General features: G+C 40.6%; 1 long non-coding RNA gene across 1 annotated transcript; it reads left to right on the top strand.

The window, feature by feature from the left end:
* Positions 1 to 32,497: 32,497 nt before the first annotated feature.
* Positions 32,498 to 47,716, top strand: LOC129150969 (uncharacterized). The gene is made up of 3 exons (XR_008557761.1): positions 32,498 to 32,999; positions 33,252 to 33,366; positions 47,619 to 47,716. It is a non-coding gene; the product is annotated as an uncharacterized LOC129150969 (long non-coding RNA).
* Positions 47,717 to 72,089: the final 24,373 nt, after the last annotated feature.

Raw genomic sequence — 72,089 nt, 5'->3', positions numbered from 1 at the left:
AATGCCAATTGCAACTTGTAATGAATCCTGTAAATATCAATGAATGAGAACTTTGAGGTCATCATGACCTGCACATCCTGAAATTAGAACAAGAGGAACTGGATGAATTATCTATTTAATGGTAGCTAGGATATCCTGATTCATCTACTTTATAGTGAGAATGCTCTTGTCAATAGGCTCTGACTGAACATCAAAAGTCCACTGACTAGCCACTCCCTGCTTCCATTTTCATGTTAAGGATATTCTTGGTAGTGGAATGGAATATAGCCAAAAATGATTAGTTATGGACCTCTTTTCCTGGATAATGTTGGCATAGATATAGAGAATGATGATCTCTTTCTCTTTTAGTCCATATTTTCATGACTGATCACATACCCTTTTAAGAAGCCCATTCAATTATCCTGGGGTGATGGTTTTCTGAACAGAAATTGACTATTGATAAAATTTTTAAGGTTCTGTGAAAAAAAATAAGAAAAATAAGGATATACACACAAACTCTAACATAGATATGCTACTCTGATTATTTATATATATGCATGTCATATATTAGCTTCTTCCCTTCAAAAGTTACCTTTCTTAAGTTTCTGTCCTGAGATATCCACCTGTCAGTGGCTCCTTAGTGCCTTGTCCAGTCCCATATCCATGTGGGTAATGATGCAGGTAGATCATGGATAGAGCCCTTGTTGGGCTGCCTCTCCCTCTTTGTACAGACCACAGTTCACCGTTTCCTCTTCTTCTTGGTCTGTTTCCCTATACTTCATCCCATCAAAATACTAGGTGTTGCTTCATATACAAATATTAGTCCAGGTAGGTTAGCTACCAACACCCATCTCAAATATCAGCAGCTTAACACAGTAAAAATTAATTTATTACACATGTACAGTCTTGGCAACTCTAATGATTGTGTTTCTTTCATGAAATACCTCAGAGATCCAGCTTCTTCCATCTTGTACTCTGCCATCTTCACCTTGTGGCCTCTGTGGTTACTACAAAATGGGAGAATAAGGGAGGATCATAAATGGCAGATGTTTTATTAGTCTGTTCTGGAAAGGGCATACCTCACCTCACCCACATTCCAGTGATACGAGTTCAATCATATGGCCTTCACTCAACTACAAGGGGGTATTAACAATAAGGGGATTAGAATTTAGTTTTGTGCCAAGAAGAGGAGAAAAGTGGATATAGATGAACTCCAATTGAGCTTTCCATAAAGATTTGAGATTTCTAAAAGTAATAATATAATTATCTGTAGGGCTCAAGGGAAAAGCTATTGATAAATTAAATTCTTTGTGTGGTATCTTTGTATAAACATAGGCATTATCTAACATTAATTTCCTGATTTCAAATTGCTGCCTTTCATCAAAATACTACTTTTTCTAAATTCTAGGTTTGCTTTTTTTTGCATGGATTCTTTTCTATTTCTATCTCCATCAATAGCACTTCACTTTCATAAGTTTGATATATTCAGTTTATAATTCTAACCTGAGGTAAAGGATATAATAAAAATATAGTATTTAAGGTGGTTTTTGACATTCCAGGTCATAAGGAAAGTTCAGATTACTTATAAATGCATCCATTTATTCTTTCTGATTGACCAATCAAACTGGTTGCATACCTGTTCACATATATTTAAAAACATACATATTATCTAAGAAAAAATATTTATTATCAGTGACACTATAGTATAAACCAGGGAATTGGTAAAATATGTCCTTGGAGCCAAACCCAGCTCATTGCCTGTTTTTGTAAAAAAAACATAACTACACCCATTTATTCAACTATTGCTATGGCTGCTTTCATGTTACAATGGCAATTTGAGTATTTGCAACAGAGGCCATATAGTCCACAAAGATTAGTATAGTATTAATACATGAACATATTTAATATATTATTAATACATTAACATGTTTAATATATTATTAATATCTTAACATATTTAATATATTATTTGGTCCTTTACAGACATAGTTTATTGATCCCTGGTGTAATAAGGGTAAGAGTCAAATACCTAGGAGGTCAAAAAAACAATGCTGATGAGTAAAATGAAACAGCTATAATATACAAAACAATATCCATTTTGTTGAGCTGTAAAGTATACTCATATGTGTCTTAAAGCAATTAAGTTTTTAAATAATATGTAGGCCAACAAAATACATTTTCACATTAGATTAGACCTATTCTCATCCAGTTTACAACTTATAAACTAAGTCCATAAAGACAAAGAAAAGCATTCTTTTACCACCCCATAATGATCAAGGCTGCCTCTCTACAAACAAAGCTGGTCACTAGCTCTTCCCTCTATTATGTGAAACAGGGTCACTTCCTTTATGTCACTAACATAAAGTCACTTCCTTTATGTCACTAGCATAAGTCTTCTGCCTGCACCCATCTTTAAATTGTGACTGTTTGGACTTCCTTAAGTAAGAAACTGGCCATGTTCAATCATATCTCACTATTGTTCTTCCAGAAACACAAAGGCAGAACTCTGACATAACAGCTTGTTAGGATTTGATTAAATGCCTCTGATCACTGGAAGAAGGGATTTCATCCTTTATATTTTTTGTTGTTCTAATGGCCTTCCTTGGCAAATTTATAATCTGGCAACCCTGGATATTAGTTCATCTTTAAATATTACTTATCTGTGAAATCCCAACATATGGGATCCACTGACCCAGGTTACAATACAGCAAGTAAAATGACTTTGCTGATCTCTGCTTGATCCAGCATTAGTAAATTTATATAGTGTAAACTCTCAATGGCAACCTTACTCCTCATATGTCCATGTTTTTAGGGAATTTCTCACTAAAATCAGAGTTCATATCTAAGAACAAATATGAAGGAGATAATGCCAGTTTCTGACTCAGGCTTAACAAGGGAAACTTGAATCCTGGAATTTCCCATGTCTTGAAGGATATGCCAAATACAGGAGAAAGACCTTTAGAACTATGTGTATAGCAAGGACAAGAAGGCAGAAATTACAAATATCATTTGCAGAACAGCAGGATAGAAATTTGCCTTTAGTGAATTTCTTCTTTATGCAGTTCCTTTAGCAAACCATGAAGAGTGGAATTCACTACCTCCAATTCATGAATTAATAACTTGAATTTTGCCATAATTAAACCAAGGTGCTCAGGACTATGCAACAGTTTAAGTGGTAAACTCAGTGTGACTGAGGCAAAAGCTTATATTTCAGATTGGAGCAACAGCTAACATTTCTATGCTTCTTTCTTCTTCTCTTTTGTTTGACAAAATAATAACTCATAAATGTAAAAGATTTAGAAAACTATGCTAAGTTAGTTGAAGCCAAGTTAGAGAAAAACCTAGGAAGAAATTTTAAAATTTCTTTACACAAACTCAATTCTTCCAGTGTGAAGTCCATCCAGGGTATTAAGATAGCATGTGGTCCGTAGAATCTCTTTCACCTGCCTTAGGGAAATCCTAGATAATGAAAGATATTCACATGAAAGATATTTCCTATAGAAAACATAAAATATCTATACATTTTCAAGGAGAGGGAAAGATAAGTTAGAGCAGTGGTCGGCATGCCACTCTGTTGACTAATGAGTTTGCCGACCACTGGGTTAGAGCCATCAGTGAACTAAAGAAATTTCTGGGAAAAAATAAATAGGTTTGATCATTAAACAGAATGTTGGCGAGCTCTTAGAAAAACAATGAACTTTCATGTATCTGTTTGTAGGCAACAGAAAGTTGAACACCCACCTTATAGAAAGAAAAGTCTGTTCTATGCATCATAATTAAAAAGGGCAAACAACCATACCTTTATCTTGTGTAAACTAGTCAAAATTCAAAGTCTCAGGAGAGAAATTCTGATTGGCCAAGCTTAATTAAATGTCTGCCCCCTTGCCCTGTAAAGGCAGGTAAAGAGATGATCTAGTTCAGTGGTCGGCAAACCGCGGCTCGAGAGCCGCAGTTTGCCGCTCTGTTGACTAATGAGTTTGCCGACCACTGTTATATACTACCCTTTACCTCTTTGCACACAATATGCCATAATTGCCTAATCCTCACAGCTTCCAACTACACAGTAACATTTAGTCTAGTCCAACTGTCGGCAAACTCATTAGTCAACAGAGCGGCAAACTGCGGCTCACAAGCTGCATGTAGCTCACGAGCCGAGGTTTGCCGACCACTGATCTAGCTCCTTGGAAGATCATGTCTGAGATAGGAAGCTGATTTGCCCATGAGCCAAGGCTTCAGACACAGAGGTTATAGTTCATTCTCTAAAAGGAAATCAGTATGCTTTATTGAATGGATTCCAAACTACAAATGTTGGCAGTTGTCCTCTACAGTTGAAAAATAGATTGGATTCATGATATGTTTGCCTCTATAATTTTTTAACAGTGTTTTGGACAAGTAGATATGTAGGTGACTCATTCATCAAGGTCCTTGTGAAAATCTTACGATATCCTTGGAATAAGATAGAAAAGTGGAAGCTGGGAGATGACATGTTCATAGCTGGTAGAATAATATGAAAATCAACATTGAATTGAACGTCAACAAAGATTGAACTCTTACCCAGCCAGTATGGCTCAGTAGTTGAGTGACGACCAATGAACCATGAGATCAGGGTTCAATTTTCAGTCAGGGTACATGCCCAGGTTGTGGGCTCAATCCCCAGTAGGGAGCTGCAGGAAACAGCCAATCAATGATTCTCTCTCTTCATTGATATTTTAGTCTCCCTCTCTCCTCCCTTCCTCTCTAAAATCAATAATATATGTGTTATTTAAAAAGATTGAACTCTCGATGGAGAGAGTGCTGTATTCTTTTCTACTTAACATGATAATGAGGCATTTGAGTGAGGAAAAAAAGAGTTAGAGGCTCTTTTAGTTGCAAGTGACAGAAACTCAATCAGAAAATTTCAGGAATGAGTCTATAAGCACAGCTTGGATTATGAAACTTGACTGATATGATACAAATATTGTCTATTTCTCACCCTTTCTTGGCTCTGCTCCCTCTCTGTTGCTTCACATCATGTTAGCTTCTCCTTATGTTAAAGATGACCCCATGACTCCATTCTTACATTGTATCAGGTTAGCAACTTCAAAGGAGAGTAATTCCCAGCAGAAGCCCTAAAATGACTCTCTTGGCCATGTATCTAATCCTGAATCAATAACAGTGGCCAGGGGGAGGGAGTATTCTTATTAGCCAGGCCAAAATCACATACCCACCCATGGAATCAGGGCATTAGGTCAGCTCTACCTAAACTACCTGGATAGAGAATAGAGAATGGTTTTCAAAATTTCTTTGAGATTTTGTTATAAAGAAGGGTGATTCTAAGCAGACACAAATAATGAATATCTTTTAAAACTCAGATGTCTTTTAAGCACAAAATTGAGAGAAACAGCAAATATTGGTAGGCTGGAGCTTCAAAAGATTTTAATAGGCTAGTAGAATAGGCTTAAAGTAATAAAATTTAATTTGAACATATAGAAAATATAATGTTAGGATGAAAATCTCAGTTATATGAGTAATAATGGGGTCCTTGCTTCAGTGGCCCACCATGAAAGTTTTAGTTGTCTACACAGTCAATTATTTCTTAATTCAGTTATAAACAGCTAATGCCAATCTAGGCTGCTTTGTAAAAACTAAGCTGCCACAGTGATTTTGGTCTCACTGTATCATGTCCTGCTTGGGTCATTTCAGGGTTTCTATGTTCAATTTTGGGTAATTGACATTGACAAACTACATAACCAGGGGAAATTGTCCATATGAAGAAGAGGCAATTATTTATAGCCAAGGAAATTACTCACATAATATATCCCAAAGTCAAATAGAAACAATATTTTCTCCGTAATTCACATACTAGTAAGTTGACTATATCACATTTAGAGAGTTATACACATTATTTAGTGTTTTATCTAGTTTCTTTTAGACAGTTGGTATAAGAATAAGTAAAGCACGCCTTGGCTAAGTCTTTATTGCCTAGGGGCAAAGCAGTTCTTTAAATATGTAATCTATTAAGCACACACATTAAAAAGAGAATCCTTTTGGCCTTGACGCAAAAGAAACTAGTCATTAGAATTTTTTTAAACAGAGACTCATATATGTATGTGGACTAGTGTGGCTGTGGATACATATACAAATATATACAAATACAAACACAAATGTACACACGTCCATATATTTGTGCATTTGTTTAGCAAGACTAGGAAACTATTTCTGTATGAGAATAACTAGCACAAAAGCACTAGGACTGTTCTAACCCATGGGGAAGGACTGTGTTATCTCAGATGTTCTCTTTCTGAACCTTCCTTTAGTGACACATTAACCCTTGTACTGTTGACCATAGCACAAACCAGTTTCCCTCACTTCCTGTTATCTTGGTCCCTCTTTAGAGTGAGGCACAGAGGGTGACTGATGGGAGGGAACATTTTTGGTACAAAGGCAATTGGCAAACAGGAAAAACAACCAGCTTACTGGTTACAGGTTAATAAGGACAGGAGAGGAGTTCCTTAGACTGCCCTTGGGCTGGTCAGCTTCCCTTGAGGTCAAAAAGTCCCAGAGCAGCTTAAATTGATTTTTAAAGACAAGGAAAAGTGGTCCTAGTTTGTCATAAAAACAAGAAGAGCTCCTGGCTGGATCAGGCAACAGCTGCAGAAAGGGTTATGGTCAACAGAGACCTTCTGGTTGCGGAGACCTGATGAGGCTGGTGTGTTAGAACACACTTTGGGAGCCATAAAGCTCTATAGAAATAAGTTGTGATTGTTAGCCAAGGAAATTTCTAGTCAGCCTGAGACTGACCACAAACAAAAGAGTTATTTGGGCCTGATTTTTAGACTCTTCGTTCCTATAATGGAGGATTTAAATCAGGTTGGGAAGTTCTCTGACTGTCATCTGCAATGGCTATAATGGCAGCCGTAAAAGGGACCCATGTAGTTTGGGAGAGCTTCATAATAGTGCTTTCAAATCCTCAGGCTTCCCCCATGGGCCACTTTAAGAATAGGCTCTGTAAGCTGTCAGTAATCCTCCTGTGTTCCCCTAGGTGAGACATTCTATTCTCACATTTGCCTACTGTATTCCAAGTCACAGTTCATTCCCCCCCCCACCCCGCCCGCCCCCATACCACCTGCTTTTACACTCCTTGCAAAACCTTGTACTTTGGTACCCAATAGTGTTCAACACAGCTTGCCTGTGATAGGTTGTCTTCTCAGTATGGGCAGCAGGATACAGAGTCTGCTGGTCCACTCACTAGCTCTTCTGTCATTTTCCCCAGTGTTTCTTGATGCCTCTCCTGGTACTAATTTCCTTTAAAAGTATGCAAACACTTATTGTGAAATTCTAAACCATTTTCCATTACCCTCCCCCCTTTCTCCAACAACTCCTGATGGAAATCCCTGTAGGGGATAGCCTGACAATCAGACATTATATAGCAAAAGAAGGGCCTTCTGGTTGTATCAACCATGGTTCAGTCATGAGCACAGAGGCCAAGCCACGTACTCCAGTAGAAGGGATTTAATATGTGGAACTAGTTACAATGGTGCTGGAAGAACTGAAAAACCAAACAAAGGCCAATGAGACAACAGCTTAAGCTGCTACTCCTCCTAGTAGAGCCAGAAGGATAAAAGGAAGAATTAGAGTTATCAGAGTCCAAGAATCAGAGCCACCCACAGGAGTTCACTAATAGCAGAGTCTTTGCAGCAGAAGCAAAAACCAAGGAGGAGACACAGGCTCTGCCCGAGGTCCTGGCTGAAGCTGAAAGTAATACCCTAGCTTCCCCTTCCTCCCCTTCTCCAGTCTTCCCAGTGTCTTTCATTGACTAAACTAAGCCTGAAGCTGGTTGGCAAGAGAGTCCAAGAAATGAAGTTTACAGAGGAAGGACAGGGAAAGGACATAAGAGCAAACAAGTAAATGACCCAGCATACTAGTTGTGATTCATTCTCAAGCTTTACACTTTCTGATAGTTCTGAGATTCCTGCTATCTGCCCCCAAATCTTTATTGATCCTGAAGAGTCCGTTTTTAACATGCTAGTTTCTTTCTGCTAGTGGCTTAAAAGAGTGTTGATCTAGTTTATCATTGTAAACTCTATCCTCCAACTCCTACCTCTGACCACCCACATATAACTAACTATGTATTTGTGGCCATATTAAGTGGGAGAGCACATTGGTGTAAAATGTTGACTGTTAGCAGAGCATGCATGCAATTGATAGCAAAGATTTATGTAAATTATTGATATTCTTCTCACTTTCACCAGTGACTCCATCCACTGAGGTACTTCAATAGCTGGTAGGTCCTTCCTGCCTCCCACCTCTCTCTTCCATGATCCCTTTATTTTTTCCATTGTTCACCTTCATGGAATTTTTTTGCTTCCTTGCTAGTTCTAGGCCATGTGTGAAGAGCAGCTATGGCTGTGTAAGCGATTTAGCTATATTGGGAAAGCTTATTAAATGTTTATGATTTATTAACATTCGCACTAGATTCTGGATACATACTTATCTATAGCTGTCTCTCTCTGAGTGTGTGCTCTTTGCTGCCTTTAGTATGGTATATCTTTCCCAGATTGATTCTGTTTCTTACTCAGGAGGGGTTATTAAATAATTCTTGGCTTTGCTTCTGTTTGTGGTCTTCTTAGTGTTCTGTTTCTTTTAACTGGACCATGAGTTTCTCTGAGGTTCCCCACATGCTCAGAGCAGAAAACTGCATTTGTGTCCTGTAAGACAAGAGCTCCTTCAGAGCCCATGACCTGAATGGCAAATGAGAGGGGTGGGAGTGGCAAGGGTTAGTGTTGATGAAACGGCTTTTCACCCCAAGTCAGTAGACATGCTTGGTACCACACTTTCTTCTGCTCAGGAAGGGAACCTGAAGGTGCAGAGGGTAGCTCTTGCATTGCCTCCCTGGCCCAAGACCTCTTTTTTTTTGGTTAATCCTCACCTGAGGATATTTTTTTCATTGATTTTTAGAGAGAGTAGAAGGGAGGGGGGGAGAGACAGAGAGAAACATTGATATGAGAGAGAAACATTGATCAGTTGCCTTCAACAAACACCCCAACCGGCACCAGCAATCAAACCTCAGACCTTTCAATTCATGGGCTGATGCTCTAATCACTGAGCCAAACCAGCTAGGGCCCACAACCTCTTTATTGAGAACTGCCAGAATCATCACCTTGTTTTCATCTCTGTTGCTCCCACTCTTTTCCAAGTCACTCAGTGGCCTCCCCACAGTTATCACACGGTAGATTAGTTTTGCATTTTTATAGAAATGCAGACTACAGTATGAACAATTTTGTCTGTGTAGTCTTTTGCTTAACAATATGCTTATGGAATTCACCGTGTAGTGTGTACAGCCACAGTTCAATCCATTCATTCTCTTTGCTGAGTATTACTCCATTGCTTTGGTTTGTTTGAGTGGATATCTATTTCTTGCAATGAAGCAAGCCATGACTAAGGAAGATAATGAAGCATGAAACTGTCCTTCCCAGAGAAACCACAGGCATGGAGTAAGAATTCCCTGAGGAGGCCTTTCTGTCCTTCCCCTCATCAAACTGGGACATTCCTTTCATACGCAGGGAACTTCAGAGCAACACTGAATTTTGCTGAGTGGGTTCAGAACTCCATATGGCAACTGTCTTGGATCCTGGCTACAGGCCAAAGAATGACAGTTCTTTTCTCCTTTCATATTTCTTTACCCTGTGATGGCTCATATCTGAAAATCTTACACTTACAATCTTCCATCAGCTCAATCCCATGTGTTGTTAATGCTTTGCATGCTGCAGTATTGAGCTGAAAAATACCATGTATTTTCATGTAATATAAACAAATCACTCATTTAATCTTCACTAGTGTTTCCAGACTTATGGCCACTTTGTGGAATCAAGATGCATTTTCTCTCTCTCTTTTTTTTTTTTTTTCATAATTAGTTGAGGAATTTTAGTTGAGATAAGGGACCAGGGGAAGCCATTATGATTTGGGCAAGATTCCTCTCATTGTGCAGGTACTTTCAGATACATAATTCTGTTTGGTACGAGTAGCATTGTGTGGGTGGTGCACACTTTTATTATGTAACTACATCCTGCTTTCCCCATCAGTAATAACATATTAAAGAACACAAGGGAATTCAGGAGGGAATATTTCATAATATTTTTTAAATGACACTAACTAAATTATTCTTCAGAATAAATATGAGCAATAGGTTGACATTTCCAAAGCCAGAAGGAATTGAGGCATGATAATGCCACTGTATTCTTGTTACTATTCCTATAGAACTATAGTTTTGGAGGCCTGCTTGCTAATTTTCCAGCTTACTCTCCTTTGTGCTGCTACACTCTCCTCATGGGATGCCTGTAATCCCACTGACTCTTGTCTGGCAATGGGGACATTCCTTAATCAGTAGCTTTAAGAGTTTTTACCTGAGAAATTTAATCAAAGAAAATGCCTGAAGTAGTGTAACTAGGTAACTAGTGGAAACTAGTCAAAATTCTTATCCAGCCTATGGGCCAAACAAAATGGAGGTTATTAAATGTCTTCAAGTATCCAGGCACAGATTGGCAAAATGAATTCGCAGCCAGAATGCCCTATCTTTCCTTCTAGGGAAAATGAGATACAAAAGAAATACAGAGGAAAAAAGTAAATGGCCATTTGTCTGCTGGGGGTGGAGAGACTTACTCAGAGGTGAAGGCACATTCAAATTGTTTGGTCCCATCAAGACTGACTCTGTTCTTGTGGGACTTGTCTTCTTTCCTCCATTTCTGTTTCTCTTTATCTCTCCATCTTTTCTCTCATACCCTTCTCTTTCTCTTTGTCCCTGCACAGAGTACAGATACAGGTTTTATGGGACTGAAGTTTATATAATATTTTCTTCAGGGGCCAGGGTAGAGGAGGAAATGATGAAAGTATAGCTGGGAAATAAACACCTATTTATACTAAAAAATGAAATCACAAATTCTAAAATGTTGAAAATACCTCAGACATCATCTAATCACAAAAAGAAAAACAGTGTTTTATAATGAACTGCTTTATACTTTTTTTCTGCACATTTGGCTGCATTCCATTTTTTGCCTCTTCATATGGCAATGGATTCAGTAATTTTTTCCTTATGGAGAACAGAAGGATAATTTAGTTCTTAGTCTAGCATGGCTAATCAAAATTTATTTTTTATTGTTCATGAAATGCATAGATCATGCCACCTCACACATAAGTACACCCATTCTTTTTAGTACTGCAACAAGTTTGTACCCTGCAAATACAGAGAATCTGATAAATTATATTTCACATTAAAAAAAGAAAAAGTTATATAGGTACATTTATCATTATGCATGCTGGAAAACTGAGTGTATTCTCATAGGAGAGAACCTGTGTTCTTGGATTTTTTTGACAGGTTCTCAATAAGAATAGAATCCTCCACTTACAACTTCACAAGTTCACAGACTAGCTTCTAGCTCCTTACATGCAAACCTTGTTTCTCCTCCACTGCCCATATAGCTCCTGTGTCAGGTAGCTTTGACTATAGGACCATAGGATGCTCTGACATGACCTGGATCCTACACCTACTTGTCATGACACTGGCTGAGTTTATGCAGTGGGCGGTGAGAGTACTTCAGGGGACCATTCCTATGCTGGAGTCGACAACAATGCATGTTATACATTACACAAGTGATTCTGAACTGCTTAAGTATTTTCCACTAAATGGAAACTAAATATATTTCCATTCAACTTTCCTTTATGCAGATCCCCCAAATACTCACACTCATTCAACATCACCTAACACCAAGGAAAGTGTGCTGGAGCAGAAGTCAGAGTAGGAAGAGACAGCAGACTTAACTGATTGTGGTTAATATATTTTTCTTTTGAAAAATTTGCAAAATCAAAAGACAATATGAACCATTTCTGTGATCTGCCCTAGGATGTAGAGGGGCCTATAGGAATGAAAGCCCTAGCACTTAAACATCCTGGCGAGTCTTCCTCTGTTCATTCTGCCATTGTCAGACTTGTTTCCCTGTCTGCTGCTCTTACAATCGAAGGAGTGTGGAGCTTTCAGGCGTGAGGAGGCCCCAGCACCCAGCTGGGATAGTGCCATGTGTCCTAGAGCCTGGAGGCTGCCAGGGAGACAGGTCTGACCACACACAGAGATGAGGAGTGGTCCTGGGCTTTCTAGATAGGAGAGGTGTGATTGATGGCCCCTGAGGTTGAGGTTTGGAATTTAGTCCTTTCAGCCTATGCATAAAGCCTGAAACATCATGCCCAGTGTTCAAAATTGAGAGACCCATTTAAATGGACTAATAAGAAGGCCTTGTGCTGTGCATTTAACTCTTTTTTTCTTCCTTCCTTTCTTCCTTCCTTTCTTTCTTTCTTCTTTCTTTCTTTCTTTCTTTCTTTCTTTCTTTCTTTCTTTCTTTCTTTCTTCCTTCCTTCCTTCCTTCCTTCCTTCCTTCCTTCCTTCCTTCCTTCCTTCCTTCCTCTCTCTCTCTGTCTCTCTCTCTCTTTCTTCCTTATTCACATTCTGAATATACCTATTTTTTTCCCATTTACAGTTTACTTTCAATATTATTTTATATTGATTTCAGGTGTACAGCATAGTGATTAGACAATAACATACTTTACATAGGTTTCCCTCTCTATTTCCAGTACCCACATGGTATCATATGTAGTTATTACAATATTATTGACTGTATTCCCTATTCTGTACTTTACATTACCTGGACTATTTTGTGACTACCAATCCATACTTCTTAATCTCTATACCTCTTTGACCTAGTCCCAAATTTTCCTTCCCTGTGGCAACCACCAGTCTGCTGTCTGTCTATAAGTTTGTTTCAATTTGTTTTTTTGGTTATTTTTCTCTTTTGATTCCACATGTAAATGAAATCATATGGTATTTGTCTTTCTCTGACTGATTTATTTCACTTAGCATAGTAACCCCTTGGTCCATCGATGCTGTCAAAAATGGTAATATTTCATTCTTTTTTATGACCGAGTAATGTTCCATTGTAAACCACAGTTTTTTTTGTTTTTTTTTTAATCCATTTGTCTATTGATGGATACATGGGTTGCTTTCATTATTGTAAATAATGCTGCAATGAACAGGGGTGCATATAGTTTCCGAATTAGTGTTTGGCTTTCTTTGGATAAATACCCAGAAGTGGAATTGCTGGATCATAAGGCAGAGCCATTTTTAATTTTTTGAGGACCATCCTAATTCTTTTCACTGTGGTGGCACCAGTCTTCATTCCCACCATCAATGCACAAGGGTTCCCTTTCCTCCACATCCTCACCAGCACTTGTTTGTTGATCTGTCTTTCTTTCTTTCTTTTTTTCTTTTTCCATTTGATTGTCTTGCTAGGAGGCAGAATTAAAAGCTTGATTCCTGAATTTTTGTTTGAACTATCTGTCATAGTTGTGTGTCCTTGAGTGATCCTTTAATACTTCTGAGCCTCAGTTTCACCATCTACAAAGAAAGTGAGTGAATTTGATGGTCTCTCAGTTTCCTTCTCTCACTAACATCTGATTTTTCTTGATCTTAATATTATGCCAATTTAATATGTTATATTGCAATCTGCATGGTTATGCTCTAACCACTCAGTTATTTCCACTAAATCTTAATAAGCAAAAGTTATTAAGCATGTATTGTGAACCTGGTATTACACTGAGTGCTTGACATGTATAATCCCCTACATTCCCCAAAACCATTGTCTTTGGGAAATGAATGTATTGATCACTTTGCTGTCTTGGTTACTGTGATAAGCTTTTCCCATAAAGCCTTTATGATGCCATTGGACATAAAATGTCATAAAACTGAACAAAGCATGCAATTAAATCTTCACAACAACCTTAAGAGATGAGTGATGCTATTATTGTCTTTCTTATTTTAGAGAAGAGCAAACTGAGGCACAGGAAATGTAAGTGGTGGTGCGTCAAAGTCATACAGCCAGGAAGTGCCATTGTTATTGCCTTGGATTATCTCTGTGTCACAAATGAGAGTAATTAAGTTATTTACCCAAGATTATGCAGCCCCTAGATGACAGAGATAGAAACAGAATCCCTATTGCCTCTAGATGAGGGGACAATGTAAGAAAAATTCATTTCTATTTTCCAAATGGGATTTGCAGTTATCACTCCCTTGCTTTTGGATTTATGTATTATTAAAGATTATCAACTTTATATAAAGAGCTAGGAAATAAAAATTTGATTTGGGAAGTAATCACTTAATCTTTGAATCTGTTTCATTTGGTGACATTTAAAGGAACTCTTATGCAAAAACTGTGGATAAAACTGCTCTTCTGGCATCAAATATGGGAGAAGTGGTAAATGATACTCCCTGTTTCATAGGCATCCCCTCTCCCTTGCCTAGCTAGGATTTATTACAATGATCCACCAGGTGGTGCTCTCGTGAAGACCTGACCCTAAAGCTCTCCAACCCCAAGGTTTTATGCTTGGAAGTATTTTGAGTAGGTTAGGTGGTTACATCTGAGAAAAAGGTGACCCAGTCAGGGGGATACAGTTGACCATCCTGCCAAGAGGATACAGCCTGCAGACAGAGGAAAGTCCACAAACAGGAATGCTCAGACCAAGGGCAGTTGCCTCAGAAAAAGTCAGTGCTGAAACATCTCTTCTAAGGAGGTATTAGAATAGTGGTCCGTGGGTAAGTTTGGTCCTAGAATCAGGTGTTGGAGCTTGTGTCTCTGCTACTTAATTGTGACTTTTTGGGGGAGGATTTAGACTTATATCTGGGTTCTTCAATTGAGGGTCATGAGCCCAATCCATAGAGTTTGTAATCCAACTTCCTAAAGTTGTGTGAAGAACTGTGTATATCTGGGGATAAGGTCCATTTCTTTCAACAGATTCCAGCAAGAGGTAGTCAGTCCCAAAATGTAAACAACACATGGGCAATATAATTTCTAAGATCTTCTCTAGCTTCAATATTCTACAATTTTTCTAAGAAGGAGTCTGTGGCTGACAATTTAATTGGATTAATCCCCTGGCCAAGTTCCACCAACATCCTTTCTTATGCACTCTCTAATGGTTTTGTTGGGGCAACCACACCTAAGTCCAAGGAGTCCTGCAACACCCTCTCTGGTAGATTAGGTGGCTCATCATGTGACTGAAATGGTTCATTAGGGACCAGTGGCCAGGATGGACCAGAGGAACTATGAGAGCAACATGCCAGATCCCACAGGAGTTCAGCGGTGGAAGCAGGTGCTAATTATCATCCTTTGGACGAACAGGATATGCATTTTTTGGGAGTGGGTAAGAATTTCTGGTTAGACAAGCTCCAAATTCTTTGGCCTACTTAGAAGGCACTACCAGTTCCATCAGCAAGGATGAGATTTTGTTTCCTGATGAGTACCTATTCAGCTAAGAAGGAAAACCCAGTAAGGAGGTAGGAATATTATTTTCACAGGCATTGTCATGTAAATAAAGGCTCCTTCCAAAACCAGGCTGTAACTGGGAGGGAGTGTCACTGTCCCACCTTTCTGGTTCAGGAAAAAATATCTCTTAAGTCCTTTTTACAGGACTAGGTTTGGTAGCTGAGTAATATAATTATGTAGATTACCAACAGAAACTGAGACTTCGACCTGTCCTAGATATCCATTATTTCTGAAGGAAGAGACTTGAAGAAGGGCAGGAATATTGATTATATACAGCCAGTTGAGAGCCCTGTTATTAAACAGAGGATACTGTCTATACTTCCCATCCATCGAAAAGCTTAGACTAGCTTATGGAAATGATGGGAGCCAATATTAGTTCTTGAGGAGAGGACCTGGGAGTCAGGGCAATTCCTCCAAATTATCAAAATCAGAGTGTTTTTTTTTGTCCAGAATGTGGGTTGAGTATAGGAAAGGAGTTCTTTTCTTGGACTTTGGAAGATCTAGACTGTTCGAATGGTCTAACCCAGTGGTCGGCAAACTCATTAGTCAACAGAGTCAAATATCAACAGTACAACGATTGAAATTTCTTTTGAGAGCCAAATTTTTTAAACTTAAACTTCTTCTAATGCCACTTCTTCAAAATAGACTAGCCCAGGCCGTGGCATTTTGTGGAAGAGCCAAACTCAAGGGGCCAAAGAGCCGCATGTGGCTTGCGAGCCGCGGTTTGCCGACCACTGGTCTAACCTATTGCATAAGCTGATGGCTCTGAATCCTGGCTACATATTAAAATCGCCTTTTAAAAAATTACTGATGCCTTGGGCTCATCCAAGACCAATAAATCAGAATATCTGAGGATGAGACCTGGGCATTTTTATGTTTAAAACATCTCTCCTGGTGACTTTAATATGCTGCCAAGTTTGAGAACCACTGGCCTAGACAGATGATGGCAAATATGGGCCATATATGCCAATAACCACTTCCCAAGCTCGCAGAATGTGTTTAACAATTACAGAATTCTTTGTACAATATAAGGATATGTATACGATGTCTCGTGCATAGCTCAATCGCTCAACTTGATTTATTCAATCAAGTAATAGTTGGTGGTAAGATGGGCTAGTAAATACCTTCCATCTCAGTGTCAAAGTTTGAATTTATTCCTTTCCATGAGAAAACCAATGAAAATTCCTTTCTACTATTTGAATTTTTTATTCTCTTTCTTATTCTTTCTTCTCCTTTCTCTCTTTTCTTAGGTATGCTACTTATATGCTAACTACAGAAGGTTGGGATAAAAGTAAAATGCATGGAAGGAAAGAGAACAAGAACACTGACATAGTTTTCTTAACTATTTGGCCCAGGGAATGACTAGGGGAACATAAATGTTTCTCCTCCACTGCCATGCTAACCTCAAAGAGCAGGAGCACAGCTATAGCTCTCAAGACAGCTAAGCTGACTCAATGAGGCCACTTGGCCTGAGGAATTGGTAACATTTTCAGAGTGGTGAGTAAAGGGAATGGGAGTAAAATTGGGCCATGCAAAAGGATTTTTATAAAAGGAGACCTCTTTTGTTCCCTCACCATGTTGTCAGTAGGTGGGCTTGATCATGGAAGGCCACATTGGAATCAGGTAAAGGAAACACAGCTTGAGAAGAAGGGGAGGCAGACTCCAAACCAAGGAAGAGGGCATTTCTCATACCAGGAGAGTGCTATCTGGGATGTGTTTGGAGGGAAGAGAAAGAATAAACTTCTTAGGTTCCTTTTAGTTTGAGCTGCCTTCAGTTAAGAGGATAAAAGAAAAATTTAAGACTCACACAAGAGCCAGTTCAATAATCCAGAGACTCAGAGACCCAGAAATAGAATGTGCGTATTTCCTCTGTCTGATATATCCTTCAAAATTTTTTCTATTATGCACTTATCATAGGCATGTATTTATTTACTGTCTACCTCTCCCATTACACTCTTGGTGCCATGAAGATGAACTATGAGTATTTGGTAACATTGAATCCCCATTGCCTTGCATACTGGCATGTGGTAGGCACTCAAAATTGTGTGTTGAATAAATGAAAAGGTAAATGAGAGAGATGAATCTAGTGTGGCAGTTGGCAGCTGGTAGGGGATTCTGGGTTTTTTATTTGACCATGTCTGCATGGGAGAGATGATTAACTAACCACCTCTGTCTCTTGACCATTTCCTTTATTGTCTTATATCATTGCATAAATATTCTCACATCATTTATTATCCAAAGAGGAAGAGAACAGGTGGCAATAGTTTATGGTTATCTTAGTTTGTTTTTTATATTTTAAATCAGTTCTTTGGCTTTTATTTCTCAATTTGATGAGGAGTTTTCGAGCCCCTCCTTATGTGTGATGGGAGCAGAGACAGAAAAGGCTCAGGCTAAGTCCTAGGAACGCTCCAAGAGCTCACAGACTAGAAGGGGAGCTCATTGTTGGGGCAATTTTGAGAGCTTAGCTTGGGTTTCAGGGTACTCTGGGGACACAATGAGAGCTAGCTCACCTAGACAGCAATGGCCTCTAAGAGGATATTTGTGAGGAAAACAAGGGCAAACAGTGCTATAAAGACCAAGGGAAGGGTCAACTCCAAGAAGGAGAAATGCCTTCACCTTGAGAGTGGTTAGAGAATGGATTGGAAGCTGAAGACAAAGAAGTGAGTCAGGCAGCCTCTGCAATAAGCAAGGGGTGAAGATGGAGGTCCACAGTAAGGCAGAATGTGGGGATGGTGAGGAGGGACAGACAAAGGCCAAAGAAAATGATTGAGAACAGAGACTGGTCATGAGATGGAGAACTAGGAGCTTCCCATGGAGGGGACACTGAAAAGAAGCATCTGAAGTAGCGAGAACCCCAGGAAAAGTGGAGCTAGGCAGTTGAATTGGTAAACTATAAACAGAGGGAGTGTCAGATGTCAGTGACTTTGGCAGAAACAACAGCCATGGTGAAATGGGGACAGAAGACAGATTGTAGGCGAGAGAAGCGTGAAGTGCAGACGAGTTATTCTAGTTCTTCACTGAGAAAAAAAGGAGTGAGGTACCATGGTACCCAGACGAAAATGTAGGGCCAAGGTGTGACTTTTAAAATGGAAGAGAATTTCTCATTTGTAGGCTGAGAGGAAGTATGTACTGTAAAGGGAGAGATGGAGGACAGAGTAGATGGGGTATTGGTTCTACCCTTTTGCTATGGCTTTCATGTTTAAACACTTTTGTTCTTGTCTTCAGTGACTCTTCTTTCTGAAGCATTTCCTGCTGAAACTAATCCAAAATTAGTCTGCAAGCATCAGATAGCATTTAACCAAATCTAATCTTGTCATTCCCACTTAGCAGGTTCTGATAGTTGGGTTATTTTGTCCCTTGGCTCAAGAATTCTTAATCTGGTGTTCACAGATTCCCAAGACATCCATAGATAGAATTATACTTTAATGTAATTCATTTTCTTTATAATCAGATATATTTTGTTTTATGCTATTAAAAATGTTACTCTGGGAAATGATGTATTATTGACTTTCCCTGTCTGCCAAAGAAGTCCGTGGCACAAAGATGCTATAAACTTTAGCCTTGTATCTAGAAATTAATGCCTGTTTCAGGTTGATGAATTGGGGAAATTGATAAAACTGAAATGCCTTAGCTAGCAGTTCTTCAATGATATGTAAGAATCACCTTGAGAAGGAGACACAAATACATATTTCAAAAGCCCATATTTTGAAATCCCATCTAATGTGAGCCTGATTTAGAACATTTAATACGAAGACCAATCTGCATTTTGAAAACAAGTTCCTCAGTTAATTTTGTTGCAGATGGCCTTTGGAAAATGTGAGGAAAATATTGCATACCTTTCCCTGTTGTTTTGTTTTGTTTTTTAATGACTCCTAAGTACATTGTAATTTTATCAGATGTTTTCAGTGATTTTAGGAAATGTTAAGTCTTCAAAATTAAATCCATTCCAAACATCCCAAAGGAATTCTGCCATCTCTAATATTTATACATGTGCACAAACCAGCCTACATTGAAATTCATTTAAGTGTTCTGAGCGGCTAATCACAACACATTCATAGGACAGCATGCACATCTCAGCAAATGGGGAAGGAGCTGTGTATACGGAGCCTTGCAGGATGGCGGGGAAGGAAACAGTGTTCCTTGAAAGGTACAGTTTTAAACTTTTGAATATAGCAGGGTTGGAAATGACTTTAAGAGAAGATAAAGTATAGCAAGTAATGACGCAGCCAGGAAAAAAACTAAATAATACAGTCAACAATTTTTTCCTGTGAAACAGCCATAAAAGAGACCAGGAATTTCCTGTAGTACCAAACCATTGGGCAGATTTCCCAGCGGGTTACTCCTTATACCTGCTCACAATTTCAGAGGATCCCAAGGGACACAATGTGAAAAGATGCCCCATGCTGAGGAGAGCTCAGGACTGCAGCATTCTGTCAATGCTAGTTTGAGCTTCAACCAATGAATGGTTTTGCCAGATCTGATTAATGGTTCCAAGGAACAGTGGAGTCACTAATCTTCCAGATCTGGGAAAACCTTGAGTAGAGCCTTCATGTTTCTATCTTTTTGAGTTGAAGAAGGAACTCATCCTTCATCTCCAAGTCAATGGTACAAGCTGGCTTCTATTCCTAGATATGTCAACAAATTCCTGCCAACAAAGTTGAAACGATATTTCAGCACTTTGAGGCTAATTGAGGAATTTTTAAACTAAGTTTTGAATTAGAGCTAATCAGGACAGAGGAAGTAAAAAACATAAGATCTGTCTCTGGTGTCTACACTTAAGCAAAAGCCCATATTCCAATCATAAAATGAGTTGAGTCTGCATCTTTTGACTTCTGAATAATCTTAGGTCTCGGTACAATTGCAAAGACACATCATATGTTGTACCTAACACTGAGCAGTCTGTGATCCCTTTGGTTCACCAAACAATGTCTGTTTAACAGTGCTCACTGAGTGTTTTGCTTGATCTTGTAGGTACTTGAAATCAGCTTTTGTCTTTATTAGAAATAAAAGAATTAATAAGAGCATAGTATACTCCTTCTCCAGATCCAGCAAAACCATTTTGCTATAATGGCAGTCAGTAATGTACAGCTTCCATCAGTTAAATAACACCAGCCAATGTATGACAAGATGAAACAGGATATAATTCTGGTACTTTTCTCTGATCTAATAGGAGATCTAAATAATCTTCAAGGTCATCATGTTGACAGCGTTCTTTCTTATCAGACGTAGGTGTAATTATTCATGAAGCACTTTTGGATTCACCTGTTTATCTGCCTGTCTGGGCCAAGGAAAGCTATGTGCTAGACATCTTCCTCCCATGTTCTTATGGCACAATGGGGCTCATATTTTAATTACATATTTTTTAAAATATTGGTGAATAAAGAATACAGTGATTGATCCTTCTGGAAGACTCTTGATTGCTTTCTAGTAGGCATTTGCTTGCCTAGTCTTTTTTTTTTTTTTTCTCACAGAGCCCTCCCATTGTTATAGATATGAAAAATTTCCCAGACTTCCTTTTAGGTAGGCTAAGGGCATGTGACCTATCCTGGCCAATGGGAATTGAGGGAGAAGTCTGTGCAGAAGATCTCTGAGGATTTTCTTTTTTAATAAAATACTGTATTTGAGAAGTGATCTCTTTCCTCTGTGTTTACTGGCTTTAAACCAAGTTGTGTGAAGATGTGTGCTCGTAATTATGGCAGCCACCTGGTGATGATGAGGGGAAACCAAAGACTGATACTACATCAGACTCCGTAGCATGTCATGTTTGAGCAGCTCAGTTAATCCTCTCTAGACACATCTGCCTCTGGACATTTTATTAAGTTCAGCTGGGTATTCTGTTACTTGTAGTCAAAGTCTTTCTAACAATGAAATTATGTTATCTAAAATTTGGCATAGTTTTCTTTCCTTCATTTATTCATTCAACAAATGTTTGCTCAGAATCTATTAAGTGTTAGACTCAGGGGCGATCATGGTGAGTGTAGTAGAAATTGTTTCTGCACTTATGGGGATTCCAGTCTAAGGGAGAGACAGAAACCGGTTAGGAGCTGTAGTACATATATAAATTACATATGTCTTATAGCCCCAATCAGTTTGGCAATATGGGGGCTTATGGTCAAAGAGGCTCCTCTGAGAAAGTGATGTTTGAGCTGCTATTGAAAAATGAGTGGGAACTAACCAGGTGGAAAGGATTGCTCTCATTGTGCTTTTGCAAATTAATGAATTTTAAAAATAATCCCCTAGGAGCCAATAAAGTCAATGAATAGGGTCACAGGAGAGAAAAAAAAAAAGTCACCCACAGATGTCACACGGTGCAGCCGATGCCTACAGAATCAGGGGGATACATGGTGTTGACCAGCAGGATTCTTGTAGCCCCTCCGCCTGATCCTCCTACCAGGGGAACCTCAACAAACCTTATTGTGATCATTTTTATAAATAGAAAACATCGTAGTGTTTGTGGTAGCTGAGGTCAGGGACACCAGTTTTCATTTGCACGTTGTGCTCATTATAAATGATCTAATAAATTATCCCTTTCGGCTAAGAATTTCCATAATTGGTTTCAGCCTCAGGGCACTTTTTGTTTGTTTTTAAGCATTCAGCCATTTTGATTTATGTGAATGTGAAAATACCTACATTTTTTTTTTCTGCCTTGAATCCAATCTACAGAATATTATTTAGCACAAGGAAAACTCCAAAATAGCTGAACCTTTCCACTTATTTAGATTTCACCAAAGAGTCCCCAGGGTAGAATGAAAACATCTCTGAGCTAGGGTAATTTTACAAAAACTGCTTAGAGCTCAACAGCTATTTCTGTACTTTCGGAATTCTGTAAACATATGGGGGAAAATCTGTCCACAGTTATGCCGGAGCAGTGCCCAGGCCCTGAATTCTCCTATCGTTTTATTGTTGGGACGGTCTAGAGCCAGAGATTCCAGGTCTGAGTTGGAAAGGCATTGGTGAGTTCACACCTTTCGGCTTCTGCCCTGTTAGACAAGGTCTCCTGTCTTTCCTTCCTTGAAAAATATGATTGTTTTATTCCCCTTTCTCCCCCCATTTATCCTTCCTTCTTTCCTGCTTTCCTTTCTTCCTTCTTTTCTTCTTTCCTCTTTTTCTCCATGTTTTCCCCTTTTCTCTTTTTCTTTCTTATTTCATTTCGAGAGATCTAATTTCCACCATCCCTATCTAGGATTACACTCTCTTCTAATCGCAAAGTACCCTTATGGGTAGTACCCATGCATATCACTGTTGAGTTGCTAAGACAATATTGTCTGTTTGCATCAAAGGGGTTTGTCATGATGAATGGCAGGAAGGATTTTGGTTTGTGGGTGAGAAGAGGAAACACAGAGAGGGAAGTTTGTCTTAACTCTCAAAGACAGGGAGTATTTCTGAAGTAAAATACTTCTTATGTACGTCAGGGTCCTAGATGATGACAACTCCAGAATATCAGCCACTTTCCCCTTATTGACCAGGGCCCATTACTGGGCCCTTCTGTGTGACCTCACATTTACATTTTCCACATTCAAAGTGAGTTTATAAATAAGACTTTTGACAATTTCTTCAAATGCAGTTTTACACACAAGCGTACTGCGATAGAGGTTAAAGGTGAATGAAAAGATATCCATTCTCCAGATTTACACTTGTGTCCTTTTTTCTTGAATCAGACAATCTTTAATGAACGATGAAGTAATATTAATTATGAATATGAACACTAATTTTACCACTATCATAATTATATAGCATTCTGTTTTTAAATTAAAAGTGTTACCATGTCCAAGGTAACTAATATATTTTTGTAATTTAAAAAAGTCAAATGATAAAATTTATTTTTAATATTATAGAAACTTTTTAAAAAGTATTTTATCCCAACTTTTTCATGACCTCTGGGAGACTTTGGTCTTGACTGTTTCATCCAGGAAAGTATTATTTTGGTATTATAAACATAGGCTTCCTAATTATCTGAAATCTAAAAAGTTCCTGCTAGCAGGTAAGTGTAAAACCTCAGTAAGTCCCTTTCCTATTTGAATTTTGAAAACTGTGTGACTGCTGGGTATAATATGTATTAATACAAAGTAATTAAAGGCTTTTTTTCCTTGATGCATTTCTTTCAATTTTATTCTTTTTTGTTGTTGTTGTTAATACTCACCTGAGGATATTTTTCCCACTGTTTTTCAGAGAAAGTGGAAGGGAGTGAGGAAGGGAAGGAGAGATAGAGAAAAAGGGAGAGAGAGAGAGAAACATCGATGTGATGTGAGAGAGACACATTGATACATTGATTAGTTGCCTCCTACAAACGCCCCAACCAGGAGTGGGGAGTGAACCCACAACCCAGGTATGTGCTCTTGACTGGGAATCAAACTCTTGACCCTTCAGTGTGCAGTCCGATCCTCTAACCACAGGGCTCAATCTTATTCTTGAAGCCTCAACACAGCATATAATGCTTAGAATATAATATGAACTCAAAAAACAGTTATTAAAAGGAACATTTCAAATAAGAGACATGTATTCTAGAACTGGCAGTTTTCTTGAACCAGGAAGGACTCAGGGGAGACAAAAGGAATCTCAGCTATGTACCTCAAATTTCTAAGTCCACAAGTTTATTTCTAAGTGTGGGAGATTTTTAGTTAAAATATATCTCTTACTATACAGTCCCACTGTGACTTTAAATGTATTTCTATTACTTAACAGAAATTACTAATATCTAATTTATAATGTGAACTGGGCTTCACAGGAATAAAGCTGAATTTTCAAAAATAATGTAGCCTTTTAAATAAGTCAGATACATTTATCAGTGTACTTCCAAATACTTGGAAACACTCATCAAAATGAAGAGTCAGTCTGTCCAATGGGAGAAAATATTTGCAAATCATATGTCTGAAAAGGGGTTAGTATCAAAAATGCATAAATAAGGAACCCAAAGAACTCAATAGCAAAAAACAAACAAACAAAAATCCCCCAACTAATCTGCTTTAAAAATGATAAAGAACTGGAGTTATTTCTCAAAAAATAAATAAAGACATAAAAAAGACCAATAGATGTATGAAAAGGTGCTCACATCACTAATCATCAAAGAAATACAAAACAAAACCACAATGAGATATCACCTCACACCTGTTAGGATGTCTTTTATTAAAAAGCAAGAGATAACACGTGTTGGTAAAGATGTATAGAAAAAGGAACATTTGTACACTGTTGTTGGGAGTGCGAATTGGTACAGCCATTATGGAGAACATTAGAGAGATTCCTCAAAAAATTAAAAATAGAGCTATCATATGATCTAGTGATCCCTTTTCTGGATATGTATTCAAAGGAATTGAAATCATCATCTCTAAGAGATATCTTCACTCTCATGTTCAGTGCAGTATTAATCATAATAGCCAAGATATGGAAACAACCCAAGGGTTCATCAGAAATAATGGATAAAAAGATATGGTTTAGACAATGGATTATGCAGCCTTAAAAAAAGAAGGAAATCCTGCTATTTGTGACAACATGGGTCAACCTAGGGGGTGGGGGCAATAGGGAGATGTTGGTCAAAGGGTACAAAGTTTCAGTTATGCAAAATGAATAAGTTCTGGAAATCTAATGTACAGCATGGTGGTCATTCCACAATGTACTAAGTAAGCATCAAGCTGTACACCTTAAATACATACAATTTTTATTTGTCAATTCTACCTCAAAAGAGCTAAAATAAACAAACAAATAGCCCAAGACTCTTGTGTTGAATCACAGAATATAAAAAATCAACTGAGGCTTCCAGCCAAGATGGCGGCATAGGTAAATATAGTACTCAATCCTCCCACAACCACATCAAAATTACCAACTAATTAGCCCTAGCCAGTTTGGTTCAGTGGATAAAGCATTGGCCTGAGGACTGAAGGGTCCCGGGTTTGATTCTGGTCAAGGGTATATGCCCAGCAGGAGGCAGCTGATCAATGATTCTTTCTCATCAGTGATGTTTTCTCTCTCTCTCTCTCTCTCTCTCTCTCTCTCTCTCCCTTCCTCTCTAATTAAAGAACTACCATCATTTAGAACCAACTGAAATCTAGCTGAACAGAAGTACTACAACTAAAGAAGAAGAAGCCACATCATGACTGGTAGGAGCCACATCATGGAACTGGCTGGTCCCACACCTAAGTGTGATGGATAAAAATTGAGAAGGATATCTCAGCTACAGAGGTACCCCCTGAGGAGTGAGGGGTCCCAGCCCCACACAAGGCCCCCGAGCCCAAGCTTCCAGTGTCTTCTTTATAAAGAAGAAGAAAAATATTAAAAATATGAACAATAAAATGGCAAAAAATACATATTTATCAATAATTAAATATAAAAAAGAACACAAAATAAATGAATAAGCAGAACAGAAACAGACTCATAGGTTCATAGAACATTTTGTTGGTTGCAGATGGGAGTGAGGTTGGGGGAATGGGTGAAAAAGGTGAAGGGGTTAAGAAGTACAAATTGGTAGTTACAGAATAGTCATGGGGATGTAAAGTACAGCATAGGGAATATAGTAAATAATATTCTAATAACTATGTATGGTGCCTGGTGGGTTTGAGATTTATTGGGATGATTAGTTAGTAAGTTATAGAATGTGTAATCACTGAGGTATACACCTGGAACTAATATAATATTGTATATCAACTGTAATTGAAAAATAAAATATGATTAAAAAAACAACTGAAAATATTTAATAAAGTTACTATTTTGTCTTATCTATATGTTTATGTATTGCTATTTACATATATATCTATCTCTATTTATCTCTGTATATCTATCTATCTATATCGATACATACCTATAATCATATAAGAGGCCCGGTGCATGAAATTTGTGCATGGGGTGGGAGGGTGTCCCTCAGCCCAGCCTGCACCCTCTCCAAACTGGGACCCCTCGAGGGCAGTCGGACATCCCTCTCACAATCCAGGACTGCTTGCTCCCAACTGCTCACATGCCTGCCTTCCTGATTGCCCTTAACCGCTTCTGCCTTCCAGCCTGATCACCCCCTAACCACTCCCCTGCCAGCCTGATTGATGCCTAACTGCTCCCCTGCCAGCCTGTTTCCCCCTAACTGCCCTCCCCTGCAGGCCTATTCACCCCTAACTGCCCTCCCCTGCAGGCCTGGTCCCCCCCCCCAACTGCTCTCCCCTGCAGGCCTGGGTCCCCCCTGACTTCCCTCTTCTGCCAACTTGGTCACCCCTAGCTGCCCTCCCCTGCAGGCTTGATCGCCCCCAACTGCCCTCCCTTGCAGGCCTGGTCCCTCCCAACTGCCCTCCCCTGCTGGCCTGATCGCCCACAACTGCCCTCCCTTGCAGGCCTGGTCCCTCCCACCTGCCCTCCCCTGCTGGCCATCTTGTGGTGGCCATCTTGTGTCCACATGGGGACAGCCATCTTTGACCACATGGGGGCAGCCATCTTGTGTGTTGGAGTGATGGTCAATCTGCATATTACTCTTTTATTAGATAGGATAACCATATATGGAAATCTAAAACAAAAAAGAAATATTAAAATAATTTTTACATCAATTAGAATACAATCTAATATTGTTGTATTCTTTCCGTGATTTTTGAATGCATTTATTCCAGAAAGACCTCCTATGCAGCAGGCTTAAAGATACATGCAATCAACAAGAGTGATAAGTGCTTTGGAGGCAGAGGTATCAGGATGGTACACTGAAGAAGCAGATTTTTGAATCAGGTATTTGATAGGAATTTCCATGGAAGGGGAGAAGGAAAACATTTTTGGTTGAACAAAATTAATAAAGGAGCACATTTTTAAAGATCACTGAGAACTTTGGGTGACCTGAATAGAGGATGATTTTAATGAAGAAAGTGAGCAAAAATGCTGCCAAAATATGTTCACGTCAGATTTTGAAGGACCTATGTACTATGCTAAGTAATTTTTTTTAGCCCATTCCGATTATAAACTTCAAACATGGCTGTCTTTTCATTATTGAATCCACAGTGACTACCATTGGACATGGCATGTCATAGGTGCTCAATAAATGTTTGCTAATTGTATGAACAGATAGGAGTGTTTTAGGAAGAGAAGTGCAGGATCAAATTTGTGCTCTCTTTATTAGACAAGAAGAGACATTTTCAGAGTGTTTATGTAGCAGATAGAAGCATCTCTCAAGCAATAATGGTGGGAATTAGAATATGAAAACCCCAACTCCCTCACCTACCTTAGCCTAAATGAGCTATAGTTGTTCACAAGGGTAACATCGTCACTAAAATACCTTGTATTGGCTTTCTTTCTTTTCTGTTTCATGCCCTTACTTCCCCATGAATATTTCCTGGGCTTTTGTAAACAGACTGCCCATCCTTTCATTATTATCTCAAGTTCTGCTTTTGGGAGAATCAAGTTTAGGACAGTAAGATTGTAATTGTAAAGGTCTATACAGAGATTGTTAGGGCCTCAGGTAAAACAGTGACCACGGAATTCCCCCCATAATCTTTTCAGCACACCTTCCCCTAGTTATTCAACTGAGCTTTTATCTTGGTGCTGCTATGAAGGGGTTTTGCAGAAATAATTAAGGTTCAAATTAGTTGACTTTAAAGAAAGGGAGATTATCTTGTGTGTGTTTAACCCAATCATACGGGTCCCAAAGAGCCATGGGGGTCTTCCTGGTAAAAGAGATTCAGTGTAAGAGTAATCTATAATATTAAAAGTATAATATGCTAATTAGACCGGATAAAGCTGGGGCTGTGAGGGTAGCCTGAGTCCTGGGTGCCAGAGGGAAGTCAGTGCCGGCAGCCGGGGGGAGGAGGCCTACTCTTGCACGAATTTCGTGCATCAGGCCTCTAGTCTATATATATATGCAAAAGGGTGATATGCAAATCGACCAGATGGTGGAATGACTGGCCACTGTAATGCACACTGACCACCAGGGGGCAGACGCTCAATGCAGGAGCTGCCCCAGCTCGCAACCTCTTGGTCCCTCCCCCTGGCTCTGATCGCCCAATGGGGAACGGGGAACTGGGGGTGGGTGGCAGTGGATGTGGGCAACACCAGGCCAAGGCAGGTGTGAACAAGCGGGGCCCCGATAACCCCGCTGGTCACCCCACACACAGAGGGTGACCGGCATCAGTGGCAGGGAGTGTGTCCAGCTGCTGGCAGCTGGGGAAGATTGACCCTGATCACAGGCCAGGCCTAGGGACCCTACCCATGCATGAATTTTATGTGCCAGGCCTCTAGTTTGATATAAGGGTGACTCTTTATTGATAACTTTGAAGATGGAGAGGCCATGCAACATGGGACATGGGTGGGCCTCTAAGAGCTGAGAGCAGCTCCCAGATGACTACCAGCAGAGAAATGGAATCTCAGTCCTACAACTGCAAGGAACTGGAATCTGTCAACAACCTGAAAGAGTTTGGAAGCAGATACTTTCCCAGAGCCTTGAGATGAGAATGCAGCCAGTGAGTCTCTGATCTGAAGACTCAGCTAACCTGTCCCTGGACTTCTTACCAAGAATATCATTAGATAATAAATTGTGTTATTTTTAAGCTGTTACATTTTTTTTGTAATGTGTTATGCAACTATAAAAAATAATACCCAAAGAAACGATGTTCAATTTAAAATATATATACAAGTCAGGTGTTAAAATTGAAAGGATTTGGTGGCCGAATGTATGGAGGTGTTGGTTGAAAGAAAAAGAGGAATGATTTTAAGGTTCTAGTCTGGATTCATGATGATGCCATTAATGGAATAAAAAATGTGCAAAAAAGAATCTTTTTAGAGTAAGAATTCTTTTTCTTGCGTTTGCCATGTTTGAGATGAAGATGCATAATAAACAATTTAAAAAACCAAAGAACTTGTATTCATACATGCATAACCCATGGACACAGACATTAGAGTGGGGAGACTTGGGATGGGGTGTGGTGGGTTAGAAGAGGTCAATGGGGGAAAAAGGTGGACATTTGTAATATTTTTTAATAATAAAATTTTAATATAATTCAAAGCTTAGGAAAGCTTCTTTGTCTGAAGAATAAACATTGGAAGTCATATTTGAATGTCAAAGCCCAAAGGGAGGGTGAGGGAGCTCACATATCTGGTATCGAGATGTTCTTCCCTGGTTAGCCTCTCAGATTTTTGGTAATAGGGCTGTTTTGAATGAGGAAAGATATGAAATACTTATGGCCATGGGGATAGATGATGTGTTATTAATATTGTGGTCCAAATTATGTTGAGTAAAATAATTCTTAATATTCTGCTTGGGAGGTAGGGTGTGTATGGCAAATAGATGAAACTAAAACCACTGATGTTCAATTCTGAGCCAATGACAGATATTACTAATCAATCTGATAATTTCTCCTCAGAACCAGTATCTTTTTCAACCCAGTGCTTCTGGCAGCAACTAATTGATTATAGTACACATACATTTGCCATCTGGGGTTAGTTTAAAAACCATATCCATTTAGTAACAGTTACACTGAATCAAAAAAAGAGTTTTCTCTTAAAAAGGATTATGTTTCTGTTGTTTTTTTTACAAATGATATTTTCTTATCTGTCTTCATAATGCTGAGTGATATCGGTTGGCCTCTGGAGGAACTTACTCAGATGGCAAAACATGGTTCTTGTAGCCTGTAGGATCTCTGGGCAACAAACTTTGCAAAGCTAAATCTAAGTGTTAAGGGGAAAATATAAATAGGGATTTCTTTCATTCTTTCAAATGAAGCCAAATGGCATTGTCTTCACAAGTTATGAAGTTCAAATATTATAATTTTTAGTTCCTATCCTGGGACCTAGGAATAGTTCTTGCAGATCCAAGAATGATGGCATAAAGTTAAGAGCCAACATAAATGCACAGAAATTGATCTCTTTCCAACAACGACAACAACAACAAAAATGGTTGAGTTGCACAGTCATGCATATTCATCATCTATTTGCTGTCCCATTCTACCACATCATCTTGGAAGGCACTGAAACCTCTGCCTGAGACACAATTTATATGACCCAGCCTTAAAAAAGCGTAGGCAACTCCACTTCTGGATCACAGGGTGTTAATCTATTAGTCAATCCATAAAAGCTCCCACTGGTTTATATGGAGTTGCATCATCGCATCACAGGTGGAGGGGCCTAAATTGTTTTAGGAGAAATATAGGGCTCTGTCTTCAGGATCGTGACCCATGAGTCACACCAAGGATTCCCAAAGCTGAGGCCAATGGGGACCTGGAAGAACTTGGCTTAGACACAGGGATATGACTCATTAAAAAGATGAACTGGTTTTGAAAACTAAAAAGAACCACCTTCTATTCTCTGCATACCTATCTTCCTTCCATAACACTCTCTCTCCCACTCCTTCCTGCCCCCTCCCCAAAAGCAACCTAGGGTATTTGGTAGTGTTTATGAGATATATAAACTTATTGTTATCATTATTTACTTTTAGAGATCTTGCTCCATTTTGCTGCTGGTAGTGGTGGTTCAAGTTATCCTTTGAATAACAGATTGACAAAATGACTTTTTTCCCCCCCACTTCTTTTTTCTTTATTGATTAAGGTATTACAAATGTGTTCTTATCCCCCCACACTCCCCCCACACTCATGCCCTTACCCCCCTGTTGTCTGTGTCCATTGGTTAGGCTTATATGCATGCATACAAGTCCTTTGGTTGATCTCTCTCCCTTACCCCCACCCTCCTCTACCTTTCCTCTGAGGTTTGAGCATCTGATCAATGCTTTCCTGTCTCTAGATCTGTTTTTGTTCATTGGTTTATGTTGTTCATTATAATCCACAAATGAATGAGATCATGTGATATTTATTTTTCTCTGACTGACTTATTTCACTTAGCATAATGCTCTCCAGCTCCATCCATGCTGTTGCAAATGGTAGGAGTTCCTTCCTTTTTACAGCAGCATAGTATTCCATTGTATATATGTGCCAAAGTTTTTTAATCCACTCATCTGATGATGGGCACTTAGGCTGTTTCCAAATCTTAGCTGTTGTAAATTGTGCTGCTATGAACATATGGGTGCATATGTCCTTTCTGGTTGGTGTTTCTAGTTTCTTGGGATATATTCCTAGAAGTGGGATTACTGGGTCAAATGGGAGTTCCATTTTTAGTTTTCTGAGGAAACTCCATACTGTTATCCACAGTGGCTGCACCAGTCTGCATTCCCACCAGCAGTGCATTAGGGTTCCTTTTTCTCTGCATCCTTGCCAGCACTTGTCATGTGTTGATTTGTTGATGATAGCCATTCTGACAGGTATGAGATGGTACCTCATTGTCGTTTTGATTTGCATCTCTCAGATTATTAGTGACTTTGAGCATGTTTTCATATGTCTCTTGTCCTTCCTTATGTCTTCTTTCGAAAAGTATCTATTTAGGTCCATTGCCCATTTTTTGATTGGGCTGGACAAAATGACTTTTGCTCTACTTAAAAAAAAGGTTAGCCAAGTTAATTCACTAAATTGAGTAGTGTTGTGATAAATAGATATGATGTGATATCCAGGGCCAGTTTCCTAATCATGTAAAGAACTCTGATTAGTAATTTATGAAGCTCATTAACACAAAGTCCAAGGCAATTGCTGAATTACTGCTCTAAATGCAGTGATGGGTGACCTGCAGGCAGAATGACACCTCAATGTGGGCAGTGGTGGCTGTCATAGCATATTCCCGAGTGCATGCAAGGGAAAGCTTGCAGTCTCTGAAAAGGTAAGACATAGTTTGGGCCAAAGGAAACAACTCTTTGATTTCAGGCTGCCAGAACTCTTATTTTGTGATGCCTAAAAGTTAAGTTGAAAATAATTTTGATATTAAATTTGAAATGTAATATTTTAGCATTAATTCATTTCTATGACTGCTAAATGTAGCTGAGAAACTATAATTGAAAAATATAAAACACTTGCCATTTTCTTCTTCTATTTCTGAATTTCTGGCCTAGAAACATCATCATGCAGAAAAAAAAATGGGAAAATCTAGCCTACAGGAAAGATGAAAATGAGTGATGACATATCTGACGTTCTAGAAGCTGTTTCAAATCAAATATTCTCTCTACATAACTAAGTTGGGTGGGGAGCTGGTCTCAAGAACAGCTCACCCACACCACCTGGTCTGCTGCATGAGCCTTCCAGAGCACGAAGCCTGCCCTCTGCCCTGTTCTCACCCTGACCCCTGCAGCACCCACCATGCCTCCATTAGTCACTCAGGAGGAGACATTCCTTTCTTTCGCATTCATTTGCTCCAGAGGAGAGGTTCTGATTTCCTTCTCTCCTGCAGTGCTTTTTCCTCTACACAGCTTTTAAGCCCAGCTCTCATTCTTTCCTTCTCTACCTGAAAGGCCCTAATTCATAGGCCACTACATTCTTGTCTGAATGACTGCCCCAGTGGTCTCCATACTTCCACCGCTTGCCACCATGGGCCATTCTACTCTCAGAAGCCAGGGCAGGATTAAAAATGCAGACATGATAGTGTCTTCCCAGTGTTAAACTGCAAGGACTTTACATTGCCGTCAGCACAGCCTGCAAGGCCTTGGGTGACCTTGGCTGAACTAAAAAGAACCATCTTCTATTCTCTGCATACCTATCTTCCTTCCATAATATCATCTCCCACACCCCTTTCTCTCCAGCCACACTGGCATTTGGACATTTCTTCAGAAGCCAGTTCCCACCACAGGGCCTTTGTACCAGCAGCCTCCTCCCTGAGCCTGGAGACCAGTCATGTGCCCTGACAGCCTGCAGCATTTACCACAAGGTGGGTACTTGTTTTATTTCTGCTTTCACAGCTGGACAGGGACCCCTGAGAACATGGGGCTTGTGTGTTCCCAAGGCCTACTACAGAGTTGGTGGCAAGTAAGTACCTAATAATTACTTGCTGAGTGCTTTCTAGAAGTATGTCAGTTTTCTGATTTCTGAATGTCCTTATTTGCTCATTCCTAACAAAATGGTTGCTTATATCGTTACTAAAATGTCACTTAGTGTCTAAATTAACTTTCTCACTTCACAGCCTTTGTAAGCTCGGTCTCCTCCACCAGGGCCTCCACTGCTCTACTCTGCAATGAAGAGGAGTTCCATGACTTGCATTTCCCTGGGGCTTCTAATAGAACATTGCATGTGCATAGGTGAGTGCCCTTAGGGCTCTCAATAAGTAAGTGTTGGATGGATGGATGGATGGATGGATGGATGGATGCATGGATGGATGGCACACAGATATATGGAGATAGATGGTGCACTATAGTTATGGATGATTTTCTTAGCCTGTTTATCTTTAAAGTATTTCCCCTGCCTATGAAATAATAGTTGAGTCCTTTATTCTCCAGGGAAACTGTCAGTATCAACTAGTGCCTATGAAATAACTAAAACAAGAAGAAATATCAGTAGAAGCCTCCATCCTCAAGGCAGTTCTTCAAAAATTTATTTTAAAGTTGTTTAATTTTTTAAAATTTATCTTTATTGTTGAAAGCATTACAGATGTCCCTTCCTCTCCCCACCCCCCATTAGCCTCCTCCACCTCACACTCGCCCCTCCCCAATCAGGCCTTTACCACACTAGTGTCTGTGTCCATGGGTTCTATGCATGTAAATACCTGATTAATCTCTCCTCACCCCACGCCACCCATCCCTGCCTTCCCTCAGATTCCTCAATCTGTTCCATGCTTCTATGTCTCTGGATCTATTTTGTTCATTAGATTCCACATATGAGTAAGATCATGTGATACTTGTCTTTCTCTGCCTGGCTTACTTTACTTAGCATAATACTCAAGGCAGTTTTTAGGAGGGTGAATTAATTTGTGTTTTTAAATACTTAAAGGACCCTTAAGAAAAGACTCTGTGAATAAAACTCAGTACAGGGCCACTGTTCCAGACTCCTGGTTACTGCCCTGTACAACTCTCACAATTCTTTTAACTATAACTCCCCTTTTTAATTGGTGTATTTTGAGCAAGATTGGAAACAGATCTCTCTCCCTCTGTTCCTCTAATTACACTTAATACTCTCCAACAGACACCTGTATCCCAGAGGGACGCTGAGAACCTCAGGCTATTCTACCTGGGTTTCCCCTCTGCAATTTATGATGAAATTTGACTTGTGAGTCCCAGCCTCCTCCCTTTCTCTCCTTTGGTTTTCGAGGTAGCAGACCCTCTGGTCCCTTCAGACCTGAACTCCTCCAGTTGAGTCCCACACGGCATTTCCCAGTTCCTAGGTGAGGTTATGGGTATGCATTGAGACCAGAACTCATTGCTTTTTTGGAAAGGGCAAAATAAGAGAGGGGATTTTCCATATTCACATTTTTCCACAGAAATGTATTCATAAGCTTTAAACTTGCCCAAGCTATGTTAATGTATGTGGTTGGCTTCTGTGCCAATTTTCATTGTGAATAAGATGCTAAATAAAAGGGTTCTTGTCTTTCCCCACTCGCCTCCCCTCCCATAATTTTAAGTTCATAAGCCCATTTTGTAAGTGAGTCGGGTTTTAGGACAGAATCAGGAATGATGTTGTTCTTTTAGCCGCTTACCGTGTTTGCTTTAAACCCTTGATAGGAACACGGGGCTTGTGACAGCAGCAGCCGAGGTAAACAGATGACTTTATATATAATGCTTTTTACAAGGTGGTTCAGTTCATTTCTAACCTTGGTCTTGGCGTCATGGAATGAGCCAGGGAAATTCCATCCCTTAACCCTACCCTGCATCTCCTCCCTTCAAAGGCAAGAGAATGTTCTATAGCCTGTAGTTTCACATCGCTTTCTCTGCAGTAGGGCTCGCAAAGTGCTATACCCCCAAGTACCAGAGAACCCCGATAGTATCAGCAAGTATTTTTATTATTATTATTATTTTAACCAAGTGACTGAATGTTCACAATAAAAGTTGCAACCTTTATGAGCCATGAGCTGACGTGTCCTGGCGTGTCCTGGTTGTCAAGTTGCAGTGCGTTTTGGTTCAAATGTTCCCTGCCTGTGTTTATTCCTGGTCACACCACACCTCCTGGGACCGTCTTTGTGGCATTTACTCAGTTGCTGACTCAAGTTGCAGGAGACGTGGGGGATAGTGGGAGGATGTCTGCAGATTCTGACCTGAAGAAATGGTCCCAGTGGCTCTGTACGTCTGAGATGTTGAAATCACCACCCCTCCCTTTCCCTGGAAGGTTCCGTAATACCACCTCGCCTAGAATATGTAGGGCTGGAGGGGCACTAACATAAGTGATAGAGTGAGAATCAGAAGCCCCGATAGAAAGGGAGAGAATGTGGAGTTTCTTTTATAGAAGCCTGGGTTCCAATTTCAGGCCTCTGAGGAAATAATGACTGGTTGCTTGCTGTGGGACCTTCGGCAAATTCTTTAGCCCCTGATTTCTTCATCTACAAAATAGCCATACTAATAGCACCCACCCTAAAGGGCTATGCAAAGATTATTTGAGAAGATAAAAGTACAGTGTACTGTCCATAGTGAGATACATGGCAAGATGCAATATTATTATTAATCCTGTCATTTGCAACAACACGGATGGACCTTGAGGGCTGTGTGAAATAAGTCAGGAAGAGAAAGACATATTGTATGATTTCACTTATATGTGGGATCTAAAAAACAAGGAAGAAAAATCAAATTAATAGAAAAAGAGATCAACTGTGTGGTTACCAGAAGCAGGGGGTAGGGGGAATTGGATGAAGGTGGACAAACTTCCAGCATAAGATAAATAAGTACGGGGGATATAAGGTATGATATAATAACTATAGTTAACACTGCTGTATGGTATACTTGAAAGTTGCTAAGAGAGCAAGTCCTAAAAGTTCTCATCACAAAGAAAAAAAGAGCGTTCTTTTTTCCTTATTTGTAACTATATGAGGTGATAGATGTTAAATAAATTATTGTGGTAATCATTTCATAATATATGTAAGTCATCATTATGCTGCATACCTTAAAATTATACAGTGCTATAGCTCAATGATCTTACCTAATAATAGAAAAACATGTAAATTTACTGTACCTCCGCTACGCCCACAGCCAATCAGAGTGAGTATGCAAATTAGAAGGCCAAATTGGCTGCCGCCCAGCTGCTCCAGGATGCCTGCTATGAGAGGGAGGGCAGGGGGTGAAGGGTTCTACAGGAGCAGAGTGCCACAGCGAAGACAAGACTGCAGACTCCGGAGCGAAGACAAAGATGGCAGACTCCAGCCAGAGTCTGCAGCAAAGACGAAGACGGCAGACTCTGGCTGGAGCGAAGGCCTGGGTCCCAGGTGCCGGAGGAAAACTGGTGTTGGAAGCCAAGGGAAGGAAGGCCTATTGCACGAATCTCTTTGTGCAACGGGCCTCTAGTATCTCAATAAAAGTAAAAACACTATTAGCTATTATTAATATTACTAGAGGCCCAGTGCATGAAAATTCATGCACTGGAGTGGGGTCCCTCAGCCCAGCCTGCTCCCTCTCACAGTCTGGGAGCCCTCAGGGGCGGGAGGTGACCTGGCAATCAGGGGAAGGTGATGCCCCCATCACACCTCTGCTGCTGCCACTGCCAGCAGTGCAAGCTTCGGCCAGCCCTGGTTACCTGAGCCTCAGCCCGCCCTGGTTACCTGAGCCTCGGATGGCCCTGGGCAGCTGGGCAGCCGCCATCCAAGGCTTGCCTGTGCCTCGGGCTGGCCCTGGGTGGCTGGGGGGCTGAGGGGACTGGGGGACTCTGGAGGCAGGCGCGCGGAGCAGCTGGACCCTCCTGGGGGTGGGCCCTGCCGTGCCACATGCCTGCCGCCCTGGTGGGGCTGAGGGGACTGGACGCTGACATCTTGTGGCTGTGGTCACTGCCATCTTTAAGGGAGTGGCAATCAGTTAGCATATTCCAGTGATGGCGAACCTATGACATGCGTGTCAGCACTGACACATAGCCATTTCTGATGACATGCAGCCACATGCTGAGGATGAAACATTTGCTGCTCCTGAGGATGAAACATTTACGACTAGAGTCTTGGAGTTAGTTTTTTCCTCAAAGGGACACACTACCCGAGTTATGCTCAGTTGTTTGGCGAAGTTTGACACACCAAGCTCAAAAGGTTGCCCATCACTGGCATATTCCCTCTTTATTGGCTGTGGGCGCTGCCATCTTTGTGAGGATGTGATGGTCAATTAGCATATTTCCTCTTTATTAGATAGGATATTAAGTAGTATTGATGTTAAAATCAGAATCTAAATTAATATTTATAATCCATAATCCATAATTAATAATACTATTAATAATAATAGATATCAGTTTTATACAGTGATGGTCTTGCAGAGCCTCTTTTTCTTCATCTGGAAAAGGGAGATATTAACAGGGTCATTGGGAAAAACCCTGACTTTGCAGGTTTTTGTGTGAAGATAAATAAATGACTTCATCCAGTACTGGCCTATCAGCTTGTCACAAAGGATTGCTGTTTTCAATGTGTCGTTCCTGGCCTTCTCAGACCTTGTCAGCAAGTGTGGCTGTCTCATTCTAGCCTGTGGAATAGTGACCCTTCCAATGCTGCCTAAACGGGATAGCTGGCTAAGTGACCTCAGAGGCAGGTCGCATGCCTGGTGACATGCAGGTGTGAGGCTAGACAGTCAGCCCAGTCTCCAAAAGAAGAGGGTCCTGCAGCCTCACATGTCCCGAGTCACCCCTGGCACTGTGGATTCTACCTGGCTGAGCAGTGGGTGCAGTGTACAAGCTGTAGTCCATGCCAGCAGGCACCCAGGAGGAATGGGCGGGCTGTGGAGGGTGCCTGGGAGGCCCTGCTTTCCCTGGGGAGAGGCACATGTGGAAGGAGATCACCAGAGTCTATTTAGTAGACTTGTAAAGACCAGACTGGCTTCTCCATAGTTTAGCTGTTCTTAATCCAAGGCTTCTGGTACATGGATCTCTGACAGTCTGCTGAAGCCTGAGGAATGTCTTAAATCCATAAAATACAATATTTAGCATTACAAAGGAAACCAATTATCTATCAGAAAATTTCATGTGATGTAAGAATAGATGTGTTTTTAATAGTCTATTAAATAGCACAATGTAGCAGGGACCTAGAAACGATCATAATTTTGAAGACATGATGAGTGAAAATGGCATTGTGAGACATCTCTGTGATATAAAAATATCTGTGATTTCTTTTAGAAAAAAAGTTGTGGATCCTGCTAGTGCCACTGTGGTTTGTTGCCTACATTCAGAATCAAATGAAGTGCTGCATTTCATTCAGAGATTAGCACAAACAAAGTGGAATTTTCTCCCTGTCCAGGTTTATAGACCCCACAACCAGGAGCCCTGCTTAAGCCCGCCTTGTTCAGCTCATCTCCTAGTTACTGTGCAATTGGAGGTTCTGGCCTTAACTTCTCATTGTGCTGCCACCTCTTTTTCACCACGGCCCCCAGTGCCACCTCTGCATGCTCTTGGGCCTTCACGTAATGTGCCTGGAACCACCACCCTGGTCACAGCAGACCTGTCTTGCAATCCCAGGTTTGATGGCCAGATCCTATCTTCCTTAGTTAGCTACTTGAAAAAGGCTGGGCGGAGTTTTAAAGCCATAGCATGCACCAAAATCATGTGAAGCACACTGAGGTTCCAGATTTTTAAACTGGAACCCTACATCTGCTTGCTGGGTCTGGGAGGGGCCTTGGTTTCCATATTTTAAGCAACTTCTACATGCTTCCAAGGCAGGTGCTCCTTGAATAAAAAAATAGCATTTCTGCTAAGGTCCAAGCCTTTTCCTGATTGAAAACTATTATTTTATTCTTTATTCTGAGCAGCAAATTAATGAACTGCCAGTGAACAATGGTATGATATACAAACAGGGATACAGTTGTGAAAGTGTGAAGGGAGGGAGGGAAGGAAGGAAGGAAGGAAGGAAGGAAGGAAGGAAGGAAGGAAGGAAGGAAGGAAAGAAGGAAGGAAGGAAGGAAGGAAGGAAAGGGGAAAAAGAAGGGAGGGAGGAAGGAAAGAAGGAAAGAAGGGAGGGAAAATCATGTCTTACGTGCCATTAAACCTATGGGAAAATAAATTTTTATCATCAGCAACCACAGGTAAATATAAAATTAGCAAGAAGCCAGATGGATGATTTCGAAATTCAACAAATATTTATTATGTGCTTATTAGATACAGGGCAGGGGTTGCAACTCAGAACACATAGAGGAGTCAGGCAAGAAGGTGCTGATAGCAAAGATTCAGGGCTCACTCTATCTTCTATGTCCCCACTTTGAACGACAAAGTTCTGCTGTGTAAGGAAAACATCAGGCTGCGTGTGACAATTTATGCCATCAAACCTCAGTTTACTGTGTCAGAGAAGGCAACTGAGCAAAACTAGAGAGTACATTCATGACCATCGAGCATGTTTCCCGTCTATCAGCCACTAGGTTGGCTCCCTGGCTTCTTGTTTTGGAGACACAGGGGCTCCATCTGCCAGACCCTCCAGGTTTTCAAGGAACTCTGAAAGTTTATGGGAAATCTCTTTATGAAACTGTTCTAGTTATAATGTCTGCCTAACTAGTTAACTTTAAACGTATCTACTTAAAAACAACTATGTTAGCATTCTCATGGATTCCTTTGGGTTGGAAATCACAGGTGAACGGGAGTGTCTTGTGTCTGCTCTACCGTGTCTGAAGCTTCAGTTCGGAAGCTCAAAGGCTGAGGGCTGGAGTCATCTGGAGGCTCATTTACTTGTATGTCTAATATTTGGGCTGGAACATTCAATGACCAGGACTTCCAGGTGTAGCAACTACACGTGGCTTCCGCATGTGCCCCAACTTCCTCACATCATGGCAGCCTCAGGGCAGTGGAACTTCTTCCATGGTGGCTGAGAGCTTCAAGCACCGCACCAGTGTTCCCTCCAAAAAGAAGAAAGCTGCATGGCTCTTTATGACCCAGTCTTAGAAGCCATGCAGTGTCATGTCAGCTGTGCTGTATTTGTCAAAGCATCACAAGCTGCCAGGTTCCAGGCTCTGGCTCTTGGTGGGAGAGTGATAAGGTTATATTCTAGAAGAGCATGTGGGCCAGGAATCAGGGTTGCCATCATCTTTGAAAAATATAATCTGCTGCAGTAACTAATTAGACATTTTACTTTAAAAATGAGTTAGATGTCGTATATATATAATACACTGTAGAAAGCATGTCTGTGACTGTAGGCTAGATATATTAGGAGGCCTCTAGTTTTAAACTTCTACTTAGGGTGTAAGAATTAAAAGGTGCTTAAAAGTGGGCTCCTCTCTTTCAGGAACACAATCTAGTATTGTGGATTTTTAGAATTTTTGTGAATTATATGTTCACTATTTTTATACCCTTATTGGGGTTGGAGGGGAGTTGGTGGAGGGAGCGGGGTTGATACTAGAGGGCACTATAAGTCAGAATAACCTGAAAAGTGGGCCCGCCTCATTCCCAGTCCCAAGAGGTTGACTCTATATGCAGAGGGGGGACATTTGCATTTTTAAAATGCTTTTGAAAGGTCCAGAAACATGAACTCTCACCTGGCCCATGTTGAGAAGCACTGTTCAAAACAGACCTCCACATTGCAATTGGAACTTATAAATTCTGAAATCACTCCTACATAAGGTCATATAAATTCTCCGTTTCCTTATAACACTAGCTCTAGATTCAGAATAACCCATTACCCACCTCCCTCTGTCTCTCTTAATCATCTTTCTAAATATGTTTGAAAATTGACAATGAAGATTCAAAAAGAACTTAAAAGATATTTAATAGCTCAGTTAAGGACTCGCACTATCCTATATAATAAAACCCTAATATGCAAATAGACTGAATGGCGGACTGGTCGCTATGACGTGCACTGACCACCAGAGGGAAGACGCTCAATGCAGGAGCTGCCCCAGTGGTCAGTGCGCTCCCACAGGGGGAGCGCTGCTCAGCCAGAAGCAGGGCTCACAGCTGGCGAGTGCAGCGGAAGTGTTAAGGACCCCTTGGGGGATGCCAGACTACCTCCAGTGATTGGGCTTAAGCCAGCAGTTGGGCATCCCCCTCGGGGTCCCAGACTGTGAGAGGGCACAGGCCTGACTGAGGGAACCGCCCCCCCCCATCTCCCTGTACACAAATGTCATGCACCGGGCCTCTAGTAACATTATATTATTGTTTTCTAGTCCCATTCATAGAAATAGTGACCTTGGAAAAATTCTAGAGGGCCTCCTTCTCATCTCTCTCTCCCTAGCCCCATGGACATGGAAGGAAGAGGCTAACAATCCCAGTCTATTTTCTTACTTAATAAGGGACCTTTTGCTCTGATAAATACTGCTTCTTGTTATTTTATTTACAACCTGTTCACTAACTCAGCCTTTGACAAGTCTGTTCATTCCATAGGGTGATTCAGAAGGCTATCCCTGAAATACACCAGAAATTCTAAGCCGTTCACCACAATCCTGTGTTCCAGGGTGGGGTACATTGGGAAGGTTAAGGTTTATTGTCCAAATGTTAATTGTGTAAATAAGGTGGCAGCCCTGGCAGCCCAGTACCAGCCCCCCTCAGCATTGGCATGAGTCCAGGGAGGTGTGAGATCACAGCTTCTGTCTGAGCTCACCTTTGCAGGTAATGGGGCAGGTATGTGGCATTAAACAGCAGGAAGGCCAGCACTTCTGAGTACATGGACCACACCTGCAGACCTGGCAGGACGTGCCATGCATGACTGGACGGAGGTGCTTGGTATACTCGGAGCCAAGGAATGGGTTTAGGCGGGAACCCAGGACTCACAATGAGCCCAGCCCCGTGGCTGCTTGAAGTCTCAGGACTCAAATGTCTTTGCTTGAGGAAGGCAGCTGCTCATTAGCTAGGTGACATTAACCAGTCATGTCACTTTTTGGCACTCCAATTTCCTCATTTGTATAGTGAAGGATTTGAGCATATGATCCCTAGGATAACTTTCAGCTCTAAGATGCTCTAGTGCAGTCGTTCTCAAACTAGAGGAACCAAACACAATCACTTGACATGCTTGATAAAACATATTGCTGGGCCCCACTCCCTGAGTTACTGATCCAGGTCTGATTCAGCCAGAAAGTTTGCATTTCTAACAGGTTCCTGACTGCTGCTAAGCTGCTTGTTTGGGGACCACATTTTGAGAACCATTATCCTAGTCTACAATGCCTGGCTATGCTTTGGGGAATCTTCCTGGCTACCTTATATAGCTTCAATGTGGTGTGAGAAGGGCTCCTTTATTCAAGGAATTAGTGAGGTTTTGCTTTCTGAATTTCCCCAGCCCTTTGATGTTGCTTCCACCATCAGATAGACCACCTTTGAACACCAGAGTTTGAAATGAGAAAATAAAATGAGACATAGCTCATTTGATCAGGCCACACGGCTATATTTTACCCAGCTCTATGTCTTGAAGCTTGCTTAGTAGTTTTTCTTAAACATAAGAAACACTAGAGAAGTACTAGTTGAATTAAAAATAGTGTTCAAATGAGCTTCACTTACAGATTGCAATCATCAGTGTGAAGAGGTCCCTGATGCAAATTGTGCAGGAACCAGCCTGGCAATGTAACATTGTCAATCTGCTGTATGTAAGCTAATCGGGAATGGTGAAGTCTGTGGTAAAGAGAAGAGGACAAGGCTGGGTAGTTCAGTTGGTTAGAGCATTTATCCCGATACACCAAGGTTTTGGGTATGATCCCTGATCAAGGCACATGCAAGAATCAACTAATGAGTGCATAAATAAGTAGAATAATAAATTGATATTTCTCTCTCTTTCTTTCCCTTCCTTACTCTCTCTCTCTCTCTCTAAAATCAATAAATAAAATCTAAAATAAAATAGAGCAAAATAAAGAACTTCAAATGTTTTCAGCATTTTACTGGCCTGATTGGAGCTTTTTGCTACGAGGTTGTAATGTCTAACTGTGCCTTTCCAAAAACCTCATACCATAGAGACAAGAAGGAGAAGTATTACTGGGTTATTATTCAACTTGCATTGCCTTAGCTTGTATTGCTTATATTATAATTTGAAATACTTTTAGCATGGGCAATGTGGCATATACTTTAGACTTAATTTTTATATATACTCTAGGCCAGTGGTCGGCAAACTCATTAGTCAACAGAGCCAAATATCAACAGTACAACGATTGAAATTTCTTTTGAGAGCCAAATTTTTTAAACTTAAACTTCTTCTAATGCCACTTCTTCAAAATAGACTTGCCCAGGCCGTGGTATTTTGTGGAAGAGCCGTACTCAAGGGGCCAAAGAGCTGCATGTGGCTCGAGAGCCGCAGTTTGCCGACCACAGCTCTAGGCCAGTGATTTTCAACCAGTGTGCCATAAGAATTTTTAAAACATACAATACCTGACTATTTAGTCAGGGGCACTGACCTCTTTTCACTTAGTAGATTGTCGAATAAAAAATGTCAACAGACAACATAATATTAGCTGTCCAGTATGAATGAATCAAAATTATACCTATTTTTTAAATCAGATTGGCAAAAATATATATTTTTGGTGTGCCACAGAGTCTTAGTAATTAGTTTATGTGTGCCATGAGATAAAAAAGGTTGAAAATTACTGCTCTAGGAGCTTGTGGTATGTTGTTTGTAAAATAGTTCCCAGTGATTCCCACCTCCTGGTATTCATGACCTGTGTAAAACCCTCCCTTTCAATGTGACTTGTTTCTAACAAATGGAAAATGGCAGAAGTGATGGGATGTGACTTTAAGATTAGATTATAAAACACTGTGGCTTCTCTCTCTCTCTCTCTCTCTCTCTCTCTCTCTCTCTCTCTCTCTCTGACTGACTTTTCTCCCTTGCTGGCTGTGATGATGAAGCAGGAGAGACCCACATAGCAAGGAATTGTGAGTAACCTCTATTTAACTGCTAACAGGAACTGGATCCCGCACCCTCAAGACTGAGCCTGGAGGTGGATCCTTTCCTGGTCAGTCCTTCCAGTGGGACCATGAATGAAGCCAATACCTGGTCATTGGCTTTCAAGAGACCCTGAAACAAAGGAATTCCAGATGAGTCATATCAAGATTCCTGAGTCAAAGGAACTGAGATAATAAATGTGTATTGTTCTAAGCTGCTAAGTTTTAGGGTAATTTTTGTTCAACATGATATAACTAATGTAAAGCTGTTTATTAACATTGGATGCTTATTTGGGTAGTTAGCATTTTGAAAACTCAAATCAAGACCATACTCAGTTGTGTCCTGGAGTTGGCCTGAACTGGCTCATGAGAGGCAGTTGTGTATATCACTTTCTAACTCGAATTCAAGGACTTCATGTTAACAGCTTGAAGTCAGTAGGGTGTTAGTATTTATTCAGTGAAAATCAGCAAATACTACAAGTTTGAAATCCAGTTAACTAGTACACCACTGCCTTCAAAAGTGTACTAAAAGCCCTGGAGCTCTCTTTATTTTGGGGAGCATCAGGAGCCTGGTAAATTAGCATAATGGGTATCAGAGGTAGTTTTCCATTGGTGGAATTGCAGTTGTTTAAGCCATGTGGGTTGTGAGAAGGTGCCATGCAGTATCCCCCACCCCTTTTCATGGACAGGGTGAGTGAATCCAAGAGTCTGCAAACTTCTGAATAGCATCTTCAGTATAGGACCATGAGATAGTCCTGACTCTAGCTGTTTATAGAAGGATTTTGTGAGCTGACTTGGGCTAAATTCTGTGACTGAAGTTTATCTGTTATAAATTAAATTTCTGGGCAAGGCTCTGTAGAAGCATTTAGTAGAACAAAGAATTAAGTCAAGAATTCCTAGCCCTTGGTATCTGCTTATAAATAAATAATTGTACTTGGAGCAAATTTCTCTCTATAAATTGTTTTTATTATTACATAGTACCTGGTGGGTGATTAGGGAGAGATGGCTTCACTTACTTCAAATGGTGAAAAACTACCCATATTAATAATAATAATAAAAAAGAAACCAGTAATTATGAAAGATCAAATTGACTTAGGTCAGTTTGAGGTAACAGTTATTAAAAACAACCATAAAATATAGATATAGTTATACATTCTCATTGTACACTTGACAAATTTGGAGTGCAGGTATGGGGATCATCTAGTTGAGGTCATGAGGCTTGCACATGATAAAGTTAAAGGGCTCCAAATCAGCTATGACCCCAAAGTCATGCTTCTAACCTCTCTGATAGAACTTACTTCCCCCTTCTTTTAGTGTTGTAGTCTTAAAACCTTGGAGGGGAAATGCTGGGGAAGGAAACTCCACAGTCTCAAATTTCACAGCCTTCTCTGACAGGAAGTCCTCACCAGCCTTGAACTTCAGGGTTATCTGCTGTGATTTAACTTTACTTTTTCATTTCTAGTTTAAAAAGCTCTGCTCACTATGTCAGGCACTTCAAACAGCTTAACCCCCCATTGTTGCTACCTGAAAAAAACAGATTCCCCAAAATAACAAGTCCTCAAAATTCAGATAACATTGATTCTCCTTAATTAATTGCTATATCATCACTTATAATATTAGAAAGTCTTATTTCAAAGGAAAGTTGGGCCAATGTCTTAATTAGCCTTCCTGTCTCAGAACATCCCAGAAGTGTGATTGTGGCTTATGCTCTGTAGGTGGCTTAGCCCTGGGACCCACAGGCTTCCCAAGGGAAGTCACCATCTCAGAGCTTTTCACTGTATGTGCATTTCTTCTGTCAACTAGGCCTTGGGGAGAATATCCACCCAATTTTGTGACTCAGGCATTATAGCAGAGAAGTGGAGACCATCAACGTTCAAATGAGTTTTGTGTTTTGCAGATTATAATTCTTGGTGAATTATACTTTACCTGTCTGTGCTTATGTTTTCTTATCTGTGAAATGGAGGTAATGCCCACCTCATAAGTCATTGCAAGAATCAAATTAGTTAAGATATAAAGTGCTTGGAACAGTGCCGAGCACACTGAAGTGCTCAATTAATATTGCTTATTACAGTTGGTGGGCTTGCTTGCCACTCCTGCTTCCTGAAAGTGCCAGTGCATGCTGGGAAGAATGCCTTTGTGCTGTCCTGCTTACAGTCGACCTGTATTTTAGTTCATCTGGCTTGTCTTTCATATTTCAGGAGCATTTTATGAGCTAGCTGTTGCTGTTTAACAAATTTCCTCCTGATTTAGCAGCTTAAAGCAACATGTTTGTTTGTTTATTTTATCTCACACTTTTTGTAGGTCTGAAATCCAAGAATAGCGTACTGGGGTAGTTATGGTTCTGGGTCTCTCATGAAGTTGTAGTCAAGCTGTCCTCTTGGTTGCAGTCACCTCAAGGCTGGACTGAAGGATGATCTGTTTCCAAGTTCACTCACAATAGGGGCCTTTCCATAGTCTGCCTGAATGCCCTAATGGCATGGCAGCTGACTTGCTCCAGAATAAGGAGAGAGAGAGAGAGAGAGAGAGAGAGAGAGAGAGAGAGAGAGAGAGAGAATTCAACACAAAGCTACAATCTTTTAATAATCTCATATCAGAAGCAACATCCTATAACTTCTGCCATATTGTATCCATTAGAGGCATATCACCAGGTTCAACTCATAAATGGGTGCGGAATTAGGCTCCACCTCTTGTGGGAACAGTAGCAAAAAAAATTGTGAACATATCTTTATAACCACAACCAGTATCTTTCACAGCGTTGGAGATCTTAGAAATTTGAGTTGAAGTGTATTTAGGAGATCAGCTAGCACTGCTGCCTCAGTGGACAGATGAGGAAAGAAAGAGGAATCAGTGACTTGTCCAAGGTCACACAACTTGCTGGCCACAGAGTTGGGATCCAATTCTCCTACTGTTGCTATATTTAACTGTACCTTGTTTCCAAGTCAGGTTGATGGAATCCCTCCATCGATATACTGTGGCATGTCCTGATATGTTAGCGTATGGAGAGATTAGAATCTGTATGTGGTTTCTATAGCTTTGCACTGACCAATATGCCAATAGCCATGTGTGTTGTAAGTAACATGTGGTGTAAAATATATATCAAATTTCTTAGACTTAGTATGAATAAAAGAATGCAAACTACCTTGTTAATTATTTCTGTATTGACTGCATGTTGATATTGGGATAAGTAAATATTGGGTTAAGTAAAATACTGTATATTACTAAAATTTATTTTCCCCAGTTTCTTTTTACTATTTTATTTTTTATTTTTTAAAAAATATATTTTATTGATTTTTTACAGAGAGGAAGGGAGAGGGATAGAGAGCTAGAAACATCGATGAGAGAGAATCATCGACCAGCTGCCTCCTGCACACCTCCTACCAGGGATGTGCCCGCAGCCAATGTACATGCCCTTGACCGGAATCGAACCTGGGACCTTTCAGTCCATAGACCGACGCTCTATCCATTGAGCCAAACCGGTTTTGGCTCTTTTTACTATTTTAATGGCTACTAGAAACATTGAAATCACATATATGGAGTGGACTGGATTTCTATTGCACAGTGCTGCTCTAGACAGGCCAAACAGACATCCTCATTCACCATGTCTTTGTTCCATCAGGATTGTGCCTATACCTACAGCCCTGCATCTGGCCAAGGTGCTTAGGTCATAGAATCACAGGTGGCTCCAAGGCTTCTGTTCTCCCAGCTGGAGCAACTGTGGACACTGCAGAGTGAGTGCCTGTGATTCCATAAGTCTGCTCTTTCAGACCATTCTGAAGCATGTTAATAACTGAGGGTATCCTGGGCACCTTATGGCAAGGGTTTCTGATGACTTCCATGGTCTGATAAGCTCAAAACCTTCCCTGAGGATTGAACTTCCACCCAAAAGCTGGCTTCTAAAATTACCCTCTTTGGAAAGATCATGGCAGACTAAATAACCCCAACTGGGCCCCTTACATACTGTTCCTTCACTCCTTTCTTGCTTTTTATTTTCTTTTTTGTAAACTATGAGTCAGCATAGAAATATCCAGGCCCAGATTTGGTCATGAAGATTATGGTGGATAAAATGACCAATGGCATCTCCCCAGTTTGGAAAGTTGAGTGGTGGTGGGTGTTAAAAGACAAACAACGCAGGTCTCACCATCTATTGAACAGATTTTCAGCCTCATTTGCTATAGAGTGTTGCATTCAGGAGATCTGCTTGCTCAAGATTCTTGGTTGTAATTTGTCTCATGTCTGGGGAAGATAAATCTTCCTTGCATGTTGATTCAAAGTGGTTAGTCTGTACACTCTTTCCAAAGAGCTTCTAGCTTTGACTCCTTTCCTCTCATTGATCAATGAGTGGGCCACGAAGCCTCTCACAGGCCTCTTCCCCAAACCACCCTTCTTGTTGACATTCCAAGCTGCTAAGCTCACAAATGTCCTGGGAGGACAGTAGCACGAGAACACTTATTCCCTCAGAGAGAATCCTTGACTTTCACGGTATGTGACTTGGTTATTTTCCCATCCTTGTAAGGGCTTGACATTGTTTAAGAAAATAATGTTGAATTGGGGAATGTCATTTTCAGTTACTCTCTCACTGACCCGTGCCATCCAATGTCTTCATTCTCCTCAAAACCTTGTTTGGATTAAGGCAGGATATAAAAAAATAATTATATAAAACTGCCTTCAATGTAAAAGAGGTTGGGACAGTTTGAGGATTTCTTCTTTCTCACACACTTGAAAGAAGATAAAGAGAAAAGCTGCCCTATTCTAGATATAAACAAGAACACGAAATAAACAAGGACCATTGGGAAACATGGTAAATTATGAGGGATCAGTATTTGATGACTTTTGATTGGATGAAGGCACAAATAGGTAAGTCTACTTTTTTTGTATTAGTTGTGTGCAGCATAGAAATCCCAGAACACCAAGTCTTTTGTTCTATCTACCACTTGAAATTCTACAAAGTTGTATGTATCACCAGTGAATGGCCCAACCTATCTGGCCACAAGGGATCCTGAGATCTGCTAAGTAGAAGCAGGATCAAACCAGGAACCCTCTGAGTGTGGGTAAAAGGGGAGTGAAGTAGAGATGATGGGTTTGGGTCAGAAAAGACATCTCCTCACCAAAGGAGAGTTTTCTGGAAGGCAGCATTTTATAACAAGTTGGGATCTAGTTTGTAAAACCTTTAGGTTACAAAGAACAGAACCATGACTGTATCAAGTATGATTACTGTCAGTTACTATGAAAACAAGACAGGCAGAAGCTAGTGCCTCCCTTAGAATAAGACAGTACTTTCAACTGAAGTAGATTTTGCCCAGTGGGGGGACACTTGGAAATGCCTGGAAATATTTTTGAGTGTCACACCTAGGGAGGGTGCTGCTGGTGTCTAGTAGGTAGAGGCCAGGATGCTACTGCACATTCTACGAAGGCCAGCTCCTGACAACAAATCCAGCTCAAAATGTCAATAGTGCTAAGGTGGAGAAACTCTCACCCCCACTCCATGCCGGTACTCTGCAGACCCTGCATATCAAAGCTTAAACGATGAAGATAAATGGGTTTGGTATTGTTTTTCCTTCATTCATAAGAAAGTTCTTTATTTACCTGTTTGAACAAAAGGGAGTTTCAAGATGAGAAGCTAACAAGAAATAACCATGAGTGCTATTGGCCATGATACTGTTATCTAGATTCAAAGACTAGACTTTGGGTTTTAATGGAATTTCACCTGAATATAATCCTGCAAAGTCATTATTATTAAGCACTGTAACTGATAGACAAGGACAAGACTTCCTCATTCCTAACGATCTGAAGTAGAATGAAGACCCAACTGCCAGGAGTGGTTAGGGGGATGTCCACCAGGGTGAGCAGACAGGACAGGGAGTCCTATAGAGATGTACTGCCCTCCACTCTACTGGTGACTTCAGCTGCAGATTTTATATTTCAAAACATTTAGAAATGATTCAATAATACACTCTTGAGAAATAAGGATGTACCATTTAAAAACTTCCCCCACAACAAAAGTGCCCTTATAAGTGCACACATTATTGCTTTGACCATAATTTTGTAATGCTTATGTGCACCCTGCTTCCTCACAATTCCGCTAGCCACTCTTCTCTGCCCTGTTCTATATCCCTGGTGGGAGAGGGAGGTGACCCTTCCTGACAAATCACATGGATACTCTTGTTCTCTAGCTTCTACCTGGCTTACCTTCTGGGAGGCACTGGCGGGACAACAGTGGGTAGAAAGAGAACGAGATCAGGATACAGTAAAACCTCAATATAATGGACTAATTTGGGCAGGGTGGATGTCTGTTAAAGTTGAAAGTTCCATTATATAATAAAGTAGGTTTTCGGAATGCGTATGTTAAAAACTTGGCAAATTTGTTGTTTACCTGGGTTCACTTATGTAGACACGTTTGTATAATTAAAATTAAGTATGTATGAAAAGTTTAATTTCACAGAAAAGTTTTCTATATGTATTACAGTACTTTTAAATTTATACTGACTAGGTCTAGTAACTGTGTGCATTCACTAGTCACTGCAAGTCAACAAATGCACATGGTTGGGGCATGGCTTGGCGCATGTGAGAATATCAGTCTGCAAGAGTTAAAACTGTACAGAAAGTCACACCACACAACAACAGAACCAATTACCTTGAGATTTGGCATGATCACATCATGCTAATCATTAGCCTAACATTGTTTATGAGCAGTGACTCTTGGATTTAAATATGTAGACAATAGTTGTAGATATGTAATATTTACTTATTTTGGTGAAATTGCTGTAGTGTTTTTTCCCAACCTATGGCTTATTAGCTAAAATTGGTTAAAAATAACAGTGAATGAATAATAAAATAATTTCTTAATTTAATTATAAGCAAATCTTGGTTGAAAACATTTTAAAATTAACAGGGTGTTAATTTTCATATATGAAATACAGACCGGAAATTTTGCGTGTTAAATCTGAAGTCCATTAAATGGAGGGTTTACTGTACTTACTCCCCTGCCCCAACCTGGCCTGGCATCTCTTTCCTGGCGGTGGCACCAGGCTTCCATGATTGTGACTTGCAGTTCTCTTTGGTCTCTGCCAACCTCAATTTCTTCCTCTCACCTTTCAGGTCTATGAGTGGGAACAGCTTCTAGCTGATGCTAGTCTCAGAGTTCCTCAGCATTTTTTTGTTGCTTCCATTAAAATTCCCACATAGAGGAATAGGAACCCTCATTCTTTACAGGTGGGAATACAAAATAGTACAACCACTTTGGAAGACATGTAGGCAGTGTCTTACAAAGTTCAATGTAATCTTACCATATGATTCTGCAATTGGGCTCCTAGATATTTACTTAAAATAGTTAAAAATGTTTGTCTACAAAAACCTGCATACTGATGTTTATAGCAGCTTTATTCATAATTGCCCCAAATTGGAAGCAACCAAGATGTCCTTCAATAGGTGATGGGTAAACAAACTGGTTCATCCAGACAGTGAAATATTATTCAGTGATGCAAAGAAATGAGCTATCAGGTCATGGAAAGACATGGAGGAAACTTAAATATATATTTGCTAAGTGAAAAAAGTCCATCTGAAGAGACTGTATATGCTATGATTCCAATTATGTGACAATTTGGAAAAGTCTACACTATACAGATAGGAAAAAGAGCCATGATGGCTAGAGGCAGGGAAGAGGGAAGGAGGGATGAGTAAATGGAGTGTAGAGAAGTTTGAGAGCAGTGAAACTATTCTGTATTAACACAGGCAGCGGTAGATACGTGTCATTATGCATTTTTCAAAACCCACAGAGTGTACAACACCAATGTTGAACCCTAGTATTAACAACGAACTTTACCTAATAGTGATGTATCTATATTCATCAATTATAACAAATGGACCATGCTGATATATGTTAATAATAGAGAAAACTATACGGGGTAGGAAGGTATATGGGAACTCTCTTTCCTTTCAGTTCAATTTTTCTGTAAAACTAAAATTGCTCTAAAAAATGTGTACATAGCCCTGACCGGTTTGACTCAGTGGATAGGGTATTGGCCTGCGGACTGAATGGTCCTGGGTTCGATTCCAGTCAAGGGCATGTACCTTGGTTGCGGGCACATCCCCAGTGGGGGGTGTGCAGGAGGCGGCTGATTGATGTTTCTCTCTCATCAATGTTTCTAGCTCTCTGTCCCTCTCCCTTTCTCTCTGTAAAAAATCAATAAAATATATTTTTTAAAAATAAAAAAATTGTGTACACATATAATAAAGTGAGTATATAAAGAGAATATGTATAAAGCAAGATAGGTATAGATATCCTATATAATAAAGAAGTAATATGCAAATTGACCATCACTCCAACACACAAGATGGCCACCCCCATGTTGTCAAAGATGGCTGCCCCCATGTGGACACAAGATGGCTGCCACAAGATGGCCAGCAGGGGAGGGCAGTTGTGGGTGATCAGGCCAGAAGAAGAAGACAGTTGGGGCGACCAGGCCTGCAGGGGAGGGCAGTTAGGGGTGACCAGGCCAGCAGGGGAGGGTAGTTAGGGGTGACCAGGCCAGCAGGGGTGGGCAGTTAGGGGCAATCGGGTTGGAGGGGAGCAGTTAGGCTTTGATCAGGCTGGCAGGGGAGTGGTTAGGGGGTGATCAGGCTGGCAGGCAGGCAGGCGAGAGGTTGGGAGCCAGCAGTCTTGGATTGTGAGAGGGCAGTCAGACATCCCTCGAGGGGTCCCAGATTGAAGAGGGTGTAGGCTGGGCTGAGGGACACCCCTCCCCCCCCCCCCCCCCCCCCCGTGTACGAATTTCATGCACTGGGCCTCTAGTCTATATATAAAAGAAAGTGAAAACATGCTATCACACCTCTGTGCATAGCTTCATAATAATTTCTCTTTACTTTCCAGGCAAATTGTTTCCTGCCCAGTCCCTTGTTGCTTATAAAATGTGTTTTAGAAGCCAGAATATTGGTGGCTCTTTATTTCACCAATACTAAAAATTTAGTCAACAAGTATATATATACCTTTGTTTCTATGACAATGTCTAGGCTATAGCACATAAAGAATGATCAAACATCCAGGTTTGCCTGGGACAATCCTGATTCAAACCTGTTTTCCTGATGTAATTATTAACAGAACTCCATTTTATTCTTAAAAGCATCAGAGTTTGAACAATAAATTGTATATTGTACCTTTAAGCCTTTTCTTGGGAGAGGAGTTACAAAGTCTTGTGAATAAAGTTGCGTCGTATTTGCTCCAGTTTGTGTGTTTGGACACTGTCTGGAACAGATAGACTAAACTGAGAACAAAGGTGTGTCAGCAAGGACCCAATGTTCCAAAAACAAATGGCATTATCAGATGAAACTATAACCTAGATCTTAAAATGATTGAATGCAGTTTCTGTGGTGAAAATTCAGCTTAAATAGTATAAGGACTTGCTAAAGTTGAACCTCAGGCTATGCGAGATCCTCAAGAACTTGCACTCTAGAGAGATGGTGCAGAGGGACTTTGGGGGGTCCTCTGTGCACTACGTTTACTGTGAACGAGGCACAGAACACAGAGGTCTTGCCTCTATACCCTTATATCTATAAGGCAGCCCCAGAAGCCAGTTTTCCAACTTCCAGGACAGGCAACTTCCAAATACCCTTCATTATTACATATTCATTTAACATACCTTCTCAGGTAGCTACTGTATTAAAAAACACAGTGGTGAATAAGTAAGCAAGAAAAATTCCATTCAATAAATAGATAACCAAATCAGTGAAATAATTCATGTAATGGTGAATGCTCTGAAGGGTATTGATGGAAAATCTGGGCAGGAGAGAGTGAGGGCTGCTCTCAAGATGATATAGTTCAGCTGATCCTGAAAAGGACAGGGAGATAGCCATGTGAAAACTTAGAGGTTCAGCTCATACCCCCCCCTGGAATTAGTGAAAATGTTAAATGAACAGTGTCCCAAGAGGAATTCTGATGAGTGCTTGAATGGTTTTTCTTGGTAAGGAGAAAGGAACTCAGAATTCCAAGTAATATTTGTGGGTACCCCACATTCTAGAAAAGAATTGCTGTCTTGCTGGCAGTCATTTGTCATTGATGGTAATTTTCTCCATCATAAGGCATCTCCAAAACTAAGCTAAATCATGTTGACCCATCTTCCCTACTCCAAGGCTTTCCCCAGCTTGTTTTAGTTGCTATGGCTGCATAACAAGTGATCCTAAAACTCAGTTGCTTAAAACAATGCACACTTAGTTTGCTCATGATGTTAGAATTGGGGCAGGGCTTATTGGGAACAGCTCATCTCTGCTGCACTTGATGTTAATTTAACAAAGGATGCTCAAGAGGGGACCTGGAACGGTCCAAAGGCATTCTCATATGTCTGGCAGTTGGTACTAACTCTTAGCTGAGACCCTATCGAAGGCTATTGGCCAGAAAACCTACATGTAGCCTCTCCTTGGGGCCTGGGCTTCCTCGGGTGATGGAGGCTGGTGAGCATGCTGAGTGAGAGAGCCAGGGTGAAGGCTGTATTGCTTTGGGTGACCTAGCTTCAGATGACATATCATGTCACTTCAGCAAACTTTACCAGTCACAGCAGTAATGAAGTCTGTCCAGATTCCAGGGAAGGGAATATAGATCCATCTGCTTTTGGAAGTCACAGTGTAGGAACATGTGGATGTATATTAGTGAAGCCTTCTTTGGAAAATATAATCATCCATAAAGTTCTATTCTTTGAGCTTCTTATCCCTCTGTTCTTCCACCTTTCCTCTTGTTTCTATATAACAGAAGCCCAAAAGAGCATATTGGGCAATTGCAGAGAGTAAAGCATTAGAAGAAACTGATTGGGAAAACCCCCAAATCCTCATTGGTGAGCAGGCAGACAGGAAAGCCTAGCCTCATTTACTAGTAATGTTTGTCCTGTGTCTTTGTGATAAGTGTTGAATTAAAATGAGTCATTGCCTAGCATACACAGAACTGTTTGAAATATATACAAAGGAGATAGTCCCAAAAGAAGGGTGGATAATTAAGATAGTGAAATATTTACTTGCCCAATATTTATTAGAGCAGCTAGGAAATTAGAAACAATCCAAATTACCAACAATAAGAGAATAGCTAAGCACATTAAATTATCTTAACATAATATAATGCTTCTTAGTCAATGATGGCACATAGATAATCTGTGTCATTCCATGAAAATGTGTATAAAAAATGTTAAAAAATGAGTCATTGTCAAATGAGTTTAGAAAGTGTTGGTTTAAAGAAAGTAAAAGTTTTTATATGCCCTATCTTAGTGACTTTAACATGTCTATGTATGTTCTCCAAGAGGGTGACATTGTTTGAAATTTTCCCCCAGCTTGTTTGCCCAGGGAACCCTTTTTGCATGCCATCCTTAGACAGCTTGTGGAACCGTTTAGGAAATTCCATTTAGCCAGTTTGCCCTAAGAGAGGTTATAGTCACCCCACAGAGTGGGACGCTTCATGAGTTTATAAGGGGATGGAAAAATTCTTCTCTTCCAGGCTGACACTGTGAAAGGAATGCAATGTCTGCTTTTCAACTTTGGGAGAGTGTTGTACCTTCTGGTGCCTGAATGAAATAGCTGAGCTGAGCGTGTTCAATAAATACGTTGTTTCTAGTGCATTAGAATTCAAAACCAGAGCCCATTAGCAGGAGTGCTTCAAGGGATTACCACTGACGTAACCTTTCAGGGGTGTGATCAATGGTAGGAAGCCATGCTAGGGAGTAAGGAACCAACTTCAGGCTGCCTCATTTGACCAAGTTCATTACCCATGTGTGATGAAATGAGGCGAAGGAGAAAGTCCTCCCAGATCACAGAAACATACATAAGAACTGTAGGTTAGAAATCTAGACCAACCTCAGGATGCCAAGATTCCACTTAGAAAAGGAAACACAACTGTGGAAATTAATGAGAAACACAGATATTCCAAGGGAGTTCAGAACCTGGAAATCAGTGAGGCCAAGAAAAGATCTAGAGGGACATGACAGAAGGCGAGTTTCATAGGAGTTTGCAACATGATATTTGAGTGGAAAGGAGCTTGGTTTGGTTTCAGCAGCAGGAGGAAAATCCCCATTTCAAGTGCCCCCAAAGGAACATTTTCACTCTTTGCAATCCTGGTGAGGCCTCACCTGGAATACCATCCTGGTATTTGGTGCCTTGTTACAGTAGGCGAGTAGGGATGCACTCAAATTTCAACAAGACTCAGAAGAATGCCTTTGGGCCTGGGTATGCCAATTAAATAAATCATATCCTTTTGGCCCTTGGGCATCTTAATTTCCAATGATCACATTCAGGAAGACTATGAAAACCCTGGAAGATTCTAAGGGAAATGTTCCTGCCCACAAGTGTACGGAGATTAAAACAGCCAACGAAGGGAGGAGAATACTGCTCTTGGAGAGTGTGCAGTTTCGACCAGAGATCAGAGAAGACACTCCATACTCAATAAGCATTCAATTTTATATGCAGCCTCTTGTGGACTCTGCTTGGACACATCCTGCCACTGGACACTTCAGATTAGCTGCAGTACTAGAGCGTCTGATGATCTTTCAAAAACCACGAATCCTTCCTGACACTGGCAAGGAAGCTTGGAAATATGAGATACCATATGTGATTTAATAGCAAAATGATTGTTTAGTGATATTCTTCCTTTTTTCGGTCTGACAAGAAAAAATATGTTTACAGAATAGTATGTATGAAACAAGTTATTCACACTTAGGCAAAAGTTTTGGATTTGGGCAAATCGTCACTCTGATCAGAATATAAAAGGCACTTGCAAAATTTCTAGTATTAATTACAAAACCTAACCAAACACTGAAATAATACTATTGCTTCCTTTTTCCCTCTCTGGATCCACTTTAAATGATTTATTTTCAGCATCCTAGTTCTATATTGGTCTGACTGTTATCCCCCTTCTAGTTTCCCATACCCTGCTTGTTTGCTGGTTTTTCTTCCTTCTCCTCCTCCTCTTCCTTTTCTCCTTCTTTTTCTATACTTGTCACTTCCCTCTCTCTTACTTTCGTCTCCCATCTTAGGCTCTATATTCCTTTTTATTCACCCCTTTTGCCTCAAGTTGTTTCCCTTATCACCGTGGTTATAAACCACACTTTATATGCAAGAAATTTCTTCTTCAAAGGAATTTTCTAGCAATTGTCTTCCCATTCCGAAAGGATCTTGTGCAAAAGAGAAAAGTACCTTTTTAGTAGCTTCTTTATGAACTATTTGGTGTTCAGCCTAAATTTGGAAGGAGAAATTGATGTCTATTAATTCATTGGCCTGTATCTTAATATTACTCTTTATAATGTAGGTACTAGGAAGAAGTATAAAAATTGATCTCCTTTTCCCAAAGAGCTTTTTAGCTAGCAGAGTTCATTAAACCCAAATGAGAATGTGATTAGAAGTCTTAAGAACAGGCACAGATCACAGATATGGTAGCCCGGAGGGTACAATGTAATATGAAACCTGTTTAGAAATTATTGAACAGGAGGGTCAATAAATGGTGTTGGAAAATGTGGCTCAGACCAGTGCAGAGGGATTTAAGTATAACGAGAGGTGATGTACATGGAAATAACAGCTCACAGTTTGAAATCACATAGAACTAAATTTGAATCCAGGCCTCTCCACACACTGTTTTACCTGATTGAACCTTAGTTTCTGATCTTTAAAGTGAGATTAATTAATATAACCTACATTTCACTGTTATAAGACCTAATAATAACAAGTTGTAAAAATTAAATTAGGTGATGAATGAAAAATCCTTTGCATAGTGTCTGATACTTGTAAAAGTTCTAAAACGTAATAGCTCTTATTAATATTATCATCACTCTGGAAGCTAGCACATTTATTGAGAAAAAAAAGAGTGGCTTTCAAATCATCTTTTAACAATGTATAGCTATTGTCTTCAGAAGGAAATGATATGATACATAAAAATATATATAGGATGTCCCAAAATATATATACATACTTTAATAGCTAATAACTCTCTTAATTTTCACTCCTTTTCAGGTTTAACTGATTTGAAATAATGGATGAAGCTAAACCAAGCATTGAACAAAGAAAACTTATCCTAAAGTGCCACTAGACTTTTTTTATGGGAATACATAAAAGATAAACTTTATGGCACAAAACCAGCAACAGTCAGTGAATTGAGGACACACAAATACTGAACGAAATGATTCTTGATGTTTGCTATTGCATTGCTTTGCATTATCAGCAGTGCCTGGACCAAAACGGTCATCAGTTTGAAAAAAAGGCATTGACAAAAAAATTATTCATTTCTGTAGATTCTTTTGAATTTTGAAAATGACCTATATGTTAATCAACACTAACTTTATAGTCATTCAAAGTGTGTATACATTTTGGGGGAACATCCTGTATGTATAAATAAATTGCATTGTTAGTCTCAATTCTCTCCCCTTTTCTATAACCATGCACTCCCCCATATATACAATGCTTCCCTGTTGCAGGATGCCTATACTCCCCACTCTTGGTATATGCTGTGGCCAATGGGAATGGTGACAGTTATGACATAGGCATGGTCTTGAAAAGTGCTGTGTGATCAGGTTTGCTTGTTTTTCCCCTCAACCATCCTCATGAGAAGAATATGCCAAGACAGCCCATAGGCCCCAAGAAGAGAATAAGTTAACTGGAGCAGGCACACCCCCAATAACCCAGTGGAGACCAGAAGAACTACCCATCCAACTACAATCTAGATCAGCCAGCTTTCCATCAACCCTCACACATGTTTGAATCCATAGAGTATGAATGCAACTTATTATGTAGCACTAGAGGTCCGGTGCATGAAAATTCATGCACTGGAGGGGGGGTCCCTCAGCCCAGCCTGCCCCCTCTCACAGTCTGGGAGCACTCAGAGGCGGGAGGCGACCCGGCGATCAGGGGAAGGTGACGCCCCATCACACCTCTGCTGCTGCCACTGCTGGCAGCACAAGCCTCGGCCAGCCCTGGTTACCTGAGCCTCAGGTGGCCCTGGGCGGCTGGGCAGCTGCTATCTGAGGCTTGCCTGCACCTAGGGCCAGCCCTGGGCAGCTGGGAGGCTGAGAGGATGGGGGGGAGGTGCTCCGGAGGCAGGTGCACAGCAAGCCCAGGCCTGCCCCCTTGCCGTGCACCTGCCACCCCGGCGGGGCTGAGAGGACTGGGCGCCACCATCTTGTGGCTGTGGGCACTGCCATCTTTGTGTCAGTGTGAGGGTCAATTAGCATATTCCCTCTTTGTTAGATAGGATTATTTTGAGTCAGGTACGTGCAGATCATGTAGAATAGCTCTTGGCATAGAGTAAGTGCTCAAAAAATAGTGAAACTTTTAATTTCAAATATTTGAAACAAAGCAAAATAAAAGTTAATTCCCCTAGAAGTTATTCTTGAAAATGAGTATTTTTTTCATTATATTTCGACATTTGAAATCAGCCTTTATTGGTATGAAACATTGTAGATTAAAGACAGATACTTTAATAGATGTTTCCATAGATTGGTTCTTAGAAATAAATGAAAACACAATTAAGTTGTGTCAATGGGAAGGTGAGAGCTAAAGATGTCTACAACTTTAGTAACCTTTGGCTTTAGAATTAATTGTATCATTTTTTTTCAATAAAACTCTTTTATTTCATCTAATATTTAAACTTGTTTGCAGTAAAGGTTGGGTTTCTGAATTATGCTGAGGGACAAAGGACAAGCAGCTTGATAATGATAGACAGTGTATTCACAGGTGATAACTAATTCAGTATGCCAGATTCCCACTACTGAGTAATGGAAACACCCAAGACAGGAGGACATGAATGTGCTTTAAGATAAAAATTCTGGTCCTAGCTGGTTTGGCTCAATGGATAGAGCGTTGGACTGCGGACTGAAGGATCCCAAGTTTGATTCCGATCAAGGGCACACTGGCTTGATCCCCAGTAGGGGGCATGCAGGAGGCAACCAATCAATGATTCTTTCTCATCATTGATGTTTCTCTCTCTCCCTCTTCCTCTCTGAAATCAATAAAAATATATTTTAAAAAAGATAAAAATTCTGATTGGTTCTGACTGGTCCTCATTTTATCTTCAGTGACTCTACCATTCTAAGAGATGCTCATGTTGGGAATTATTTACTCTTTCTGTGTCACCAAAGGTGCATAATAAAAAATCCACAGAAATCAGATCACATCACTGTTTTTGCAATGATTCCCATCCCCTGACAATCTCTCTGAAGTTTACTGTCCTGGACAGTTAGAGATTCTGCTAACATAAATCATATGAACCACCTGAGGGGTAAATGCTAGAGAGAACCAGGATGAAATACCTGTTATCCAAACTAACCCTTGTTCACAGGTTATGCTTCTTATGCCCGTTTCCTGGGGCCTGTAACATGGAGAGTTCACGTGAATTTCTCTTTTCTACTGAAAAATCAGGGAGGTAGGAAAGGGGTCAGATATTCTGACATTTGTCTAGCAAGTGAAACTGAGTCAGCCCCGGTCACAATGGACCACACAGCCACAGGGAAGGGAAGCTGCTGTTCTTGAACAAAGGCATCATTTCCTGAAGGGTGAAGGGGGAATTTCATCTAAAATTCCCTTGCTGGCCCCACAGCAAAGGCAATAAAAGTCACTAGTGGTGCCTGGCTCCTTTTATTCTATCCATTTGTTTACTTTTGATTAACATTTTACATTCTTGTATTTATTTTGGATTAATTTTTTTTTTTAAATAGAGCCATTGGCTCCTACACTGGATGCTGACAGGGAAGTAGCGATGGGTGTTTTTGATTGGCTATCTCTTTGTACAGGGATTGGCACACCAGCAGGTTTTCAGGTTGGTAGGTAACTTCTAAGATAAAAACGAGTCTCCCTTCTGCCCTGGTCAGTGTGGCTCAGTTGGTTGGAGCACCATCCTGTACACAGAAATGTTGCAGGTTCAATTTCCCATTAGAGTATATATACACCCAGGTTGCAGTTCGATCCCCGTTCTGGGTGTGTAAGGGAGGTAACTGATTGATGTCTCTCTCTCTCTCTCCCCCTTTCCCTTCCTCTCCTATAAAAACATATCCTCAGGTGAGGATTGAAAAAAAAGAAAAAGAGTCTCCCTCTCCTGTCACTAAGTGAATTGGAAGCTATGTGGATGTTACCTGTCAGAAGAGAGACCCTGGGACTTCACATTGAAGGCTCCAGGCAACTGGATAGACTTCTCTCTTCCTCTGATGCCCTGCTCCAATTGCATTTGCCACACAGTATCCTTTCTGGCCATGTCACTTCTCTGCTTAACCTTCCCACATCCATTCTACCCAATGGCTTTCCACTGCGGTTAGAGTGAAATCCACACCTGATGTTGCCTTCCAAGATTCTATGTGACCTGATCCTTGCCTACATCTTTGAACTCACATTCCTCCAGGTCAAGCCCACCCCAAGGGCATGGGCTTATAGTTTCTTCTCCTGGAAATATTTTCCCCCCATCTTTTAAAACCACATCCCTAATGCCTCCTCTTCGGAGACACTTTCTCATCTTCATCCCTCTTATCTACATCATTCATATCATCACATATCCTGCTTTGTTTCCTTTCCAACACATATTCCTGCCTGTCATTGTCTTACTCATTTGCTTATTTATTGTCTCTTTTAACAAGCAAAACATAAACTCAAAGATGGTGGGAACATCTGATATAAATGGCTATATCTTCCGTATTTGAAATACTCTTGGGCACAAAGTTATCACTCAAAAAAGACTTGTTGAATAAAGTAGCAGATACATCATTACTGTCATATTATTAATACACTGAAGCCAGAATGAGTGGTTTCAAGTAGCCTCTTTTTATCTCTACGTCTACTAAAGTCTGTTCTCTGGGCATGTCATGTTGTCCCCCCGCTTCCCCTGCTGTGCCACACATATGTACCCTTTGTCCAGCTTGCCCTTCGAAACTCCTTTTCTTATCATCTCCATCATCCCTCTTGGCTGTCCCAGAGAATTGAGTGCTTCCTCTATTCTTCTTTAAGTTAGAGCACTAGTCATACTGGGTAGTCATGTTTCCTAGAAGCAGAAAAAGTTCTATTTCTCTGACTATCTAGAGTGTTCAGCACAAGACTTAACCCCTTGAGAGACTTTATGCCTATTTGTTAAACCCATGAATCAAGATGTTTTCAAACATGTCAACTTTATTACCTTTCCATGTTGTACATTAAACGCCCATGACGTCCCACAGGAAAGGCATAAGTCATCAGCCTGATTCTTTTTTTATCTCCCTGTTTAGCCTGGTAATTAACACCCTTAGAAGTGCGTATGTTTTGCCAGGCTGCAGCTGAGGCTTTTGCGTGGTTAATCTCCCTCTGTACTGCTCCAGGAGGTAGGAGGTGTTGGAACCATTACCATACATTTGACAAGGCTAAAGCTAAATTGCCCAGCAACACTCAGTTGGTAAATGCTGGGGGCAGGATTTGAACTCAGTCCAGATGGCAGAGCCTTCACTGCTAATCTTATAAAGCGAGTTTGATATAAATGCTACCAGCATTTTTTTGCCCTTGCAGACTCAGTATGGTTGCCAATATTTTACTTTAAAAGTATGATTAGGTTTCTCCCCTTTATAAAACCTCCCTGACCTCATGAAGACCTAATGAACAAATTCTCAGCTCCCTGTTGCAGCAACCAAGCTCTTCTCCCCAGCACACTTTTCCCACGGTTCCTCAACCTGAGCACAGTGCTCCAGCTCCCCACAGCCTTTTGCTGGTCGTTAAGCACACCTGATTCTTTCTTTCTTTGTGCATTTATCTTGTCTTGGTTCTATTCACCTCTCTGGCACCAGCATATATATATATATATAAATATTTTAAATATATGTTATTGATTTTTTACAGAGAGGAAGGGCGAGGGATAGAGAGTTAGAAACATCGATGAGAGAGATACATCAATCAGCTGCCTCCTGCATGCCTCCTACTGGGGATGTGCCCACAACCAAGGTACATGCCCTTGATCGGAATCGAACCTGGAACCCTTCAGTCTGCAGGCTGATGCTCTATCTATGGAGCCAAACCAGCTAGGGCAGCATATATTTTTTATCACCTCTTCTGAGGAGCTGGTTGAGTCCCCTTGATGCGTCCATTGCATTATATTTACCACTTTGAATTGTGTATGTTCATTCCTTTTTCTGTATCTCTTATCAACAAATTTCTAAGATCAAGGTCTGGTTGTTTGTGCCTATCCTGGTGTTTAGGACATGCTTCGGAGCATGATATATTCATATACTAGAGGCCCAGTGCATGAAATTCGTGCACTGGCCAGGGAGGGTGGGGGAGTGTGTGTCCCTCAGTCCAGCCTGCACCCTCTCCAATCGGGGACCCCTTGAAGGATGTCCAACTGCCGGTTTAAGCCCGATCCCACAGAGACATCCCTCTCACAATCTGGGATTGCTGGCTCCCAACCGCTTGCCTGCCTGCCTGCCTGATTGCCCCTAACCGCTTCTGCCTGCCAGCCTGATCCTTCCCTAACCACTCCCCTGCCGGCCTGATCACCCCCAACTGCCCTCCCCTGTAGGCCTGGTCCCCCCCAATTTCCCTCCCTCCCCTGCAGGCTCAGTCGCCCCCAACTGCCCTCCCCTGCTGGCCTGGTCACCCCTAACTTTCCTCCCTCCCCTGCAGGCCTGGTCCCCCCCAACTTCCCTCCCTCCCCTGCAGGCTTGGTTGCCCCTAACTGCCCTCCCCTGCTGGCCTGATCACCCACAACTGCCCTCCCCTGCCAGCCATCTTGTGGCAGCTATCTTGTGATGACATGGGGGCAGCCATCTTGTGACCACATGGGGGTGGCCATATTGTGCAAGGGTGTGATGGTCAATTTGCATATTACCTCTTTATTATATAGGATTCTCAAAAACAAACAAACAAAAAACTTGCTAAAAGTAAAGAATGCACCCAACAGAACAGCTAACATGTAAAGGTGAAAAGCACCAAGTGTACAGGCTCTTTGAAATACTGTCTGGACATATCTACTGCAGCTGAACGTGCCACATGACTCAGTGTTCTACTCCTGAGTATATAATACTAAAGAAATGGGTGTTTTGATCATCAAAAGACTTGTTCAAGAAAGTTTATAGTAGCATTATCCACAATAGCCAAATACTGGAAATCACTCAAATACATTAATAATAGAATGCATAAATAAATTGTGTTATATATGTACAAAGGAATACTCTACAGCAATGAGAAGGGACAAACTAGAACTTGGATAACATGGATGAAGGACATGGATGAATATTACAAACATATCTTTAGCCAACAACAGCAATAAGCCAGATACAAAAGAATACATCTGCATGACTCCATTTATATAGAGTTTAGAACTGGCAAAACGAATCTATAGAATTAGAAGTCTGGAGAGCAGTTACCACTATGGAAGGAGTAGTGACTGGAAGGGGACACAAGGGAGTTTCCTGGGTGCTAATAATTAACCTGGGAGCTGGGGATACAGCTATGTCCACCTTGTGAAAGTTAATCAAGCTTTCAAACTTTTCTGTGTCCATTTTGTACTCAATAAAAAGTAGAGATAGAAAGCATAAGAGGAAAGGAGTAGGGAGAAATGAGGGAAGGAAAGAAAGAAAAGGAGAGAAGAAATTTTTAAAATCTATTTTTATTGATTTCAGAGAGGAAAGGAGAAGGGGAGAGAGATAAAAACATCCGTGATGAGAGAGAATCATCAATTGGCTGCCTCCTGCATGCCACCCCCCCTCCCCCCACACACACACAAACTGGGGATGGAGCCCCCATCCTGGGCCTGTGCCCTTACTGGAATTGAACTGGGAACTCCTGGTTCATAGGTCCAAGTAAGGAAGAAATTTTATGAATAAGTAAAGTTAATAATAAAAAGTTCTGAATTTTTATGAAATCCTAAGTCCCACAATTTACTTCAACTCTTTATTCAGAACCACAAAATCTGCATCTGAGAGGGCACAAAATCCTATTTCGTTGGTTTGGGAGTCTTACCAAGCCTTGTTTCATATCTCAAATTATATACAAGTGAATTCCCCACATTTTGTAAGCACAGGGTGGTACCCCTGAGAATGGATGCTTACTTCTAAGCATCCACCAGCTATCAGGAAGCAAATAAACAATTTTAACTCACTCAGCTTAAAGCATAATTTTACTTGGTTTCCCAGGGGATTTCTGATTGTCAGTTGTACTTGAAGGAAGTGGGTATGAGTAGGTACGTACATTTCTCCCTTTGCATGTAGTGGAAATGATAGGGGCGCACACCTCCTGCTAAATTGCAGTGACTGGATTCTATTCACAAGTTTAGTATGATAATACGCACATTGCAATGGCCACATTTCTTTGTAAGTCACAAGGCTATATTTCTTCCCCATGTCATAGAAGCCGGATTTGAACTGTGTTTGTTGGCTAGGGTAACACGGGAAGATCAAATGCAAGCTGTGTCAAACAGACCGTAGTCCTCTGCTGAGGAAAATGACTCTTTTTTTTTTTTTCCTTTTCTGAAGGCCAGTAAGTGAGAATTGTAGGAGTTATGATGGTGTTGAATTTCAGATCGGGTAAACTGACAAAAAAAGCCCTGCTGTGAATCGGAGTGCTTCATTTTGTATGTTTTGGCAGCTCCTTGAAAGCAGAAAGTAAGACTCGGACTGTCAGCCATCGTGTTTGATATTCCTTGATGTTGATACTGGATATGAAAGAACATTGTGCATTTGATTTGAAAGCTGTGTGTGTGTGTGTGTGTGTGTGTGTGTGTGTGTGTGTGTGTGTCTGTCCTCAAGTTAGGAATAACTCGAGGACAAAGAACCACTAAAAGAATCACAGGTCATAAGTCAGCAAGTAAAAATATTTGAATGACATCCCCTAGCTGCTAATCTTTTCTAGAAAGGTACACACCTTTACTTTTATAGACAGTTAAAAGCAATTGTGCTTGTCCTATATGCTTATAATATGTATAATTATCTTTGTTGTGCATATGAGACTATGTGTTCATATATAAATTCAATCGTCAGAGCCTCATCTATGTGATGGAAACATATTAAGCAATGTTTTATTAGCAGAATGCTCAACAATTGACCTGCCTCTTTTCCCTTGCTGCTTAAACAAAACATTTCTTCTAAGGTATTGAGAATTATTTGGATTCCTTACAGATATAAAATTTATATCTTCTATTTTGTGCTTCAATAATACTCCAAGTCAAAATGTCCCTGGGAATTATTTGCCCTTAGTTATTATCAGTTAAATATTAATGTGCATAAATTTAAAAAAATTCCTGTAGATTGGTTCAATTGCAAGGGGATAATACTGAGAGGCTTGTGGGAGGAGTGAGTTGCAAGGAGAAAGGGAGAAGGAGATGTTTAGAAGAGTCCTTTTAGAATCTGATAAAGACCATGGATCCTTCCTCTGAAAAAAAAGTATATGCATGCATGTAGATATAAATGTTGATGACCATCTTTGTTTGGATTCCCCCAGAACCTGATGCAAGGCAAAGGTTTGAGAGCAAGTACTGTACATGGACAGAACAAGGAAGTGTATTGAGGTTGACACATGGAGTAGGGGGAACAGGCAGGCAGTAAAGGGTGGAAAATTATTTCCACAAAGGTGAGTTAAGCCCCCGAGAAGTTCTGGAAAATGGTGCAACACACACCTCAATATTATCCCAGCCAAAGACCTCAACACTTATCAGTCATTGTTTATGAATTCACAGGGGCATCTGTTGGCAGTGTGCCGGGCAAAGTGGGTTCTGGCAGTCCCAGGGCAGACCCATGACAGAGATGTAGGTCCTCGCCATGGATAGTCAAGCTGGTGTGCACAGCAATGGTAAAATAATCAAGAGAGGGTGGGTAGATAGACTTTGCTATGGATATAGCTCATGTTCCCTATTCATTTGATCCCCTAAAGGTCACCTGGGACAAGTTTTTTAAAGAATTTTCATTGTGGGGAAAGGGGCACCACAAGGTAAGAGGGCCAATTTGAAGATGACTTCACCTATTAGCATCTTTGAGAAGGGCCAATTTTATGCCCAAGAATATTTTCAACTTATAAAGTTGTTCTAGAAGGAAGGGCTTCAGTGAGTCAGTGAACAGCTTCAGAAAGATTGTAAAGAGTCCTGGGGACTCTTTAAACTCCTCTGACTCACTGTTTTTCATAGAGGCAATCATGTGACCTCTCTTTATGAGAGAGTCTCGATCTAAGGAATGGTATAATAAAGGTCTTTATCATTCTGGGGAAGAAGGGTGCCCAAGCGCATGATGCCATGAGACCAGTAGCTTCAACGCCCCTGTATGACACTCTTCCTATTTGTAATCTCCTCTACCTCAAGCAATGAGTTGAGTCAACAGGGCAATCCTATCTCAGACTTTAGGAAACTGAGTCTGGAGCATCAGTTGATGTACCAGAATCACCCGGTGAGTCATAGTAGGAATTAGGTGCTAGAACATCTCAATTCCAGGGCATCACCTGGAAATGGGTGTTGTTAATAACAGGCCTGGTCCTCTCAGGAGCCAGAAGGACTTATTCACAACCTGGGAATAGAGTCATCAGGGGAGGTGAGTTAACTCTTTCAAGCCACCATTCCATGACAAATGCCACCCTAAAACCCTAGAAAACGTTAATAGAGTTTGCACTATTTCTGTGTTCACTGCACTAGGATCTCCAGTTGTCTGATCCATTTTATACTCATGTCATTGTCATGTTGCTTAATGTTTTTGGCATTAATGGACAGAATCAGGAACCCTGCTGAGGTCTCTTAAAATGTTAAGATGAGCGAAGAAAATGGCAGATTAGCTTTGACAATATTTGGCAATTTCTTATCATTTTTTATATTTGTAAACTTACTGTACAACCCAGAAATCTCACTAATCTCACTACTGTGACTATTTACAGTAGCTTTACTCATAATTGCCAAAATCTAAGAACAAGCAACTGGCGAACGGATAACTGACATACCAATAATACACTGTAGTGCATCCAATCAATAGAAAACTACTCAGAATAAAAAAAAATGAACTGCTGATACATCCAATAGCATAGGTGAATCTCTAATACATTATATTATGTGAAAAAAGCCAGATACAAAGGTTATGCATGATATAATTCCATTTATATGATATTTTATAAAAAAACAAAACTATAAGGGCAGAAAACAGATTAGTGCTTGTCAGGGTCTGGGGATTAGAGAAGAAGTTGACTACCAATGAGCAGCAGGAGGGATTTTGTGGGGTTTTTTGTTTAGTTATTTGTTTGTTTTTTTTGGTGTTTTTTTTTTTAATTGAAGGAGCTGTTCTACATCTTAATTATAGTGATGTTACATGACTATATGCATTTGTCAAAGTTCACAGAATTATATACTAAAAGGGGTAAATAAATTATACCTCAGTAAACCTGATTCCCCTCCCCCTCGATTAAGAAAGGAAAAATGGTAGATCCATGCTAGGTCACAAAGGTGGTGGTGACATAGGGAGGGAATTGGAAAGAGAGAAGTGTCATAAAAGCCGTACAGAACTCTGACAATAATATAATAATTTGTCATGGTAATATTATATTATTACATTACTATATTTTCTCAAAAGCAAAGCCTCTCTCTCCCCCGCCTTCTCCCCCTCCCCCGCCCCTTGCCACCACTCTCTCTCTCTCACACACACAGAATAACAAGCTTTGCAAAGTGCAAACATTTCCATTGCTGCCAAAGGTCAGGCTGAGGATGAAGCTCGAAACCTCGAATTTGTCCAGCTGTCATCCCCCAGTCTCAGTCAACGCTGTGAATGTCCAGCTCTCTCCTGAGCATACCTACAAATACATCTACTTGGAAAATACTGGCACATAAATTTAGAGAGGTTTAAAGTGGGAACGAATACCTCAACCTACGGGTGGAAAAAACCTGTGCCCTGCTCCTTGTGGCCAACCCAACCTGTTTAAACTGCTAAAAACACTCAGGGCAAAACAAGGAGAGCTGAAAAAAAAATAAGCTTTTAAGAAAACAGTTCTCTCAATATTCCTAAGTTTAATAGCTCAATATTTAGCATGCGTTTCATAACTCCAGCTTTTTTTGGGGTGGAGGCAGGTAAGGGAAATGGGAATATAGTAAAGAGTTTTCAAAAACACTTGCTATTTGTAAGCCTTCTTTTTTTTATGTACCATAACACATGCAGCATTCTCAGGCATGGGGTCAGGATGTTTCCTTGCAGTGGAATTGAACACTAATGAAAAAAAGTGGGAAACTGGGTTAGGCTACCATGGAAAATATGAAGAGCCCTGAACATGTCAGGCCAGGGTCTGACAATGGTTCCAGGGTTAGTGGAGGAATTCTTTTTCCTTTTCCTTCTTTCCTCCAAGTAGCTATCAGGGTTCCTGATGCTGATAATGAATTATCAGTGGGTCCTGCACCCAAGAAGCTTACAGTCCAGTCGGACAGACAGACAGGCAGATCAATACCCAGGTAAACCAATGACCAATGGTCACAACAAAGTGAGACAGGGCTGCTGAGAAGGGGCAGAGAGGTCAGGAAGTCGACTGGATTAGAGACCATCCCTGTTCGTCTTTTGGAACCATTGCTAGCTGTGCGGCTTTGGGCAAGCAACTTAACCTCACTACCTCTCACAGTTTTCATCTGTCAAGTGGAGACAATAATAGCACCACCCAAAAATGTGTTTGAGGATTAAATGAGAAACTTACGCAAAGCACTGTGAACAGTGCCCAGCACATTGTAAGTGGTCATGAGTGGTATTAGCTGTGACAGTGATTTCATGGGAGGGGAAGAGGCTGGGCAGAGGTCTCAAAGCACCAGGGATGTTTAAGCTGAGTTTTCAAGGAAAAGTAAGCACAGGTCACATAGATACAGAGTACCTGCTTGTGGGGCTTAGGGAATGCGTCAAGTAAGGGGAGGTGGATATGAAAAGAGTTGTATGTGGGAAAGAGCCTAATATGTTTAGATTAAGACCAGAGTAAGACCTTTGGGGCACCTACAGAGTGATGGAACCAAGGTACAAAGCCCCTCCCAAATGTAATGTGACATCAGTCAGTGTTAAACCATAAAGTATGGGCCACATTCCTGATTGACCTTTCACAACTAGATTGAATGCTTTATTTTGAAATGTTAAATCTCAGATTTCTTCAACAGAGTGTTGCATTGTTGGTGTTGGTGTTGCTAAGAATGCGGAATCTTCCTGTAGGGTCATCCAGGGACCTCAGAGTCAGCTATGGATGGTGTGACTGGGTTTTGGAAGATGAAAATTGAAATGTGGGCAGAAGCCAATTGTGAATGGTTGGTCTTTGGAATCTTCCAAGGAGTCAGACAGGGAAAATTTGGTGAAAATTTTCACACTGGTTGAGTGACACAGAAAGGTAACTCTAGTGGCGCTGTGGAATGAATTTCAGTGGCAGTCCCCATTCAGAATGGGGGCTATTGGTGGGAGATCAAGCTATGTGAGAAGGCTTTTATTAATACAGAGAGACCCTTAGATCTTAGAGGGACAGGATCAGGAATGGGTTGGGAGATCCAATGAGGAGATAAAATGAGAAGAAGCCTGAGACAAATTATTAGGAGGCTGTTGAAATATTACCTCATTAACCTTCTTATTTTCCTCTGCTCACATTACTATCAGGTTTAATTTCACCTTGTCCCACTAATATATATAGTGGGAGGGGTGACATAGCCATATAGCAGCTGTTCATCTGGGAAATAATGCAATGATGAATAAATAATAATATAAGAATAAACTCTGTATCATATATATGAAATAAGTTGAAAAATGTGTACAACTATTCTTAAAAGTTGTTTTACACTTACATCAGCCCGCTCTAAAGCCAGAAGCTCCCCTCCTTTTTATTCCTTTTGAAGTCCAGAATGGGGGCAGTGTAGAGACAGAAGAGCCAGGTGAGGGTGGGAGCCTTTTGACTCTGTGCACTTAGTGGTGGGGACGGTTGAATCAGCCTTCTGGTCCCATGTGTACTTGGTAAGAATGTTGCAATCTCATCTTAGTTTGGAGCCAAATCTCTGCTTGTTTTTGATATCTAGAATTTCTACTTTGGTTTGCACCCCATGTTTGTTTACTAAGTCACACACACACACACACACACACACACACACACACACACACACTCTTATAAAACAAGAGTGAAATAAGATTCAGGGGAGTGTGGCCACCTAAAGATTTCAGGATTAGGTAGAAGCTACCAGCAACCTATTGTGTGTGTGATTTGGTGTAGTTGTTGTTCATGTTCTTATACAGGATGCATCACCATTTAAGTTTCTGAAGAGAAGAATTCAAGACTTACAAGCCTTCCAAAAAAAATCTATAAGTTCAGGTATGGCTATTTAAATTTTTAGGCAAGTTAATCTTTCTAGGCCTCAGTTCCTTCATCTATAAAATGGGAATAAAAATTGCACCTAACTCATAGGGTTATTGTGGGCTTAACTGAGCTAATGCATGTGCCTGATGCATAGTAAGTGCTAAATAAATGTTTGCAAGTGTTATTTCTTTTTCTGTTTTTAACTAACACTTCCTCACGGGTTCACAGTCCAGTGCAGAAGCAAACAGAAATCTTTACAACATAATGATAAGTGCTGCAATAGAAGTTAGTGCAAAGAAATGTAGATAAGAGAGTGAACAGGGAGGTGAGGAAGGCTTCACGGAGGAGAAGTGAACTTTGATCCATTTCCTGGAGAAGAAATCTGGTTTCAACTAGTGAGGAAAGAAGTCACTGCAGGCCGAGGGAGTAGCCACTGCACCAAAAGGGGCTGATGGTGATGAGCCCATAGGGTCCCATGTGTGGTGGTGGATGGAGGGGAAAGAGATGTGGGTGACGGATGGGTTGGGGGGGCATGTGCGGTTCCAGGCAAAGAACGTTGGACCAAAGAGTGTACATCTCCATGTGTTTCTGGATTTCTGAACCTTCTTCTTTCTGGAAACTTACATTCCAAAGTTGAACATTATTACATTATTTATGGAAAAGGCATAAGTAGTATGCCCTCCACCCCCACATACCCATTTCTGCGACATTGATAACCAATGATATATCTCCAGGGGAAAGAGCTTCAAATGCAGTCAGACTACCTACTATGATATAAGTTGCGTGATGCCATTAACATTGACAGCCAGAGTTACCTGGACATTGGCCACGAATTCAGGGCTCCCCAACCTCCAATGATCCTATGAAAGTCAAGAATATG

The sequence above is a fragment of the Eptesicus fuscus genome, chromosome 12 (assembly GCF_027574615.1).
Source record: "Eptesicus fuscus isolate TK198812 chromosome 12, DD_ASM_mEF_20220401, whole genome shotgun sequence".
Taxonomy (NCBI): domain Eukaryota; kingdom Metazoa; phylum Chordata; class Mammalia; order Chiroptera; family Vespertilionidae; genus Eptesicus; species Eptesicus fuscus.
The sequence above is the reverse complement of the archived record's forward strand: the minus strand, read 5'-3'. Positions and strand labels throughout refer to the sequence as shown.